We start from the raw sequence: 60948 nt of genomic DNA, 5'->3' as shown, positions 1-60948 counted from the left end.
TCTTCTTCCCCCATAACATCCTTACAGTAATTTACATAAAAATATTTGCTCGGCCCGCTTGAGGCCTTCACCTTAGGCCTACAGCCGATAGTACCTGATGCAGGCCTCACCTAGACTCAAGGTCCTATAGAGGTAACAAAGCTGAGTAAGGGTCTCTACACGGCCTTCTAAGTTACTAGGCGACGCCTCTCATGTCACTCCCATAAGCGAAGCGCGACCCCACCACGACTTGAGGTAGCAAGCTTCTTTTAAGGCCTAAATGAAGCGTTCTCTGGGTCAGTCAAGCGCCGCGCACCATATCTCCCTGCGTAACAGGAAAGGGCCTCCCGAGAGCCGCCGACCAGACAGCCATCTCGCGGTAGGCCTTGCGGCCGCGGTCCGTTCCTACACTCACCAGACCCGGGTTCAGGCAGTTGGCCACGATTGTAGGTGCTCCAGACCAGGCTTTCTGTGGAGCACTGGGGCCTCCGGCTGGTAGGATGGGCGAGTGGAGGGAGGGAGGGAGGAGGGGCCGAGATCGTAGCTGACAAAATGCGGCCCAGCTCTCTGGCACGAGTCCGCCGTCAGCACGTCACGTCACCGCCCGGGAGAGACCCAGGAAAAGGCGGAAGAATAGCAGGTCGCCCGGCACCGCCTGGGATCCCCCTGGTGCCTCGTTTAGGCGCCACTAAGCCCCGCTACGGGAAGCCGAATGGCCTCGCTGCAGCCGGGTATCTCTGGCTGTGACAACGTTCTATCCTCTTCCTCCTCATCACCAGCCCGCTACCACAGGCACCGCTGCTGCCACTTGGTCCATTCTAAACCCGGTACGGGCCTTGTTATTTGATCTCACCTAATACTGCTCCATACCAATCTAACTGTATCCAACACGCCAAAGCGACTCAATCAACCTTTAGCCCAGATGGTTACTCCAGTTTGCCGGAGTGTTTCTTCGTCCCAAAGAACAGAAAAGTATAATATAAAACCCCTACCTCTCTCGCTGCCCACAAACCCCTCTAAACTTATTGACCTTAGGACCAGACACTACAGTAAGCACTATTTGCTTTGCAAGTAGCCCACTCTTTGTTAGATCCCTGGCGTCCCTAGCACCTTGCCGATGAGTACCAATAAATATTCTGTAAATATTCCTGACTGAGCCTAGAATAAGCCCTGAGCATGGCTAGATGCTTTGGGTCATCACTAAGTGACCCAAAAACAATCCAAATATACATTTTAATAAAGAGACCGGGCCGGACAGATATAAAAACAGTAGGGCATTTTGTCTTGCACATGGCCTACCCAGAACGAACCTGGGTTCGATTCCCGGCATCCTATATGATCTTCCGAGCCTGCCAAGACCAATTTCTGAGCACAGAACCAGGAGTAACCCCCTGGGCACTGCCCAGTGTTGCAAAATAATATAATAATAATAATAATAATAATAATAGAGATTTATCACCTTAAGTCCTAAATGGCGATCAAGAAGAGGGATATTCTTATTCTTGGGCACTTCATTTTGATTAAGCTTGAACCAGATTTCGAATTTCATTATAAAGTTGAAACCATAGCCCTAAAATAACAAAACTACGACCTCATCATGGCTCTAAAGGAAAAATGCTTTGATAAATACCAAAAAGCAAAACAACTTTTCTCTTTTATTGCCACACCGCCAAAAACTCACATTGCTCCTGCATGAAGCTTTTTTAAACGTACGAAGATTTTAGTCAGACATATAAGAATTTACATTAAACACACACACACAACTAGGGTTGGAAAGCTAAACAGCGGACACCATACATACCTTGCTTGCATGTAGGCAACCAGAATTCATTCCTTGGCACATATGGTCCCCATAATCTACTTGATGTAATCCTTGAATGCAGTCAGAAGTTAGCTCCAAATATAGAAACCAAAATGTTATTTTGTTTAATGCGACTCTTTGGTTTATTTCCCTGAAATCCATCTCTATTTCAAGAAATAGAAAATAGAATTATCAATAATACTTCCTATATAAATTCCCTGATTACATATGTGGGAGGGCATGTCTGTGCATTACTCCTACTTTCATTGTATTCTGTGCTGAAATAGAAAATATAGAATTGGGCCCGGAGAGAGAGCACAGCGGCGTTTGCCTTGCAAGCAGCCGATCCAGGACCAAAGGTGGTAGGTTCGAATCCCGGTGTCCCATATGGTCCCCCGTGCCTGCCAGGAGCTATTTCTGAGCAGACAGCCAGGAGTAACTCCTGAGCACCGCCGGGTGTGACCCCAAAACAAAAACAAACAAAAAAGAACCCCCCAAAAAAGAAATATAGAATTATCAATGATACTTCTTCCTATATAAACTTCCCTGATTATATAGCCAAGAGAGGGGGGATTTCGGTGATTACTCCTACTTTCATTGTATTCTGCGCTGCATATCTCTTACTGAAAAAACTGGTTTGTCACTGATAACACTTAAGTTGATCCTCTTTCATCTCAAATGAAGATAAAAATGTATTTAATATTAAACTCTATTAAAATATCTTGCTTATTTTATATATGATTTGTGTATATATACACATACATGGTCCTGTTAGTTGTAGACTTTGGTAATTGTTGATTTTGCGGGTGGAGTAAGGGAGGACATACCAGAAGTGCTCAGGAGTTAGTCCCGTCACTGTATTCAAGGAACAAATCTGGATGTTGGCTGTACTTGGGGAACATATATAGTGCTAGGACTGAAACCAGGGCTGAACTTGTTCAAGGTTAAGTATCTCAATTTCTGTACTACTTTTTCAGCTTCCTGTGACCAGTTTCTTCTTCCTATATACTATTTCTTTGGAACATAAAAATTCTTCCTAAGAATTGAATTGAAATATTTAATTTAATTTCACAATAAGAATTGAAAGAAATATTGGGGCCAAACTGTTATTACATTGGGAAGGGCACTTCCTTGCTCATTCCAACCCAAGTATGACCTTGTCATTAATTACAGTTCCCTGCACACTTGTAATAACTCTTGCATACAGAGCCAATAACCAGAACACCATCAGATGTGATACAAAAACAAATAAAAATTGAAATACTGCAGATTGGAGAGACAGAGACCAGGATCAGGTCCCCTTCCCAGTCTATATGATACCCTGAGGACCACCAGAAGTGATCCTGAGCAGTCAGGATTAACACGAGGAACGGCCTAAAGCTCCCCAACTAAATGTGTGTGTGTGTGTGTGTGTGTGTGTGTGTATAATTTTATATCTGAGCAATACTAGAACTAGAAAAATAGCATAAAAATCAGAGTATTTGCCTTGCATATGGTTAAACTGAATTGTATGACCAGCACCTCATGTCCTCCAAGCACCTACCAAGTATCCTCAATCATTACCCAATATGGCCCAAAATAACTAAAAAAAACTAAAGATAAAATTGTATGTTTCATAATGGTTGTACACAATACTATCTATGAAGTAACTGTACCTCATCTCTTTCTCTTGGAATCAAACATTTTAAATCATAATTATAATTTATAATTCATTTCTAAATATATCTACATTTAACAGGCAGGGATTAAGAGAGACTATAAAAATTAGTTGGAAAATCAGAAAAATAATACAGTGGGTGAAGTTCTAGCCTTGGATGCAGCCAACCTCTGGATCAGTCCTTGGTAACACATATGTTCCACCAAGGACTTCCAGTTTGACTCAATGCAGAGCCAAAAGTAAACTCCATGTACCTACTGGGTATGGTCACAAAGTGGCTAAACAAAATGGGCTTTCCTTGTCCCATTTCATCTGCTCTCAAGATTAGCTATTCATACATCTGATGTTCAGTGTCTGGTCTGGTCTAAGTTTATCCTACTAGTCTTCTGTCTTCATACTGTTTTGATTCCTATTTTATTGAATAATTTAATGTACAGAGGGAAAACCATATTCCTTTATTTTTCAATCTTAGAATATGTTTATTCATTTGCAGATAGAAACTGTAGTGCAGGGGTGGCAAACAAGTTCGACACAAAGAGCCAAAATTTAAACTGTGAGAGTCAGAGAGCCACACCATGCCGTGACCTGCCAAAACAGACAAACACTCACACAAAAGCATGTCATTTTAACAATAATATATTAAACACATATTGCATTTTGCCATTTTGAGTGAGGGTAAAAATCCTGCAATGATGGTGAGGTTGTGCTGCGTCCTCCACACTAAGAACTAACGGCAAGATGTGACACAACATGTGATACACGCTCTCCCCCACTACCCCGCCCCCCGCCCGTGCAGTTGTTTCCGAGGGATGGGAGAAGGGATGACGCAACCTGGGGGCGGGACTACGCGCTCAGAGATCTCTCCTCAGAAGCAGCATAACAAAATCCAAACTTGGCAAAGAGCCACCACATACACAAAATAATGATAAGAGGCAAAGAGCTGCATTTTCGCCAACCCTGCTGTAGGTATATACACAATGGCAAACATTCACTCACTAGAAAAGATAATTTTCGCATTTTTTTTTACAGCACGTATAAAACTGAAGAGGTTCATAGCTAAGGTAAATATGTTTGTACCTGTTTTGAAGAAAGACAAATATCAAATGACTTAATCATATCCGGTATATATAAAAACAAAACAATGGTATAAAGAATGTACAAAGAAAATGAACTCTTACACATTTACAAATTTGTTAACCATTATTACTTCAACAAATAAATATATAAAATCTATTGAATAAATATAATTTTTAATAATTTATATTTTGACCAATGTGAATTACAAATCTTTCAGTTATATTTAAGGTGACAGTGAATTAGGGCCACATTGTCCTCCCTCCACACCTATATCCAATAAGCTTCCCATACCTCCCTCCCCTCTTTGCATCCTGGACTGCTCGTGTAATAGGTTTCAGTTGTGTATAGCTTGTTGTAGATTGGGTATAAATTCTGTTGTCGTTGACTTTGGGTTTGATGTTTAGGTCTGATCATATTTCATATCCACTCAATGTTCATGTGACTATTGGTACCATGCACATTTTTCACCCCATCCACATTATTTTCCCTCAATTTATGAGACAGAATAAGATGATTCAAGTTCTATTGTTCTGTTGGGAAAAAAAGAAGAGAAAGAAGTTTGGGAGGAGTCTGTCTAGAACCTATAAATATTAGTTTAAAAAAAGAAAGGGATGGGCTAGAGAGACAGCATGGAGGTAGGATGTTTGCCTTGCATGCAGAAGGATGATGGTTCAAATCCCTGCATCCCATATGGTTCCCTGAGCCTGCCAGGAGCAATTTCTGAGCTTAGAGCCAGGAGTAACCCCTGAGCGCTGCCGGGTGACTCAAAAACCAAAGAAAAAGTGGGGGGAGGGGAAAGAATAAAGGAAAAAATACAAACCAAAACAAGCAATGACAACTCAACAGCAACAACAAAAAACAACAACAAAGAAAAAGGATAAAAGAAGGAAGGTTGGTATGGCAAGCTTTTGTGTGTGTGTTTTTTTTCATAGTTACAGTAACTAATGGGGAAATTAGAAAGGGAATTCCCTTGGACTAAGAGATATGGGGTTTCTCCAACCCTGAAGCATACTGTCATAGGAACAATTACAGGACCAGACATGCTCATTATCAAACCCCAAGATCTTTTTATGATGCCAGAAAATATTCTGCTCAGTTGTGGATGACAAATCATTCCTCTGTAATTAGAGATCTTGGAATTTGCACAGGTCATAGGACAAAGTCTAGGATCAAGTCATTCTTTTTGGTTCTAGGAGTTTTGCTCTGTCTCAGCTGTATGAGTGTTTTGTAATTAGGGTTTTTGGTTTTTGTACAAATCTTAGGACAAAACCTACGATATAGTATTTTGTTATGGTTACAGAAGTTCTGCTCAGCAATAATTGTCAAATTCAGACCTCTGGAACTAGAGATCTTGTTTTTTGTACAAATCCTAGGCTGAAGCCTAGAGTAGAGTCTTTCTTATTGGTCCCAGGGAAAGTTCTGCTCAGTCACCGTTGTTAAGGTCAGTTTTCTGTAACTAGTTTCTTGATTTGAATTAAATTCCTGGCATCCCACATGGTCCCCCTTGCCTACAAGGAGTGATTTCTGAGTGTAGAGCCAGAAATAACCCCTAAGTGCTTCTGAATGTGACCCAAAAACCAATAAATAAATAAATTAATTAATTTAAAAAATGAGACTGAAGAGTTTTATAGCAGGTAAGGCACTAACCTTGAACGTGGCCCCACCCTGGTTAGATTCCTAGCTTTTCAGAGGGTCTGAGCACCACCAATAAGTTTCCTGAGTATAGTACCAGAGTAAATCCCTGAGCACCACCAGTACACCAGGTGTACTCCCACAAGAAAAAAAGAGTGTTGGGTTACGCCTTATTTTACCCAAAACATTGAGCATACCTGGTTTCTTTGTTTACAACTTGGATTTACCCCCAAATAGAGATTGTCTTACTTGTAAATGAGGGTGGGTTTACTGCCCCACCCATAGGTGGTCCCTGTACTCAATTAAAAACAGTAGTTCTGGCAGGCCAGAGGAGCTCTATACTATGGAGAAGACAACCAGAATATACATATACAGCCTGGTCATAATTATTTCTTGTGTGACCCTGATTCAGACTTGTTTACTTAGGCTTGGAGATATGGTGCATGTGGTGATTTTACAAGAGAGCACAAAATGTTTTTCTTTTTTAATAAATTAACTGAAATAATTAGATAGTCAAAGTGATCATAATTGAGTTTCAGTCATGCACTGGTGCATATATAACCCAATTTTATCAATGTCCCCAGTTTTCCTCTCACCCATCCCCTGCCTACTTCTGTGATAGACATTAAAATATTTTTCTTGATTAGAAAATGGGAAATCTGATAAACTTACCTCCAATATTTCTCAATTCTTTGACTTGGGTTATATTTTCTCCAATTTCTATATATACAGGAATAGTGAGAACTATTTTATCCAAATCGACCTTGACTGCACTAACTCTTCCTCCAGTTGATAAGGTGCCTATGTTCACCATAAGCATTTCATTCTTAGAAAGCTTTTGTACCTATAAAAAAAAATCAGTTTCAAAATAAATAATTTACCAGAAAATACTGGAAATAACTATGAGGGAAACTTTTGCACTAATAGAATTTGAAATACATTTGATTCACTGTATCCTATAGCTTAGAAAACAAAAAGATTGGATGCCCTATATTGGGGTTTTGTTCCTTTTGATCTACTTTAGGTTCAGCACTCCCTATGGTACTGCTCAGGGTATAGTAATGGATTGAACATGAAATAAAAGCCAACTCACTTGAAAAGCATCATGTCGAATTCTATAAATCCAAACAAAGTTCAGGTCTAGAATAAGCTAAGTAAGAGTCTTAATAAAGCAGTACTTGTCTTCACATGGCCAACCTGAGATTAATCTTCAGAACCCAGCAAGAATGACTGCAGAACCAGCAGTAATTTCTTATCATTGCAAAGCATAATGTTCCTTATCACACTTAAAGACTGAAAAAAAAAAAAACAAGAGTCGATATTTATGCTGTTACAAAAATAAAAAAAAAATCAATCTAAAATTCAGAAAGGAACAATGCAAGGGATAAACAGTGCCAATAAGATACCAAAAGTAATCCAATGGGGGCCAGGCGGTGGCGCTAGAAGTAAGGTGCCTGCCTTGCCTGCGCTAGCCTAGGAGGGACCGCGGTTCGATCCCCCGGTGTCCCATATGGTCCCCCAAGCCAGGAGCAACTTCTGAGCACATAGCCAGGAGTAACCCCTGAGTGTCACCGGGTGTGGCCCAAAAACCAAAAAAAAAAAAAAAAAGCAATCCAATGGGTCTGGAATGATAGTGCAGTGGTAGAGCGTTTGCCTTGCAAGTGCCTGACACAGGACAGACCTTGGTTTGATCCCCAGTGTCCCATATGGTCCCCAAGCCAGGATCAATTTCAGAGTTCAGAGCCAGGAGTAACCAACCCTTGAGCGTCACCAAAAATCAAAAATAAATATATATGTTATCTAAGTAGGTCTTTTTAGGCTTGTTTGTTTGTTTGTCGCGAAGTGAACTTCCAAAATGATCAAGAGATTTTGGTTTATCAGGTAGAGTATGCTTAAATGTGCTGGCTAGACAAAGGTTGGTTCAGTAGTGCTGGGAAATTACTAAGGCTATAGTTACATATTCAAAAGACAACAACCAAATGGATCAATTTTCAGAAATGAGAGCATAGGGGTAGGTAGTATAGTGAAACAGTTATCTTGCAGTCAACCTAAATTTGAGCCCCAGAACCACATATTGTATTGCAAACCCACCAGAAATAAACCCTGGGCACCAGGGAATGTTTGCACAAAAAAATAAAGCAAAATATCAGCACATGACAGAGCTTGGGCTATTTCCCCATTCATTTTTTAGGCTTTCTGGGGAGATGGAGAGAATGAATATCTAGCTCACACAATTAATATAAAATAAGCAAACTGCTCTGATTCAGAATCTTTGATTAGGGTGAAAAGGGATGAGGGACAACAAACAATATTGCTCAGATTTAAATCCTAACTCTGATCAACAATAATACTAACTGTTTGACAGATCATGTGCTGAGTATCAAGCCTGGATCAGATGCATGCAAGAATCTTAATCCCTATACTACCTCTCTAGCGCCAAATCATATTTTTATTTTTATTTTATTTTATATTCTGATTTTTGGGCCATACCCGGCAGCACTCAGGAGTTACTCCTGGCTCTGTGCTCTGAAATCGCCCTGGCAGGCTCGGGGAACCATATATCCCAGGATGCTGGCAATTGAACCCAGGTTTGTTCAGGGTTGGCTGCATGCAACGCAAAGCCCCCCTTTTCAGTGCTATCTTTCTGGCCCCAAATCATATTTTTAAAATAGTTAAACAAGTCAAATAAAAATATTCCTTTTTGAAGGGAAAAGTTTAATAAACTATGATTATTATTTTCTTCTTGCATTTTCATTACCTTAATTGTTTTTCTTTTAAGAAAAATATAAAATCAAATAATTTGGACTTGAACATTAGTGGTCATTTTGGATTCAATTCCCAACATCCCAACTGGTCTCTTGAACAATGTCAGAATGTAATGTAAAAGAAAGAGTAAGCGCAGAGCAATGCCGGGCATAGCCCAAACATCAAAAATTAAAATAAGATAAGTAAAAATTATTTGTGGGGTTGGAGCAATAACACAGCGGGTAAGGCGTTTGCCTGGCTCGTGACTATCCCGGGTTTGATCCCCAGAATCTTATATGGTTCCCCACACCTGCCAGGAGTAAATTCTGAGTTAATCTAAACTAAAATATAGTTGATCAGAGTTGCAATACATGGATACAAGGTATAACTTTAAACTCTTGGCGAACTATTACTAACATTTAAAAAAATATTGAAGACATAAATTTAACAGAAGTTATAAAGCAAGCCTATCTGTCACACCAATAAAATGTTACAATATGTAAAACTAATCTGTAGTCCTTAATTTCTATATGTTTCTCTAAGTTTAGATTGTAAGGGAGAGAACTTGACTGGACATGGCAGATCGTGATTCAATCCTCAGTATCACATACAAACCCCACGTGCAGAGCCAGAAGTAAATCCTCAGTAGAGCCAGATGTGACCCAAAAACAAAACAAAACTTGACACTATAATGTCAAAATATTTATGTATAATGCCAAATTATGTGTTTGTTTTACATGTGCTCTTACCCAGATTGATTCTGGACATTCCATATGGTTCCCTGAGTACTGGCAGGAATAATCAGAGTACTGCCAGATGTGGCCCAAAAACCAATCAACCAAGAGGATGGGGGTACAAAATTAGGATTAACCCGAGCATTGCAGGATGTGGCTAAATATATATATATATATATATATATATATATATATATATATATTAAAACAAAATAACATTTTCATACAGGTATTTAAAAAAAAGCTAGGGCTGAAGAGATAGCATGAAGGTAGGGCATTTGCCTTGCATGCAGAAGGATGGTGGTTCAAATCCTGGCATCCCATATGGTCCCCTGAGCCTGCCAGGAGCGATTTCTGAGCATAGAGATGCTGGGTGTGAATCCACCAAAAAAAAAAATAAATAAATAAAGGACCTGAGCTGGAAAATGGAAGGGTAAGTGCTGGCCTTCTATGCATAGAGCTGAGACTGTGAGTTCTCTCAGACATCAAGTGAGAGCCCCAACAAGCACCACCAGGGGTTGCTTGTGCAAAGACTGATTTTTAAGTGTTGCACCAGATGTGGTTGGACTAAAACCTCTCTCCATCAGCTTATTTAAATTGCTAATGAGGCCAGAGAAATAGCACAGCGGTAGGGTATTTGCCTTGCATGCGGCCAATACAGAATGGACCCAGGTTCGATTCCCAGCATCCTGTATGGTCCCACAAACCTGCCAGGAGTAACCCGAGTGCCACCAGGTGTGATCCAAAAACCAAAAAATATATATGTATAACCACCAGACTGGAGATGGAAATCAAAAGAAGGACACCATTCCTCCAAGATTCCTAATTGGGTTTGACTTGGGCTGTCCCTCTCCCTCATCGAGATACAACCTAAAAAAACAAAACAAAACAAAACAACATTAACTTGCTACAGTGCATTCCTAAACTCCACTGCAGATGATGAGCTTCTTCCCAGCATCTTAACTACCTATCCCTCCCTCCTTTGGTGGTTAGAGGAATAAGGCTCTCTTGGATCTTCAGCATCAGCCCCATTCCTTCCTGGTTGGTAAACTGATGAAATATTCTCAGGACCAAACACACTAGGTGAACAGAAGTTGATCCTTGCCAGCCAACATAGTCTTAAATAAGTACACAGAAATAATGGATATACAACACAGATTCATTTAAAAATAAAACAACTAAAACTACAACGATGAAAATTTTAACTAATTTACTTTTGGTGAATTTCATTTTTTGTTTTCACTTATTTTTCCTTTACATAACCTTTCATTTCTTAACCTCAAAAATCACAAAACTGTCTTTTAAATTATAAAACATTTACCTTGGCTGCTTTTTTGTCTCCTGTGTGTACACCAAGAAGTCATCTAAGTAGAAAATAGGAAGTTTCCAGTTCTGTGAAGATTTCTCATAAAGCTCCAACTGCACAAGTACTTGCCCCACCATTCTGTCAGCCCAGCACCAGGTGGGATCAATGTTTTGTTCCAACACCTGAAATAAAATAAAATGTAATATATATAACAAGTGTATTTAACTTTTTATTTCTCAATTATGGGAAACTAGTGACGCTAGGAGTTCAGGCTTTCCTGTTGCCATACTGCCAGAGAAATAGTATAGAAAGTAATTCACTTGTCATGCATGTATCAGTCTGAGTTTAATAACCTGAAACCCATATGGTCTACCAGAAGTGATCCCTGAGAGAGGCTGAAGTCTGAAAAAAAAAAAAAAAGAAAACAACATGCAAAAAGAAATGGAATATCCATCTTTGTTAATGTGCACTGCGGCCTCCCAGGGACCTCGATCCCGACCCACGGGAGAGGCTGGAGACCACAACAGTTATTCACGAGTCACGAAGAGGATTCTGGCCTGAAAGAAAAGAGGGATTGGGAAGACAAGGAGACTCAAGGCGAAAAGTTCCAATCAAGAGTCCGTTTATTCTGGGAGGGGGCTAGCCTTTTATAGTCAGGCCAAACAAAGAGAAAGGGGCAAGGCATTCTTGGAATAATTGTAACTTTCCACAGGCACATCTTGTTTTTTCAAAATTAACAAGGCTGTACATCACAAAGCTGGCATTCATCAATCATGAGGCCCATACCGTCTTAGAGCAACAAAGTATAAGATCTAATCTCTGCCCAGGCCCACCAGCCTCTATCTTTATGGGAACATCTTGGTGCCTGTGGTCGACTCCCTTAGCTCTGAGGTATGCAGTGACTCCCCTTTTCTTTAGGTCCAAGGGCAAAGGCCACATTTGCTAGCTGCTCAGGCTGGCAGCTCCTGCTAATTGTCACGTAGGCACTTTTGCTCCGACTTTCAGAGACTCCATTTTGATTTTAGAATAAAGGGCTTTTAGTTATGCCAAACAGTCTCCAACAGTGCACGTATGTGCACATGCACAAACCACACACACACACACACACACACACACACACACACACACACACACCAATTTTCTGGTGGTCCAGAACCATTTCTTCCTCCAAAACTAAGGAGTCACAGAAAATAAGGAAAAGTATATATTCCTCAAAAACTTGCGTCCCATTCCCTGTATCAATCCAACAGCTGTGAATTGATCTTTACCACAAAATGCTCCTACAGCCATAATTCTAACAAAAATGTGTGCCCTAAAGCCAAAAATGAGAGGATCACATTGGAAGCTATATGGAAGGGCGAGATAAAGGTCATACCCAGATTTTTCAGGGATGCTGTGTCTGGAATTCAAATTGTGATATTTTTAAATACATATCTTTATTTGTGATTTCATGAATTTTATATATTAGATCAGCCTTCTTGGAGCTTATCATGTTCTGCAGAAAGTGATAACAATTTTGAAAAGATAAGTTTACACATCAGTTTTCCCTATCTTTTTGTTGTTTTTTTTATTTGAGGGTCACACCTGGAGGCGCTGAGGATTTACTCCTGGCTCTGTGCTCAGACGTCACTCCTGGCAGGCTTGGGAGACCATATGAAATGTCAGTATTTGAACCAGGGTCCTCTGGTGTTGGCAGCATGACTAACTGTTGCTCAGAGATCCTTTAAAGCTTCGAATCCCTCCTTCACTATCTTGGAAACAATACTAGGTCTGACTTCTATCTCCTGCCCCACTTGAAACATAGAAATGAGTAATTAAAATAGTTGGAAGAACAGAATCACTATTATCAATAAATAATTCAAAAATCACTTAAGTGGAAAAGCATATCTTTGCAAGAATAGTTTCATACACACTATAAAGAAAATAACTCGGGGTTAGAGTAATAATAGCACAGCAGAAGAAGGGCTTTTCCCTTGCAATCAGCCGACCCAAGACAACTCTGGACAGGCCCAGGTTCAAGCCCCAGCATCCCATATGGTCCACCAGGCCTGCCAGGAGCAATTTCTAAGCACAGAGTTAGTAGAAGTAACCCCTGAGCACTGCCAATTGTGGCTGTGCAAACCACTCTCTAAAATACTAACTTAAAAAATTGGAGCCATACGGTCAGAGAGCACAGCGTTAGGGTATTTGCCTTGCATGCAGCTAATTCAAGATGAATGGTGGTTCGAATCATAACATCCTTGAACCTGCCAGTAATGATTTCTGAGCAGTCAAGAGTAACCACTGAGCATTGCCGGGTATGAACCAAAACCAAAAAAAATTAAATTCAAAATTAAAAATTGGGGTTGGAGTGGTAGGGCTTTTGCCTTGCATGTGGTAACCTAGGACGAACCACAGTTTGATCCCCATATGGTTCCCAAGCCAGGAGCAATTTCTGTAATTACACAAATGCCTTCAGAAAAGGCATACTTGGGGCCCGAGAGAAAGCATGGAGGTAAGGCATTTGCCTTGAGTGCAGAAGGTTGGTGGTTCGAATCTCGGCATCCCATATGGTCCCCCAAGCCTGCCAGGAGCAATTTCTGAGCATAGAGCCAGGAGTAACCCCTGAGCGCTGCCCAGTGTGACCCAAAAACCAAAAAAAGAAAGAAAAGAGAAGGCACACTCATGCCACATGCTTCACTTCACAATCATCTGAGGCCTCTTATGACGCAAACCAAAAATTTGACAATAATTCTTATTATAAATTCCTCATGAACACTGTTACTGAATCTTTTTAATTCTGCCCTTTGGCTGAGGTGGTCGGTCACAAAGTCCAGAAACTCCAGGACAGGTTTAGTTACTGATGGCCATTATAAGTCAGAATCTATGACCTCCACCCCAGGGATCTCTGCCATTTCTAGCAGAGCAATCAAACTTGCAATTACAAAGACACACAGGCTAGCACTTTTTCTGCTGAACTCAAGCCAAATTTCACCAACTTTAAGGGAGAGATAATATTCTCTCCAGAATTTCTATGTTTTGACTACACAGAACATAAAACCACAGAGATATAGGAGGGCCCAAATTACAAGGGAAAGAAACCAGCACACTCAAATAACAAAACACAACCAGACAATTAACACTCTTGAACATTTCATGTTTCAAAACAAATACTGTAAGGCATGACAATAAAATTAACAAAGAACATTACATGCCGCTTTCAGCGGTGGGTGGAGGGGGAAGGAACTTTAGGATCTTGAGAGGTCATCCGTATCTTTCAATGGGGGCGTTCTAAGAATTCTTCCATATCTTTCAATGGGAGGTGTCTTAAGACCCTTTTCAATAACTAAAATACTACCAGCCTTATTGCCTTATTTATTCACAGACTCTTTTTCACCAGCCTTTTCCACAGGCTTATCTTTATTTCCACCAGCCACTCATACATGCTCTTTTTCCCCACCTGCCTGATGGGCCGGGGAGTCCTGATAGGATTCCAAGATTAATTTACAACTCACCAATACCAGAGTCTTCTTACATTCCGACTCCTTTGCTGCACGTGGCCAGTTACCTTTCATGGGTCTTGCTGCAGTGGTCTCCCACCCTGAGAACCAACATTGGGCGCCAAAGTGTAGTGTCCCGACCTGCGGTGACAACATCCAATATGAGTCCAAACATGTACTCCAACATGAGTACAAAGACAGACGCACACTGAATGAGTAACAGACACAGACAGAAAAGGCTGGGAGGATTCCGTTTAAGCAGGAGGCTCATCTTAAATACTTTTTGTGGGCAGGATTTGCATGTACACAGATATGGCACAGATACATTGAACAGACAGAAATACCTAGATAACAGGGCCCATCGCAAATGGGTTAGAATGTACAGATAATGGTAGCCATATTGGGCAGGCCCATAATCCGACCCTTTAACGGGAACTTCATATAAGTTAGATTCAGTTTTCCACAGTTAAAATTCTATGCTCTCATTGTTTCCATTCAAGCCTTAAATGGTTACAATGATTTCTTAGGGCTTCCAGCTTTGGCATAGTTCTCTGCTTGTTACAAGGGCCCCCAGCAAAAATCTAAGACTGCAGAAATGTAGGATACAGCAAAGCAGATTTAGGAGATAAATTAATCATTCATTAAAACAAACTTTATAAAAAAAACTCATGGTACAGCTTTAAGAAGCTGTAAATGGGAAACCCAGACAGGCCAGTAAGTTGTTCTCTTTTACTTGGAAGAGCCATTTTCACTCAAACTCAGTAAACCCTGAGGTAGAGAAGCATCAGTATAAAAGGAGAGATCTTCTAGCCATCCTAGTTAGGTCTCTGCCCAGAGAAACAGTGCTAAGAAACAGAGGCAGACAAACAGACAAGAGTCACTTTTTAAAAACTTTATTTAAAGAAAATTGATCCCATAGTTGATATAGTTGACTATAATACCTTTGTTCCCAGGAAAGTGAAAGCAAAGTTACTGTAAAAAAAAAAAAAAAAAAAAAATAAAGTTTAAAAAAAAGAGAAAAACGAAAAAGTACAGTAGCAAGCACATTTGTGAAGATAACTGTATCTCCAATGAAGTGCATTAATACAATGGCAGGTTTAGTAAACTTTTTAAAATTTTCTTTTTAAACTTTATTTAATAAGCAACATGATTTGCAAAGTTGTTCATAATACAGTTGCTTCAGATATTCAACACTACAACACCAATCCTACTATTTTGTCCCTCCAGAGACACAAAATGATTTACTTTAAGATCAGGTTTGTACAACACACTAAAACATAAAATTATTCTTGCATTAATAATTACATATGTGTAATTTCATTTCACTGTTTTCAGAAAACAAGACAACAATTTTCAAAAATTAAGTAATCGAGGGTTAATGCAATAGTACAACTGTGTTGAGCATTTATGTTGTATGTAGAGCTAGTTGCATGGGAATCTCTGGGATTCCAGAGGAATTACCAAGAGCAGAACTAGGAGTAACTCCTGAGCAGCAAGATGTGTGGCCCCCTACCCAATAACTGGGCTGCCACTGTAATCCAGCAAATCCATTTCAAGGCAACTATCCTAAAGCTAATTTAACTACCTCTTAAACTTTATTCTGTTTGTTTGTTTGTTTGTTTGGGGGGATCAAACCCAGCAGTGCTCAGGAGTTACTCCTGGCTTTACATTCAGAAATCATTCCTGGTAGGCTCAGGGAACCATATGGGATGCTGGGCTTCAAACCACCGACCTTCTGCATGCGAGGTAAATGACTTATCTCCATGCTATCTCTTTGGCCCCTCAAATTTTATTCTGAAAAAATATTTATAGTGCCAGAGAAAAAATATGCTAAAGTATTTCTCTTGCATTGTTGCCAACTTGGGTTCTATTCACCAGATATATGGAGAGAAATCCTAGCTAGTTTCCAAATCCACCAAAATGCACAGGCCCAATAGATGAGGACCTAAAGTGGCCATGGCAAAAGAAATGCAAGCCATGGCAAAATAAATGAATTTCTAGCCAGCAAGGTCAAGAAATCCATAGATGAACAAATCAACCACCTTAAAGAACTGTTACAGAACATGAGAGATTCCATACAAATGGAATTAAAGAAAATAATAAATGCCTTAGCAAGCAATAATAGAACCACTAAGTTGAGAATCCCACAGCAGAACTCAAAGAAAAACTGCAAACCAAAAACGACAAAGGAGCCAACAAGGAAATAAAAGATGAAGTATTGGAAGAAAAAGATAGGTACTTAATGAACAAAGACAAAAAATAATCTACAGATTGTAGGTGTACCAGAACAGGAGGAAATAGGAAAGGGGAAGAACAAATGGTCAGAGAAATAATAGCAAAAAACTTTCCCACCCTCTTGAAAGAGGCTTCAGTTGAAATCCAGGAGGTGAAAAGAGTCACTAATAAACCAATACCAAGACATATAGTAATCCAAATGGCATAAAACAAAGAGAAAGATGAACTCCTTAAAGCAATAAGGGAGAAAAACCCTCAGGTACAAAGGAAAAACTTAAGAATCAAACCACATATCCCATTTGAAACAATTTAAGCAAGAAGACAGTGGAATGACATACTTAAAAGACTAACTGAAAGAAACGTCCAACCTAGAATCCACTACCTGGCAATACTCTCATTCATATGGGAGGAAATATTAAAAACATTCTCAGACCCCCCAAAAAACACCCTAGCATTATTTGAGCAAACAAAGCCGATTCTAATTGATCTAGTCAGAGAAGAATGACACAATCCGAACTCCTGATTATAACAAATACCACCCTACACAATACAACTTCACAACAATCTTCTCTGTCAATATTCTCCTTAAATGTCAATGGACTAAACTCTCTCATGAAAAGACACATAGTAGAGATTTGGATTAGAAAACAAACTCGATTTCTGCTACCTGCAAGAAGCACACTTACAAGTATAGGATAGACACAGGCTTAGAATTAAAGGATGGAAATCAATTATCCAAAGCCAATGGAAAACAAAACAAAAAAAAGCTGTGACAGTCATTGTTGTATAAGAACAAATTGCATTCAACCTCAAGAAAGTGATCAGAGATAAGAAAGGTCACTACTTACTGATAAGGGGAACACTACACCAAAAAGTACTAACTCTTGTCAATATTTATGCACCAAATGCAGAGCCAACAAAATATGTAAGGTATTTGCTTGCAAACCTGGAGAAACATATGAAAGGAAATGTGATAGTAGTAGGAGATCTCAATCTATCACTATCACCATTGGACAGATCCCCAGACAAAAAACTAGCAAAGAAATAGGAGCCTTAAATGAGAAATTAAAGAACTAGGGCTAATAGACTTATATAGGGCCCTCCAACCCCAGAAAGCAGAATACATTCGTTCTTCTCCAGTGTACATGGAACCTTCTCCAAAATAACCATGCCATAGGCTATAAATCTAACTTGTATAAAGTCACAAATACAAGGATCATTAGAAGTACTCTATCAGATCACTATGCAACAGAGGTAACATCAGAAAAACTGAGCTTACCGGGACCCTTATCCCTAGCCTGAGGAGTGCTGGGAGGCTTGGCAGGCCCCCAGCCATCCTTGTCTTTTCCCCCTGACTCCAGGCCTTCCCTGGGTGCCAGCTCAGATGGCCAGTAGTGGGTTCAGGTGGACTCTTAGTGGTCCTCAGGTTCCCCCCTCCCTCCGTACTCCACGTGGGAGGTGCATGGGGAGGAGGGTGGGCTGACATCTGGCTTCCAGTTTCCTCTTTGATTCTGGAGAACAGCTCTTGCCAGGTATGGGGTTTGGGGAGGCCCCATACCAGAGCCTTTCTCCCTAGCCTGGGGAGTGCTAGGAGGCTTGGCAGGCCCCCAGCCATGCTTGTCTTTTTGCCTGACTCCAGGCCTTCCCTGGGTGTCAGCTCAGATGGCCAGAAGTGGGTTCAGGTGGACTCTTAGTGGTCCTCAGGCTTCCCCCTCCCTCTGTACTCCAGAGGGGAGGTGCATGGGAAAAAGGGCGGGCGGACATTTGGCTTCCGTTTTTCTCCTTGATTCTGGAGACCAGCTCATGCCAGGTATAGGGTTTTTCTCCCCTAGACGTCAGTCTTTCCCTGGGCACCGGTCTAGGTAGACTCTATAGGGGTCAACAGGCTTTCCCCCTATCTCTCCCTACACTAATGGGAATGCGCTCTGGGAGGAGGGCAGGCTATTCTAGCACTGGTTTATGTTGGAACAGTCAGTGGAAATTTTTTTCTCTTTGTTTTCTAATGCTTCTAATGATCCTTGTATTTGTGACTTTATACAAATTAGATTTATAGCCTATGGCATGGTTATTTTGGAGAAGGTTCCATGTACACTTGAGAAGAACGAATGTATTCTGCTTTCTGGGGTTGGAGGGCCCTATATAAGTCTATTAGCCCTAGTTCTTTAACTTCTCATTTAAGGCTCCTATTTATTTGCTAGTTTTTTATCTGGGGATCTGTCCAATGGTGATAGTGGTATATTGATAGTAATGTGTGCGTATATTTTATATATCCATAATATCCATCTTGTATTGGGACCTTGATATTGCCCTACAAAGCTCATTTCTAATATTTTACTGCCTCAGTCCCAACCCTTATTTCCCCCCATCCTCCCAAGTAGGTGCAGCTAATGACATGAAGCTCACCACATAGAGTGATAAGTGCAATTAGAGAAATAACTACACTGAAAACTATCATAACAATGTGAATGAATGAGGGAAAAAGAAAGCCTGTCTCAAGTATAGGTGTGGGTGGGGTGGGGAGTAGGTATATCTGGGAAATTGGTGGTGGGAACCCTGTACTGGTAAAGGGGGGTGTTCTTTACATGACTGTAATCATACAACTACAATTATATTTGTAATCACAGTGTTTAAATAAGGATAATAAAAAAAAGAAAGTCTATGGGCCCGGAGAGATAGCACAGCGGTGTTTGCCTTGCAAGCAGCCGATCCAGGACCTAAGGTGGTTGGTTCGAATCCCGGTGTCCCATATGGTCCCCCGTGCCTGCCAGGAGCTATTTCTGAGCAGACAACCAGGAGTAACCCCTGAGCACCTCCGGGTGTGGCCCCAAAACAAAAACAAAAACAAACAAACAAAAAAAAGAAAGTCTAAACAGGCTAATCACTTCTAAGGAAATTGAATCAGTATCTAACAAACTCCCCAAGAACAAAAGTCCAGGTCCAGATGGTTTTACAGGTGAATTCTATCAAACATTCCGAGAAGAATTACTACCACTGATCCATAGGCTCTTCCAAAACATTGAAAAGACAGGAATCCTCTCTAATTCCTCTTAGGAGGCTAATATCACACTCATTCCCAAGGTGGCAAAAACCCCACCAAGAAAGAAAACTACAGACCAATCTCATTAATAAGCATGATGCAAAAAACCTTAACAAAATCTTAGCAAACCAAATTCATTACTACACCACAAAGATTATAAACCATGACCAAGTGGGTTTCATCCAAGGGATGCAAGGATGTTTCAACATACACATCAATCAACATCATACACCAAATCAACAACAAGACAAAAATCACTTGATTTTATCAATTGATGCAGAAAAGGTGTTTGACAAAATTCAACAGCCATTCATGATGAAAGCACTCAGCAAAATAGGACTGGAAGGAACCTTCCTCAAGATAGTTACAGCTATCTATGAAATGCCCACAGACAACATTATCCTTAATGGCAAAAAACTGAGAACATTTCCACTAAGGTCAGGAACTAGGCAAGTGTGTCCACTCTCTCTACTATTATTCAATATAGTTTTAGAAGTCCTAGCATTAGCAATCAGATAAGATAAGGGAATCAAAGGACTACAAATAGGGAAAGAGAAACTCAAACAATTCCGTTTTGCAGATGATAACATCTAGAACATCAAAAACCTTAAGGAGTCCACAGTAAAACACCTAGAAACAATTAACCAATATAGCTAAGTGACAGGATACAAAGTCAATACACAAATATACAAATATATTTATATTTGTGTATATATATACAAATTGCAAAGTAGAAGAGAAAGAGATTAAGGAGACAATCCCATTTAAAGTAATAACAAAAAAATATCAAGAACCTAGGATTCAACCTTACAAGAGAAGTGAAAGACCTATATGATGAAAACTTCAAATCACTTCAAAAATATTGAAAATGATCTAAGGAAATGGAAGAACATACCTTGCTCAAGGGTAGGTAGAATCAACATCATCAAAATGACTAACTTACCTACACTTCTATATAGATTCAATGCAATCCCTCTCCAAATTCAGATATAATTTTTTTTGGGGGGTGGTCACCAGGCTGTATGCTCAGAAATCGCTCCTGGCAGGCTCGGGGGACCATATGAGATGCCGGGATTTGAACCAAAGACTTTCTGCATGAAAGGCAAATGCCTTACCTCTATGCTATCTCTCCAGTCCCCAGACATCATTTTTTAAAGATTTAGAACAATCAATCAAAAATTCATCTCGAAGCACCAAAGACCCAACTTAGCCAAGTACATACTGAAAAACAGGAAGCTCAGTGGCATCTCTTTATCTAACATGAAGCTATACTATAAAGCTATAGTGATCAAAACAGCATGGAACAAAGACAGAGCCTCATACCAGTGAGATAGAACAGAATATCCAGAGATAAACCCCCAAATATACAGTGAACTGAGATTTGACAAAAGAGCCAAGAACTTGAAATGGAAGACAGTCTCTTCAACAATTAGTGTTGAAACAACTGGACAACCACCTGTAAGAAATTGAAAATTGATCCATACCTTAGTTTACACAAAAGTCAACTGAAAAATAGGCAGAACACTCCAAGATCTATATACCAAAATACCTTTGAGGATATAAAGACAATGGCAAAAAATTTAGTTTCAAAGCTAAACAAATGGGACAACATCAAACTAAAAAGTTTCTGCATACTAGAAGACAGTTAATGGAATGGGAAAAAATTTTTTCACTCAACACATCAAATAAAGGACTGATATCTAGGATATATAAAGCACTCAGAAAGCTGAGCTCCAAAAAATCTAATAAAGCCATAGAAAAATGGGGAGAAATAATGAATAGACACTTCTCTGTGGAAGAATAAAAGATGGCCAACAGGCATATGAAAACATGCTCACCTTCACTTATCATTCGAGAAATCCAAATCACGACAACAATGAGGTACCACCTTACACCAGTGAGGATGGCACTCATCAAAATAACGGGACCAATCTCTGTCCCGTGGATGGATCTACAAAATATTATGTTAAATGAAGCCAGAATATGATAGAATGATAGCGCTTTCATTATGTGCTTAGAATATACACCATATATACATGTAATACTCCATGAACAAATACAATGGTCTAATAGGGTAGAATCTCCACTGTAGGTGTCAACATTTACTGGGGAGTAGTGTCCAAAACAAGTGGAAGAGGAACACAAAGCCTCAACTGTCAATATACCATAAAGAAACCAGCAACAACAGAAACAAAAGCTTAGAAAGAACAGGTATGTAATCAGTCTTTTACTACAAAGTCCTATAATAATGTCACAGGAATCTTATATGCTGTTTCAGGTAAAGAATATGACTTATAGTCAGAGACTTCAGTGGAAGTTATATTTAATAACAATGTGTTTTAATGCCCTAATCTTACTAGATTTAAAATAACCTCTTAAGTTTTTTTTTGTCCACTGCGGTTCTTGGATACAAAGGGCAGCCACCTCATTTGACACCTTGGTGCTCAGTTACACTAGATACCATATTCAGTTTGCATTATGAAAATGTCTAATACTCTAATATACCCTTTCTCTCTGGTTTATGGCCTCTATTAGGACCTAAAATATGTGACCATAAAGACCACTGAAACAGCCAACTGCGAACTACAGGACCCACTCATGAAACACATTTGAGCAACTGAACAAACAGTTCCTTTCTCTCTCCAGTCTTCTCTCTTACTACTTCTTTTTTTTCTACTTTTTCTTCTTCTATCTCTTCTTCCTCATCAAAAATTCAATCTATGTCAAATAAAACCAACACTGTTAGCCATTCCTATATAGGGTAGCCACCTACATAAATAGGCCTCATTAACACATTATTTAGTACTCACAATGCAAAACATATGTGTATCCTAAATTGCTCCAGCTATTATTTAACACTGAAACCTTCATTTAAGAAGGTACATCTCCATCACTGACGAAATCCCTAGAAACTGAGAAAACCTCCCAATTCCGACACACCGACCCAATCTCTTTATAAATTTTCCTTTACCTTATTTTTACTATATTTACCTATTTTTCTGTTCTCCTCTATTATCTTTTGCCTTACTTTCTTCTTTTTCTTAAGCAATACCTAAGCTAATGATTGTATGTTTTTATGTGGGTATGAGTACATAGAGGACTCCTCTATGAGAGGCAAACCTAAATTGTCAACAACCCATGCCTACAGTGTATATAGCCCCTCCTATATATTATCCCTTTTCTCCCCCCCCCTTCAGAAATCTTACTATCCCTTCATCCCCCTATCCCAATCTGATATTAATGCTTTTGACCCTCAGTTCTTAACCCATCAAGACCAACGCTACCCCAATAAGCCATCACCCAGCTCTCAAGCGAAGGGACACCCACTCAGACCCACATCTCATCCCCAGCAAGAAAATACAACCAACACTATGCTGACTCATGCTCTGCGGCCCTCCTTCTCACCCCTCCCAAATGTGGACTGTTGTTCGATATGGACTCAGCTCTAAGAGAATCTCCAGTGCAAGAAATCGAATAGACTTTTCTGCCACAAATCTTTTCTCAATATCAAGAAGATCAAAGTGTGTGATGAAAATGTGCCCTGGATCCCACACCCTCCCCACAAGATTATCTCAAAAGACAATTGGGAAGCCTATATTTCCTTTATAAGTTTAAGACCTATAAAATACTACCTCTTAATCTCTTTATCGCCAAATGTAAGGTAGTTTCCTGCATCCCTTTGTTCCCTTAATTTTTAAAAACTTATTTTTATTTTTTCCCTTTGTGAGTATGGATAGATAAATAGATAGATAGGTAGATAGATGATAGATAGATAGATAGATAGATAGAGATTTTTTTGATCTTGTATCTGTTTTCTCTTTTTTCCCTTAACTCCACCTGTTTTGTTTCTGCTTAATACAAAGACCTACAAGAAAAGTCTTGCCTGGGATAATAAATAGCTTAGGTAAAAACCAGGACACACAGAGGATGGAGCCTGACATTCTCACCCCCGCAAATGGACCAGCAATATAATATAGCACCATGTCTTCTTGCAAAGACATATTAAAACAAGGGGGAAAATTTACATATAAAAACAAGCTCTTATCTACTAGGGATAAGAACTCATACACTTTATAATACAGTGGCACCTCCAACCTTAAACATATGTCATGTAGACCCAATTTAGATTCCAGATGACTAGACTGCAACCATCCAACCCCGAACCCATGATCCCAGACAGTTCTCCTCAATAGCTTCAGGAACCAGTCTCACTCTGGGACATTCTTAATACTGCTCTGACACCAAGAAGTGGACTAAATACAACATTTAAGAGAAACAGAGTGGCAAAAATGGATCAAAAAACTAAAGCCAACATTCTGTTGCCTACAAGAAACACATCTAAATAGACAAAACAAACATAGACTCAAATTAAAAGGCTGGAGGAAAATCATCCAAGCAAACAACTCACTTAAAAAAGCTGGTGTGGCCATATTAGTATCAGATGACACAAACTTTAGACTCAGAAAGGTTATAAGGGACAAAGGTGGTCATTTCTTATTAATCCAAGTATATGTACAGCAAGAAAAAAATCACTCTCCCAATGAGGGATCAGCAAAACACTTAATACAATTGCTGACAAACCTGAAAGAAGACACCAATAGCAACACAATAATAGTGGGAGACCTCAACACTGCCCTGTTACCCCTTAATGGGTCAACCTGGCTGAAACCCAATAAGAATATACTAGCTCTGGAAAGAGAAATGGAAGAAAGTGGACGAGTAGATATATATAGGGTATTCCATCCCCACAAAATAGAATACACATTCTTCTCCAATGCACATGGGTCATTTTCCAGGATAGATCACAACCTGGACCATAATACATATCTCCATAAAATCAAAGGTTAGAAATTGTACAGACTACCTTCTCAGATCACAAGGCACTAAACTCAGAAGTGAACTACAAAGGGTAACAGAAGAAAAACTTTAACACCAGGACTTTATAAACAGCACACTGCTAAAAAAAAACCAGGGGGTCAGAGATGAAATCACAGAAGAAATAAAAACATTTATGGAAACAAATAACAATGAAGACACAAACTATCAGAATTTATGGGACAGAGCAAAAGCAGTACTAAGAGGTTAATTTACAGCTTTACAAGCTTATATCAGATAAAAAAAAGAGGGGCCTACATAAATAGTTTAATGGCAAAGCTTTTAAAATTAGAAAATAATCAACAAAAGAAAACAAAAATAAATAGGAGGAAATAATAAAGCTTAGAGCAGAAATCAATGCAATGGAAATAAAAATACAATTCAAAAGATCAATGAAAGCAAAAGTTGGTTCCTTAAAAAATAAACAAGATTTATAAACCACTAGCAAAATATAGAAACAGTGAGAAAAAAACGTAATAAACCAAATTAGAAATGAAAAAGGGTGCGATTACTATAGATACTGCAGAGATACAAAAGGTAAGCAAAGAATACTTTGAGAAACTCTAGGCCACAAAACATGGGAACCTGGAAGAAATGGAAATACAATCTTCCACGGTTAAACCAGGATGTCCTCGCATATCTAAATAGACACATCACTATTGAGGACATTAAAAGAATAATCAAAAGTCTACCCAAAAACAAAAGCCCAGGCCCAGATGGATTCAGTAATGAATTCTTTCAAACCTTTCAAAGGAACTACTCCCAATAATTTTCAGGCTCTTTTGTGAAAAATCAGGAACACTCCCAAATAGTTTTTATGAAGGTAACATCACCCTGATACTAAAACCAGACAGAGATGTTGCAAGAAAACTACAGACTAATATCCCTGATGAACACAGATGCAAAGTCATCAACAAAATTCTGGCAAATGGAATACAATGCCTCATCAAGAAGATCATACTCCACAATCAAGTAGGATTCATTCCACGAATGCAAGGATTGTTTAACATATGTAAATCATCAACATTATAAACCATATCAAGAAAAAGAAAATAAGAACCAGATGGTCATGTCAATAGTTGCAGAGGAAGCATTTGATAGGGTCCAACACACATTCTAGGTAAAAACTCTCAACAAAATGAGAATGGAAGAAACTTTTTTAATATAGTCAAGGCCATCTACCACAGCCAAAGGCAAATGTTATTCTCAAGAGTGATAAATTAAAAGCCTTTTATCTAAAATCTGGTACAAGACAAGGTTGCCCTCTCTCACCACTCCTATTCAACATAGTGCTGGAATTTCTTGACATAGTGATTAGGCAAGAAAAAGATATCAAGGGCATCCAGATAGGAAAGGAAAAAGTCAAGTGCTCACTGTTTGTAGATGACAGGAAAGGAAGAAGTCAAGTGCTCACTGTTTGCAGATGACATGATAATATATTTAGAAAACCCTAAAGACTACCAAAAAACTTCTAGAAACAATAGATTCATATAGTAAAGTGGTAGGCTACAAAATTAACACTCAAAAATCAATGGCTTTTTTATACACCAATAATGATAGAAAAGAAATGGACATTAAAGAAACAACTCCATTCACATTAGAGTCACACAAATTCAAATATCTTGAAATCAACTTAACTAAAGACGTGAAGGACCTATACAAAGAAAACTACAAAACCGTGTTTTAAGAAATAAAAGAGGACACAAGTAAATTGAAATACATACCCTGCTCATAGATGGCAGGATTAATATCATTAAAATGGCAATACTCCCCAAAGCACTGTACAGATTTAATGCAACCCCTCTAAGAATAACCATGATATTCTTCAAAGAAATGAATCAGCACTCCTAAAATTCATTTGGAACAATAGACACCCACGAATAGCTAGCTAATGCAGTGGTCGGCAACCTGCAGCTCGCGACCACATGCAGCTCTTTGCACTTTTAATTTGGTTCTCTGTGTGCCGGGTGGCTGCTCCAGGTATCAGGACTCTGCTCCTAGCCTGTCAGTGCGCGCCTTGTGTGGCTCTCAAAATAAATTTCAATCCTGGTTTTGTGTAGATTTGGCTCAGTTGAAGAAAAAGGTTGCCGACCACTGAGCTAGTGCATCCCTTGGGAAAAGGAGTATGGGTGACATCACCTCTCAAACTTTAAATTGTATTACAATTACAATTACAATTGAATTACATAGCACTGGACTAAAGTCAGACCTTCAGGTCAGTGGAATAGACTTGAGTATTCAGAGAATATGCCCCTGATAGATACTATCTATAATATAATATATTACATATGTATGTATATATTTTGTATGTACATATATATGTATATATTATGTACATATATCATATGTATAATATATACACATATATTATGTATTATATTATATGTAATATGTTACATTATATATATTATAATATATACATATAAATATATTATATATAATATATGTGTATATATTATACATATAATATATATATACAATGCATATATCTGCCCCCAATATATACAATCAATGAATCATTATATGGGCAAGAAATGCAAAATGCAGCAAGGAAAGCCTCTTCTTGGGGCTAGAGAGATAGCATGAAGGTAGCGTGTCTGCCTTGCATGCAGAAGAACCGCAGTTCGAATCCCGGCATCCCATATGGCCCCCCGAGCCTGCCAGGATCAATTTCTGAGTGTAGAGCCAGGAGTAACCCCGGAGCGCTGCAGGATGTGATCCAAAAACCAAAAATCAAAAAAAGGAAAGTCTCTTCAACAAGTGGTGATGGAGCAACTGGTCAGTCACTTGCAAACAAGCAAACTCAGATCTCCATCTAACACCATGTGCAAAGGTCAAATCCAAATGGATTAAAGAGCTGAGTATCAGACCTGAAACCATAAGGTATAATGAACAACACATAGGTAAAACACTCCATGACACTGAGAGTAAAGGCATCTTCAAGGCAGAAACAGCACTCTCTATACAATTGGAAACAGATAAACAGAAGCTTCTACACCTCAAAGTAAATAGTGCCTAGATACAAAAGCCGCCCACAATAGGGAAGAAACTATTCACCCAATGCCCATCAGACAAGAGGCTAATAACTAAGATATACAAGTTACTGACAGAAATTAACAAGAAAAAAATCATCTAACCCCATCAAAAAATGGGGAGAAGAAATGAATAGACAATTTCTCAAAGAAGAAATACAAATGCCAAAAGGCACATGAAAAAATGTTCCACATCACTAATTATCAGGGAGATGAAAATCAAAACAACAATGAGGTACCATTTCATGCCACAGAGACTGACACACATCACAAAGAACAAGAACAGTCAGTGTTGGTGGGGATGTGGGGAGAAAGGAACTCTCATTCACTGCTGGTGGAAATTGCATCTAGTTTATCCTTTATGGAAAAGAATATGGATATTGCTCAAAAAATGGAATTTGAGCTCTCATATGCTCCAGCTATATCACTCCTAGGGATGTACCCTAGGAACACAAAAATGAAATACAAAAATCCCTTCCTCACACTTATATTCATTGCAGCACTATTCACAATAACCAGGCTCTGGAAACAACCAAGATGCCCTTCAACAGATGAATGGCTAAAGAAACTGTGGTACATATACACAATGGAATATTTTGCAGCCATCAGGATAGATGAAGTCATGAAATTTTCCTTTACATGGATATACATCGAATCTATTATGCTGAGTGAAATAAGTCAGAGAGAGAGATAGATATACAGAGTAGTCTCACTCATCTATGGGTTTTAAGAAAAATTAAGGATATTATTGTAATATGTCTAGAAATGAGAGCCAGATGGACCGACTCATGATATGAAGCTCACCTCAAGGAGTGTGAATATAGTTAGAACACTAACAAAACCATGTCAATGTTAGTGAGTGAGAGAAGTATAATGCCTTTCTCACAAACAGGCAAAGTGTGTAGGAGGAGGGAGATGTGGTGCATTGGTGGTTGGAAATGTTGCACTGGTGAAGGGGGTTTCCTTTTTTGTTTTTTTTTTTTGTTTTGTTTTTGGGTCACACCCGGCAGTGCTAAGGGTTACTCCTGGCTGTCTGCTCAGAAATAGCTCTTGGCAGGCATGGGGGACCATATGGGACACTGGGATTGGAACCAACCACCTTTGGTCCTGGATCAGCTGCTTGCAAGGCAAATGCTGCTGTGCTATCTCTCTGGGCCCGGGGGTTTCCTTTTTGTGACTGAAACTCAACTACAGTCATGTTCTAATCACACTATTTAAATAAGAATATAAAAAAAAATGTTTAAGGCCACTTAGTGATGTCCAGGGGCTTCTCCTATTTGAGCGTTCAAGGAACGCATTCAAGAGGAATCAATTTTATTTTCAAGTATGCAAAGAATATGCACAAGCCCACTGAGCTATCTTTTCAAGCAAATAGTTCTTTAAACTAAAAATATTTTTCTTCCACATTTTGACAGAGATATATCTACATCAAAATTAAGTTTCATAGTATAGCCAGTTAGGTATTTACCTTGCATGCAGCCAATCTGGATTCCATGAATTCCACATGGTTGTTCCAGGTACCATCAGGAGTGGAGAGACAGGAGTAACAACAGACCATTATTAGATGTGGTACAAAAAACAGAAATGAAAACCAAAACCTCTGTTTTTATATAAAAAGCATACAAGTTTTTGTTCTTGAGCTATGTCCCTCACTCACTTAATTTTATTTCATTTTTTATGAGCAAAGTACTTTTTTTTTTTACTGAAACTTACTGAGAAAAACACGAGAGAAGAAATGTGTTCAAAAGAGAGAACACAATGAAAAAAAAAAGACAAAAACAAGAGATTAAAAAGCTGAAACAAGCTTAATTTTTAATTAAGGGTAAGCTGATCAATAAGACATAGGTTGGAGTTAGGTGTAACCCCTGACCATTGGCAGATGTGGCCCAAGAAACAAAAAATAAAGAAACCAAAGAAAAGAAGCTAAGACAAAAAATGAGTTTACAACAAATTGATCACCTGACATGTTTGAAGTTTTCTTTAGTTCCTGGAATATCTGTAGGAAACTCATCAGCTGTACTACTTCCACAGAATCTATAGCATTCTGATCAAGGACAACTTGCATCATAAAGTTATAAATCTGAAAGTTTAAATGAAAACATGGTATCTGACATTTACATATTTAATAAGACAAAATGATTGCTATTTCCTCTAGTTCCTTGGCATTAGCATATCCAAGCTTAATTTTAAAATTTCTTACTAGTTCATTTTTGAATCTGACAGTTTGAACTCCAGAAATATGTAGATTTTCCATGAGTAACATGACCAATCATACCTATAAAGAAAGTCTAATTTACATAAACATTTTAATAGTTTAAAAAGACTTTTTAGGGTATAATTTAATCTGTATGATTAAATGTTATTTCTTCCTTATGTCCTTTCCATGCAAGTCTTTCTAAAATTATAGCTGAAAACCTTCACAAAGGTTTTCCAACTTATTTTTTTAAATTGTGTAAAACAAGTCATTCTACTTACTGAAGTCTGAAAAAAATTAAATAAGAGCTTGCACACCCTAGTTTAAGTTCACAAAATTGTCTCAGGCATACAGCTTTGAAAGGTCATATTGAACACAAGGCCCTACCACTCAATATAATAGTTTCCTCTGGCCCTAGTTTGCAAACATTAACAGGGATAAATGAATGAACACAGACACAAAAATTAGTCAAGTTTATTAGAAAAATAGTTTTTTATTAAAATTTTTTATATTCTATTTTACCCTCTTAGGCTCTATATTATTTTTAATTTGGGGGTCATGGCTGAGCACCACCAGACATGGTTCAAAAATAAAACAAAACAAATAAATATATACACACATATATATTTAAAATCTGTAATTTAAAAATATATAAGCGACTTCTAAAACATATACGTATGATTTTAATAAACTAGTCTTAGGCCAATAAGCATTTCACCTGGTCATTAAATTTGAATTAAGTAAATGTCTTTCACTAGAAAAATAGTACAATAACTTTTACTTTACTTCCCAGGACAATGTGACTTGACCATTATAATCCAAAGCTTTTTTATTGATGTGTCTGAATCCCAATATAATTAAAAAAAACTGCGCAAAAACAGATTAAAACTCATTGAGTTGATACTACTTAGGAAGAAGTCCATAATTGTGTAACTTTATGTAGCAGCAGCTGGATACAACACAAAACCGACCTAGGTTCAATGTGAGTACCAGAGTGCTAATTGGAACCCCATATAGTTGCTTCTTAACTCAACCAGGAATGTCTGAGGACAGAGCCAAGATTGAGTCCTCAACAACAGTATATCTGGCAAAAAAAAAAAAGAGAGATAATTTATTCTTATATATATTAGTTGTGGTTTGTCTATTGATATCCTTTTATGACAGTGGCGTTCACATCCTGCAATACAATTTAAAATGTAACATAGAAAAATATTAATTGTAATTTCGTCTGATTTTCTACAGAAAATTACCATTAGCCTTTTCTGTAAACGAATTATCTTCCCTGCAAGTGTCTATTTCAAAGGAATAATTGTTTATGTTGGGACTTTAAAAGCACTTAGAAGTACAAAGTATACACTTTGCTATTCCACTACAGATATATGCTAAGAACCAAAAAAAGATTTTTTTTTAGAGTAGGCTACTAGGCCCTTTTAAGGCTTATAAAGTAAGTAAACAATGTTAAAAGATGCCTGAAATGTTCACAAGCAGACTTTTACTATATGTTTCGCAACATAATTTCCCAGGAATCCTTAAGTAAAACTGAAGTGTAACCGGAGACTATAGTCCTTCTTATAGCCCAATTCATTCAAAATACATTTTCTTTGAGGGGGAGGGGTTGGTCTGGGGCCAAACCCGATAAAGGTCAGAAATCGCTCCTGGCTTAGGGGACCTTACAGGACGCCGGGAGGATCGACCGCAGTTCTTCTAGGCTAGAGCGTGCAAGGCGGACGCCTCGCCACCGCTCCAGCCCCAAAGTAATCAGAATTATTTTTTATGTGTTTAATGTCAAAAATAAATTAGCACAGTCAAACTATTTTTTATGGACAATGAGTCAGTGGCTCTGACTTTGTTTTGCGGGGAGGGGTACTCCCGGACACTCAGGGGTTCCTCCAGCGCTCAGAAACCGCTCCTGGGGGACCGTATGGGACGCAAGGGGATCGAACGACTTACCACTGTGCTATCGCTCCGCCTCCTCTATCACATTTCCTTCATAGTTGGCACGGCCTCTTAAAAAGTGCAGAGATACATCCACAAGCCGAGAACCTTATTTTGTATCCACCAATAATGAAATCTTACCAGTGTTGCGAGATCTCGGCGAGAAAGATGTGGTTGCCTTACTCTCAACCTACGCCACTTTAGGAAAAGTCAGCCGCCAAAACTCATGTAGGACCCTTCGCAAGAAGCAGGTGAGGACTCGCTGATAGAAAGGCAATCTAGTGCTTTGGCCAGTGAAACGAGGTTAAAAGTACAGCAGAAATCACACTGCTTACATGTCTTTAGACTTGAATATGTACAGTAACTATCGTCTAATTAAAAATACAAGACAAGTTTTTGGGTCTATTATCATTAGACCTGCTGAATATCCTTGCAGGCAATTCTTAGGGCAGCCCCCTCTGATCAAAGTAAATAATTCTATAAATGTACAGGAATCGTTCCTGTTTCCTATGGAAGTTACTTAGAACCTACATTGACTATGAGAGTTTAATGAAGAGAAATAATTTTGTTTTAGTTTTTAGTTTGGGGGCCATACCGGTAGCACTCAGTTACTCCAGAAATTACTCCTGGTAGGCCCAAGATGGGGTGCTGGGAATTAAATGTGGTCAAGCATGTATAATGCAAACACCCTACCCATTTTGGTTCCGGCCCCAGAAATATTTTCATATACATATTTTTATATTTAATAACCTGTGGTCAGTCCCACCAATTGCCTGGGCCCTAGAAACCAGGTGATGTAACCAATTTTAGAATGCCCTTAGGCATGTCAAAGGTAGGAGGAGAACGGCTCATATAATGTTAATTTGATTCTAGCTACTTGATATTTTACACTTGAGAGTAATTTTTTTCTTTGATACATTGTTGCATAAAATATATGGTCTCTTGTCTCAGTGATAGTATGTAGTTATGGTGTGTGCCTTGAACATAGACTACCCTGGTTCAATTCCCAATACCCATATATTCCCCTGAACCTCCTAGGAATTAATTCTGAAGAGCCCTGAGTAACTACTGGGTATAACCAACACCCACTCATCCACCTTTCACCCACCCAAATACATGATTTTTAGGCCAGAGAGATAGTACACGGGCACCTTTGCTTTGTATACAGCTGACCTGATTTTAATCCTCAGCATCTCAATCCTCCTTGAGTGAAACCTAAGTGCATAGTCAAAATTAATCCTTAAATGTAACAGGATGTGACCCCTCCCAAAAAATGATCAGGTTCTGTACATATACAACAATAGATCAGGACTTTAGTATGTGCTGGAAATTATGGTTAAATTCCAGTACCCATTTATGTTGTTTCACAGAGCATTATCAGAACTGATTGACTACCACCTGAAAAGAGGGAGGGAAGAAAGCAACATACTGGAGTATTAATTTTGTTTAAAAAATAATTTTGGGTCAGCTAGAAAATGCTTAAGAAGTACAGAGAGTAAAGCACTGGCCTTGTAAGTGACCCACTTGAATTCCATATCTGACACTGGCAATATCCTGGGAGCCTTTCAAGAGTAATCCCTGAACATAGCCAGAATTAAGCCCTGAGCATAGATAGTGTGACCAAAATTTTGCTAAAGGAGAAAAAGCCATGAGGGTTGAGAGACAACAGAGGGTATGATAATCTGTTGTGCCCATAGCCTACTGGATTCAATCCCTGACCTCAGATGACTATTTGGAGTCTGCCAGGAGTGATCCTGGAGCACAAAGCCAGAAGTAACACCTGATACCAATGAGTGTTCCCCTCAAATAATATCAAACATATAAATACCACCAAAATTTTGAACACCTACAGTCAAAATTTACAGCATAGGGTATGTGGAGGGCAATAGCACAGTGAGTAGAGTGTTTGCCTTGCATGTTGCCTTCCCAGTTCAATTCTCAGCTTCCATCTAGTTCCTTGAGCCACCAGTAATGATTTCTGAGTAAAGCAAGGAGTATTGCCTGAGAGCCTCAAAGTGTGGCCCAAAAACAAAAACAAAAAAGTTACACTATCAGGACTGAACTTAGACTACCTGGTAGTCTACTAATGGTCCTTTAAGAATTGTTTTGGGGGGCCGGCGAAGTGGCGCTAGAGGTAAGGTCTCTGCCTCGCCAGCCAGTGGCTGTTTTGGAAGTCAAAGAAAATGTAATGTAAAAAAATTTTGTTTATATCTAGCTTTTCATACTAAATGCATTTTATGACCCCTAATATTTGTAATGTTTAGTAATTTTTGTTTTGTTTTGTGTCATGGTATTGCCAGTTTTTATTACATATGCTAATTTTAATTGTGAGCCAACAAAATTTAGTTCTTCATTAAAGATACAGTTAAAGGTGGAAATAATTGCATCCAACCTAGGATAAATCCCCAGCACATAGTATGCTTCTCTGTACCCATGAGAAGTGGTATCTGAGTACAAGGTAAGAGCAAGCCTGAGCACAGCCCAGTGTGGATCCTTTCACCCCACAACTCTTATACCTTGACACCTGCAAAAGAAGAAAGATACAGTGAGGCTGGGAACAGGGTAGAGCAGGTACACACATTGTTAATTTGTTGTTTGTCTTCTTTTGGGGTCACACCTAGTGGTGTTCAGTAGTTAACTCTGGCTCTGCATTCAAGAACTGCTCTAAGAAAAAGGAGGAAGGGGGGCTGGAGAGATAGCACAGCGGTGTTTGCTTTGCAAGCAGCTGATCCACGATCTAAGGTGGTTGGTTCGAGTCCCAGCATCCCATATGGTTCCCCCATGCCTGCCCGGAGTTATTTCTGAGCAGATAGCCAGGAGTAACCCCTGTGTGCTACCAGGTGTGTCCCAAAAACAAACACAAAAAAAAAAAAAGAGGAAGGTACTCAGGGTGAAAGCTCTGAGGAAGCTGTTCTCTTTCTCTGTTGTACCAGTTTAACATTTGCTGACATCTCACTTGTTGGTCTCCTACAGTCTGGTGTGCTCATTTAATATCAGAAAATGAAACTGAATAGCCTGGGGAAACTTTACCCAACACCAAAACTAATGGTGAGTTTGGTAAATGCTGGGCTGATGAGGAACAAGATTTTAAGAGATGTAGAACAACTGATGATAGTTGAATTATGTATTTTGTTTCATATGCTGGTGTCATGATTGGGAAAGGAGGTAAGACTATTAAAGATCTCTTCACAGACTACCATGCTAAAATTTCAGTACCAGACAGCAAAGGCCCTGAGTACATATTGAGTATCAGTATTGATGTGGAAACAATCAAAGAAATTCTAAAGAAAATCATCCCAACCTGGGGTTCCCATCACTCACTGCAACAGCCAGCTTCTGCTTAAGTCAGATGCTGTGGAATGCTTAAATTGCCAGTTTTATAAATGAAAATTTTGACTTCCAGTTGAGACTGTTTATTCATCATAGTCTGGCAGTCAAAGATGCCAAAATCAAAGAATTACAAGAGAACACTCAGGTAACAATCATACTTTTCCAGGAATGCTGTCTGCATTTTATTGACAGAGTTGTGCAGGAAAACCAGATAGAGTTGTAAAATAAAGAGCACCCATGAGGCAGAGAAATAGCACAGCAGTAGAGCATTTGCTGGCACACAGCTGAGCCAGGATCTATGGTGGTTCAACTCCCAGATCCCAAATGGTCCCATGAGCCTGCCAGGAGTGATTTCTGAGTACAGAGCTAAACGTAACCCCTGAGTGTCACTGGGTCTGACCCAAAAACCAAAAACCAAAAAAAAAAAAAAAGAAAAAGAAAAAGAAAAAAAAAGGAGAAATAAAATATCATCCTTGATTATATCAGAATCTATCAAAAAACATGCACAGCCTATGATCACAATTTTTATGATAAGCCAGTGATTATGGTGATTTTACTATGATGTTTGATGACCATTATGTATATCCTGTGGATTTCCCTTGCAGTAAAGGGATGGTTCTGACAGAATGCCTTCTGGTGGCATTCTAGTGGCACCACCACTGAATAAAGAAGGTCTAATGACTTATGACAGAAGAGGAAAACCCAGAGATCATTTTGATGGCATAGTCAGTTTCAGTACTATAAAACTTGGAACTCTGCAATAGATACATGGAGCCCATCAAAATGCCAGATGGTGTATGCACCACAGTGTGGTTCTGGATATGATTATTCCTATAGTGAGTGTTGTGGCTCATATGGACATCTTCTGGACCTATTTTTACTACACAAGTAACTTCCTAAATATTTGGCTGAATCTGTTATTGGCAACGGTGGTCAATGATTTAAGCAAATTTGTCATAAGTCAAAAGCTTCAATCAAAATGAACATTTAGTAGTATCCGTAAATCAGATCATTAACATTATATAGGAACAGAAGACAGGTTCAAAATGTACAGTTTGATACAGAATAGTGTGAAGTATTATTTTGGAAAGTTTTTCTCAGACTCGTAAAAAGCTGAAGGAGTCCTGCATCATTTTTTTTAATCTGCTTATTTTTATAAAACCTACATTCCTCTGCTTCATAGGTGTTCTGCTTTTGAGATGTAGTGAAATATTTGCTGTTCAGCAACTGTAATGTTTTAATTCCTTAAAAAACAGGGTGGGTGGGGCTGGAGAGACAGCACAGCTGCATTTGCCTTGCAAGCAGCCAATCCAGGACCTAAGGTGGTTGGTTTGAATCCCGGTGTTCCATATGGTCCCCCGTGCCTGCCAGGAGCTATTTCTGAGCAGATAGCCAGGAGTAACCCCTGAGCACCTCCAGGTGTGGCCCAAAAACAAAAACAAAAAACAAACCAGGGTGGGGTGTGTACAAACACTCATTGAAATTTTGTGACAGCACCAGAGTGAGTAGATTTCCATTTTTTCATTCTTGGTGATTAATAAAGAAAATCCCTCCCACTTTCATAATTATTGTGAACACTATTTGGTGATCACTGTAATTTCAGGGGAAACAGGAAAGATAACAATAGCCCACAAGTTTCTGGCATCTAATCAGAGCAGTTTGCAGAATGCAATTCAATTTGTAAGAAATGTTTTGTTTATGTCTTTGTTTTTCAGCCACACGCAGTGATGCTCAGGGGTTACTCCTGGCTATGTGCTCAGAAATCACTCCTGGCTTAGAGGACCATCTGAGATGCCAGGAGATCAAACCACGGTCTGTCCTAGGCTAGCTTTCAAGGAAGATGCCTTATGCCCTGTGCCAGAACTCTGGCCCCTTTTGTAAGAAATGCTTCATGATTTTTAATAGGTATTTTTATTTTGACAAAAGTGGATTACGAATATTTCACAGTAAAATTTTAGGTCTATAGTGATATTGAATCAGGGCATTCCCACCACCAATTTTGTTCCCCGCGCCCATTCCCAGCATGCATCCCATATCCTCCTCCTTTGCTCCCTGGGATGCTAGTGTAAGCGGTCCTCTCTATGTCTAGCTTGTTGTAAATTGGGTATTGATTCTGTTGTCGTTGGCTTTGGATTTGGTACCTAAATCTAATCTTTTTTTTTTATTATTATTTCTACACAATTGTTCATACAACTGTTTGGTCTTGGTAACCTCCATTATTTCCCCTTCAGTTTGAGAGGCAGAACGAGATGGGTCAAGTTATGTGGTTCTGCCGGTGAGGTGGCACTAGAGGTAAGGTGTCTGCCTTGCAAGCGCTAGCCAAGGAAGGACCGTGGTTCGATCTCCCGGAGTCCCATATGGTCCCCCCAAGCCAGGGGCGATTTCTGAGCGCATAGCGAGGAGTAACCCCTAAGCATTAAACGGGTGTGGCCCCCCCAAAAAAAGTTATGTGGTTCTGTTTGAAGGAAAGAAGAAGAAAAAAAAGGAAGAAAAAAGGGGGCTTAAAACAAACAAGCAAAAAATGGGAGTTCTTCTTGAGGCTCTAAATATCTGTTTAAGAGAAAAAGGGAAAAAGGAAAAAAAACATAGCAACAATACTAAAAAAAAAAAAAAAAATCAAACTAAAAACCTGAAAAGCACCACAGCAAAAATACAGTAATCAAACAATAACCACGATCCCGAAATAAAAACAAAACAGCTCAAAACATAAATCAAAACAAAGCAAAACAAAACAAAAAACAAAAACAACAATAACAATAAGAATTAATTTGTGATATTTTTATTGCATAGGCACAGTAAATATTGGGGATATTAGAAAGGGAATCACTTGGCCTAAGAGATACAGGGTTTCTTTACCCTTGAAGTATACTGTCATGTGCATAACTCCAGGTTTCATACTTGTTTGTTTACTCTCCCCTAGGTTCTTTTGTGGTGTCTGGAAATTATCCACTCAAGCATGGATGATTAGATCAGGCCTCAGTAACTAGTGGTCTTGGTATTTACATAGGTCATAGGATGGAGCCTATAATAGAGTCTTTCCATATGGCTCTAGAGTTCTGTTTCATCATTGTTGTTTTAATCACTGTTGGGTTTTTCATGGATCCTAGGTCGAAGCCTAGGATGGAATCTTTCATTATGTTTCCAGAAGTTCTGCTCAATTGCGGTTGTTACAGTCAGATCCTGGAATTAGAGGTCTTGGTTGCTGTACAGATTGTAGGCCAAAGCCTAGACTATGGACTTTTATAATTGGTTCCAGAATAAGTTCTGCCCAGTCATGTTTGTCACATTCTTTTGTAGTTAGTGATATTGGCTTTTGCACAAATCAAAGGATGATATGTGAGGCAAGACAACCTGTTCTTAGGTCAAGTTGCTGTCATTTTCTCATTGTCAGGGTGTCATATCAAATCTGGCATGGTTGGTGTCAGAGCAGTATTAAGAACGTCCTAGAGGGAGTTTGGTTCCTGGAGTTGTTGTATAGAACTATGTCAGTTCTATGTCTGAGATCTAGGATTCAGGTTTATACAGTCACTGTCTAATCACATGGAATCTACATTGAGACCACATGATATATGTTCAAGGTGGAAAATGCCCCTGTATTGTAAAATGTATGAGTTCTTATCCCTAGTAGATAAGAGCTTGTTTCTATATATATAATTTCCCCCTTTTTTTAATGTGCCTGTACAAAAAAATTGGTGTATTTTATATATTATATAGTTGGTGCATTTGAATGTGAGATTGCAAGGCCCTATCATGCCCTGGTTCTGACCGGAGCTTTTATCCCAGGCAAGTCTTTTCTTGTAGGTTTTGTACCAAACAAAACCAAAACAGGAGTTTAGGAAAAGAAGAAAACAAAAACAGGACAAAAACATATATAATATACACTCATATATAAAAATATAAAAAAGGAAAAAATAAATAAGTTTAAAAATATAAAAAATAATCAGGCTTGAAAAAAATGGCTTAAAAGAAAAGTAACTAAGAGAACAAAGTGTTGTGGAGATTACCTTACATTTGGATATAAACAGGTTAAGAGGTAGTATTCTGGAGGTATTGAACTTATAAAGAAAATACAGGCTTCCTCATTGTTGTTTGGGGTATTCTTGTGGTGGGGTGGAATCAAGGGCACATTTGCATCACATACTCTGGTCTTATTGAGTTTGAGAAGTGCTTTGTGGCAGAAAAGACTTGGGTAAAGTGTTGCATTGAGAGTCCTTCTGGAGCTGAGTCTGGTATCAAACAATAGTCTACATTTGGGGGGATGAGGAGGGCCACAGAGCATGAGTCAGCATGAGTGTTAGTTGTAGTTTCTTGCTGGGGGATGAGATGTGGGACTGAGTGGGTGTTCCTTCAGTTGGGAGCTGGGTGATGGCTTATTGGGGGAGGAGGTCGATCTTGATACCTAATGGGTTAAGAACTGAGGGTAAAGAGTATTAATAATGTGGGATATTGGCATGGGGGGTGAAGGGATATTAGAATTTCTGAAGGGAGCAGAAGGGATAGTATATAGTAGGGGCTATATACATTATAGGCTTAGGATACAAGCTCAGGTCAAAACCAGGGCACAGAGATTTAAGTCTTACAATTTTTACCCCCAAATGCACCAATACTATGCACTGGTCCTTTTTGCATAGACACAAAAAAATGGGGAATTCTTATGTACAGAAAGAAATTCTTATCTAATAGGGATAAGAACCCATAAATATGGATGAGAAAAAACAAACAGAAAATTTCTCAAATAAGAAATATAAATGGCCAAAAGGCACACGAAAAAATGCTCCATATCACTAATGATCAAAGAGATGCAAATCAAAACAACAATGAGGTCCCATCTTATGACACAGAGACAAGTACACATCACAAAGATCAAGAACAAACAATGCTGGTGGGGATGTGGGGATAAAGGAACTCACATTCAGTGCTGGTGAGAATGCCATCTAGTCCAGCCCTATGGAAAACAACATGGATATTCCTTAAAAAATTGAAAACTGAGATCCCATTTGATCCAGCTATACCACTCATAGGGATATATTCTAGGAACACAAAAACACAATACAAAAATGACTTCCTCACACCTATATTCATTGCAGCACTATTTTCTTTTCTTTCTTTCTTTCTTTCTTTCTTTCTTTCTTTCTTTCTTTCTTTCTTTCTTTCTTTCTTTCTTTCTTTCTTTCTTTCTCTCTCTCTCTCTCTCTCTCTCTCTCTCTCTCTCTCTCTCTCTCTCTCTCTCTCTCTCTCTCTCTCTCTCTCTCTCTCTTTCTTTCTTTCTTTGTTTTTTTAGGTTTTTGGGCCACACCCGGTAATGCTCAGGGGTTACTCCTGGCTATGAGCTCAGAAGTCGCTCCTGGCTTGGGGGACCATATGGGATACTGGGGGATTGAACCATGGTCCTTGACTAGTACTGGCAAGGCAGATATCTTACCTCTAGCACCACCATGCCAGCCCTGCAGCACTATTTTCAATAGCCAGACTCTGGAAACAACCAAGATGCCCTTCCACAGATGAATGGTTAAAATAACTATGATATATATACACAATGAAATATTATACAGCCATCAGGAGAGATGAAGTCATGAAATTTTCCTATACATGGATGTACATGGAATCTATTAAGCTGAGTGAAATAAGTCAGAAGGAGAGAGAGAGAGACACTCATAGAATAGTCTCACTCATCTCTGGGTTTTAGAAAAATAAAAGACGTTTTGTAATGCCCAGAGATGAGGGTGGAAGGACAGGCTTATGATATTAAGCACACCACAGAGTGGTAAGTGCAGTTAGAGAAATGACTACACTGAGAACCATCATAACAATGTTAATGAATGATGGAAGTAGAAAGCCTATCTCGAATAAAGGTTGAGGGGAGGGAAGAGGGAGATGAGAAGCATTGGTGATGGGAACGTGGCACTGGTGAAGGGGGGGTGTTCAAATATGAGTGAAATCCAAGTTCAATTATGTTTGTAATCACTGTGTTTAAATAAAGATATTATTTAAAAGCATAAATTTTATAATACAGGGGCAACTTCGTGAACATTTGCAATGGAGACTTGATTTAGCCCTCATTTGATTGGACATTGACAGTCTAACCCCTAACCCAGAGCCCAATATTAGAACTGGCACAGTCTCTTCCACCAACAACAGGAATCAAACTTCCCCCAGGAGGAGGCCCTAATATTGCTTTGGCACTACCTCACTAACAGTGAGATGAAATCATCCATCTAGGATCTGTACAGAAACCAAAATCTCTAATTACAGAAGACTGACTTTGACAACTGTGACTGAGCAAAACTTTACCTGCTACCATAAGGAAAGTCCTTGGGGTTCAACAACTAACATGTTCAGAGCCTGTAGTCAGTCTCACGACTTAATGCTTCAAGAGTAGATACACCCTGTATCATCACCAAGCCCAAGGGAATTTCCTTTCTAATTTCCCAAATATTTACTGTACTTATGTCTAAAAATAAGAACAAATGAAAAGCTTGCCCACATCTGTTGCCTCTATTTTTCTTCTATTTATTTATTTATTTATTTATTCATTTTTAGTTTTGGGGCCACACCCAGTGATGCTGAGTAGTTATTCCTGGCTATGCACTCAGAAATCACTTCTGGCTTGGGGGAACCAAATGGGACGCCGGGGATCAAACTGTGATCTGCTCAATAACCAGTGGATCCGAGATGAAATCAAGGAGGAAATAAAAAGGTTCCTGGAAACAAATGACAATAAAGACACAAACTCTCAGAACTTATGGGACACAGCAAAAGCAGTACTGAGAGGAAAATTTATAGCTTTTCAAGCACACATCAGGAAGGAAGAAGGAGCTTACCTGAGTAGCTTAATGACACAGCTAATAGAACTAGAAAATGCTCAACAAAAGGACCCAAGAATAGGAAGACAGAAGGAAATAACAAAGCTGAGAGCAGAAATCAACGAAGTGGAAACTCAAAAAACAATCCGAAAGATCAACGAAAGCAGAAGTTGGTTCTTTGAAAAAATAAACAAGATTGATAGACCACTGGCAAACCTAACAAAGAAAGAGAGAGAGAGAAACTTGATAACTCGTATCAGGAATGAAAAAGGAGAGATCACTACTGATATGACAGAGATTCAAAGGGTAATCAGAAACTACTTTGAAAAACTCTACGCCACTAAAAATGAGAACCTGGAAGAAATGGATAATTTCTTGGACTCTTATAATCTTCCACGGTTGAAGGAAGAGGATGTAGCATATCTAAACACCCCCATCACCATTGATGAAATTAAAACAGTAATCAAATGTCTGCCGAAAAACAAAAGCCCAGGTCCAGATGGATTCACTAATGAATTCTATCAAACTTTCCAAGAGGAACTACTGCCAATCTTGGCAAGACTCTTTCATGAAATTGAACAAACAGAAACACTTCCAAATAGCTTTTATGAAGCCAACATCACCTTGATGCCTAAACCAGACAGAGACGCTACCAAAAAAGAAAATTACAGACCAATATCACTGATGAATGCAGATGCAAAGATCCTCAACAAAATCCTGGCAAATAGGATTCAATGCCTCGTTAAGAAGATCATCCACTACGATCAAGTAGGTTTCATCCCAGGAATGCAAGGCTGGTTTAACATCCGTAAATCTATCAACATAATACACAATATCAATAACAAGAAAAATAAAAACCACATGATCATATCAATAGATGTAGAGAAAGCATTTGATAAGGTCCAACACCCATTCTTGATCAAAACTCTCAGCAAGATGGGAATGGAGGGAACCTTTCTCAATATAGTGAAGGCCATCTACCACAAGCCAGTGGCAAATATTATCCTCAATGGAGAAAAACTGAAAGCCTTCCCTCTAAATTCTGGCACAAGACAAGGCTGTCCTCTCTCACCACTCCTATTCAACATAGCACTGGAAGTACTTGCTATAGCGATTAGGCAAGAAAAGGATATCAAGGGAATCCAGATAGGAAAGGAAGAAGTAAAGCTCTCACTGTTTGCAGATGACATGATACTCTACTTAGAAAACCCTAAAGACTCTATCAAAAAGCTTCTAGAAACAATAGACTCATATAGCAAGGTGGCAGGCTACAAAATTAACACACAAAAATCAATGGCCTTTCTATATACCAATAGTAATAAGGATGAAATGGACATTAAGAAAACAACCCCATTCACAATAGTGCCACACAAACTCAAATATCTTGGAATCAACTTGACTAAATATGTGAAGGACCTATACAAAGAAAACTATAAAACTCTGCTCCAAGAAATAAGAGAGGACACACGGAAATGGAAACGCATACCCTGCTCATGGATTGGCAGGATTAACATCATCAAAATGTCAATACTCCCCAAGGCATTATACAGATTTAATGCCATCCCTCTAAAGATACCCATGACATTCTTCAAAGAAGTGGATCAGACACTTTTGAAATTCATTTGGAACAATAAACACCCTTGAATAGCTAAAGCAATCATTGGGAAAAAGAATATGGGAGGAATTACTTTCCCCAACTTTAAACTGTACTACAAAGCAACAGTTATCAAAACAGCATGGTATTGGAATAAGGATAGGTCCTCAGATCAGTGGAATAGGCTTGAATACTCAGAAAATGTTCCCCAGAGATACAACCACCTAATTTTTGATAAAGGAGCAGGAAATCCTAAATGGAGCAGGGAAAGCCTCTTCAACAAGTGGTGTTGGCACAATTGGATAGCCACTTGCAAAAAATTAAACTTAGACCTCCAGCTAACATCATGTACAAAGGTAAAATCCAAATGGATTAAAGACCTCGATATCAGCCCCAAAACCATAAGATATATAGAACAGCACATAGGCAAAACACTCCAGGACATTATAGGCATCTTCAAGGAGGAAACTGCACTCTCCAAGCAAGTGAAAGCAGAGATTAACAGATGGGAATATATTAAGCTGAGAAGCTTCTGCACCTCAAAGGAAATAGTGCCCAGGATACAAGAGCCACCCACTGAGTGGGAGAAACTATTCACCCAATACCCATCAGATAAGGGGCTAATCTCCAAAATATACAAGGCACTGACAGAACTTTACAAGAAAAAAACAACTAACCCCATCAAAAAATGGGGAGAAGAAATGAACAGACACTTTGACAAAGAAGAAATACACATGGCCAAAAGACACATGAAAAAATGTTCCACATCACTAATCATCAGGGAGATGCAAATCAAAACAACAATGAGATACCACCTCACACCCCAGAGAATGGCACACATCACAAAGAATGAGAATAAACAGTGTTGGCGGGGATGTGGAGAGAAAGGAACTCTTATCCACTGCTGGTGGGAATGCTGTCTAGTTCAACCTTTATGGAAAGCGATATGGAGATTCCTCCAAAAACTGGAAATCGAGCTCCCATACGATCCAGCTATACCACTCCTAGGAATATACCCTAGGAACACAAAAATACAATACAAAAACCCCTTCCTTACACCTATATTCATTGCAGCTCTATTTACCATAGCAAGACTCTGGAAACAACCAAGATGCCCTTCAACAGACGAATGGCTAAAGAAACTGTGGTACATATACACAATGGAATATTATGCAGCTGTCAGGAGAGATGAAGTCATGAAATTTTCCTATACATGGATGTACATGGAATCTATTATGCTGAGTGAAATAAGTCAGAGAGAGAGAGAAAAACGCAGAATGGTCTCACTCATCTATGGGTTTTAAGAAAAATGAAAGACACCCTTGTAATAATAATTTTCAGACACAAAAGAGAAAAGAGCTGGAAGTTCCAGCTCACCTCAGGAAGCTCACCACAAAGAGTGATGAGTTTAGTTAGGGAAATAACTACATTTTGAACTGTCCTAATAATGAGAATGTATGAGGAAAATGGAGAGCCTGTCTAGAGTACAGGCGGGGGTCGGGTGGGGCGAAGGGAGACTTGGGACATTGGTGATGGGAATGTTGCACTGGTGATGGGTGGTGTTCTTTACATGACTGAAACCCAAACACAATCATGTATGTAATTAAGGTGTTTAAATAAATTAAAAAAAAAAACTGATCTGTCCTAGGTTAGCACATGCAATACAGACATTCTATAGCTGTGTCACTGCTCTAGCCCCCCTTTTATATTTTTCTTCTAACTTCTAGATAGGGGCTCTTGCCTGTTTTTTTCTTTACAGAACCATAGAACATAAATCATCTTGTCCTGCCTCATATCTGTATATCTTCCTACAAATTGTGAGAAACAAACAAACAAGTGAATGGAACCTACAGGCCAAGAGGTTTTCGGAGCATTGAGTGGAAATAAAAAATGATCAGACCTAAATACCAAACCAAAGTCAACAAGAGAATCAAGAGACAATTCAAACTATAACAAGCTGTAAGTAAACAAAAGGATTCTGAGTTACACTAACAGAACTAAGGATGGAAGGATGGGATGCATGCTGGAAACTATTGTGGAAAGAGGTCAAAACTGGTGGTGGGAATGACCCTAACTGTCACTATGAACCTGAAATACAACTGTGAAAGACATGTAATTCACATTGGACTCAATTAAAAAAGGGGGGGGGGGAGGGTTGGGCGGAGAGATAGCACAGCGGCGTTTGCCTTGCAAGCAGCCAATCCAGGACCTAAGGTGCTTGGTTTTAATCCCGGCATCCCATAGGATCCCCCGTGCCTGTCAGGAGCTATTTCTGAGCAGATGGCCAGGAGTAACTCCTGAGCACCACCGGGTGTGGCCCAAAAAAACAAAAACCAAAAAAAAAAAAAAAAAAAAGCTAGTTAGGATTATTTCTGTTTCTTCAGTTTTCATGAAGATCCTGAAAAGCACTGGCAGTAGGTCCTCTTTAAAAATTTAAAAGATAGAGCCAGAGAGATAGCACAGCAGTGTTTGGTAATGGCTCCATTTACCAAAGCAGCCGATGCAGGACCTAAAGTGCTTGGTTCGAATCCCGGCCGTCCCTTATGGTTCCCCGTGCCTGCCAGGAGCTATTTCTGAGTAGATAGCCAGAAGTAACCCTTGAGCACAGCCGGTTGTGGCCCAAAAACAAAAAAAAAAAAATTTTTTTAAAGATGGGGCAGAGTGGTGGCGCTAGACATAAGGCGTCTGTCTTGCGCAGGCTAGTCTAGGACAAACCGAGATTTGATACCCAGGTGTCCCTTATGGTTCCCTCAAGCCAGGAGCTATTTCTGAGAGCATAGCCAGGAGTAACTTTTGAGTGTCAATGGATGTGCTCCCCCCAGAAAATTCAGGAGTGAATTCATCTTGGCTGGGACTTTTGTTTGGAAAGACTTTTGATTTCCATTTCAATTTCTTCATTAGTGATAGGTATCCTTACGTATTCCACATAATATTTGTTTAACCAGGGAGGTAATAGGATTTAAAGTATTTATCCATTTCTTCTAGGTTCTCTAGTTTTGTGCCATAAGGACTCTCTAAATAGTCATTGATTACCTTTGGAATTTTTGTCGTTTCTGTTGTGCATTACCTCTTTCATTTTAGAGTTGGTTTATTAGGACTTGCTTTCTCTTTGTTTTGCTAATGGTTTATTGGTCTTGCTTATTTTTTCAAAGAACCAACTCTTGTTTTCATTGGTCTTTTGGATTTTTTTTAGGTTTCTAGGTCATTAATTTCTATTCTTAATTTTTATTATTTCCATCAGCCTACCTGCTTTCAGTTCATTTTCCAATTGACACTTTTCAATTGCTTATTTTCCAATTTCTTAAGCTGTGCCATTATTTTTTATCTTCTCTTCTGATGATTGTGTCAAAATCTAAAAATGTTTCATTTTATGCCACTTTTGCTGTATCCCACAAAATGTGATAATTTGAGTCTTCACTCTCATTTGTTTCAGGAATCTTTTGATTTCCTCCTTGATTTCCTTTTCTTTCCTTTTTTTGTTTTGTTTTTGGGCTACACCCTCATGCGCACAAGGGTTACTCCTGGCTCTGCTCTCAGAAATCACTCCTTGCTGGCTCCATTTACCAAAGGGGTTGCCAGGGATTGATCCTGGGTCTGTCCTGAATCTGCAGCATGCAAAGCAAATGCCTTATTGCTGTGCTGTCTCCGGCTCCACTCCTTGATTTTTATCTACCCTTCTGGTTGTTCAGTAGTGAGCTGTTTAATTTCTAATGTTATAGTTATTTCCAAGATATACCACTCCTAGGGATATACTGTAGGAACACAAAAACACAATACAAAAATGCCCTCTGCACACCTATGTTCATTGCAACACTATTTACAATATCCAGAATTTGGAAACAATCCAGATACCAACAACAGATGAGTGGCTAAAGAAACTGTAAAATATACATATATATATATATGTATATATATACATACACCAAATATACATATATATATATACAATGGAATAATATGCAACTGTCAGGAAAATTTAAATCATGAAAATTTCCTATTATGAATGGACATGGAAACTATTATGCTGAGTGAAATGAGTCAGAGGGAGAAAGATAGAATAGCCCCAGTCATTTGTGAGATTTAAGAAAAATAATAGATAGGATGGTAACAATATCTGGAGACAATAGAAATAAAGAAGTTTGAAAGGACCAGACTATGATATGAGGCTTACCACAAAGATTGGTGGTGCAATTAGAGAATTACTACACCAGCAACCATGATGACAATAATAGTGTGTGTGAGAGAAATAGAATGCCTGTCTTGAAAACAGGCAGAGGTTGAAGGAAGAGGAATATGGAAGATATCGGTATTAGGAAGGTTGCAATAGTAGACAGGTGTACTTTTTTTTAATTACTAAAACCAAACTACAAACATGTTTGTAACCATAGTGCTAAAGTAAATATATTAATAAATAGAAGACAAGTACAACCAACAACAAACACAAAAAACAAAACAAAAAAAGGGAGTGTAAAAATGCTCCACATCACTATTCATCAGAAAGATATAAATCAAAACAACAGTGAGGTACCAACTTATACCACAGAGACTGGCATACATCACAAAGAACAAGAAAAATCAGTGCTGCAGATGGTTGTGGGTAATTCTGCTGATGGTGGCTTTTGTCCAGCAGCACCAGTGGAAGTGGATTATCACAAACCAGTGTATGGAAAAATATGAAGAATGATGAGAACACATGATGTGTGTATGGAGAACAGTATTCTGAGTTTAATGTCCAGACCAGGAGTTTATGTAAGGGGTACATTGCTAGTCACAGGTATAAAAAGAATGCTCACATTTTTTTTTGCAAAGTACAACAGAAACTTAATGTATATTGTTTGATCTTTAAAACAATACACATGGCTCTCGGTGGGTTGTAATCTTAAAATAGAATATAGTTCGGTTAGGAGCCCAGAGGATAAAGTAAAAGGTAAACTTTTACATTTCAAAGTAGTTCCTCTCTGGTCTCTAGTGTTATAATGTAAACTAAAAGATTAGCAAGAAGCCTGTTTCTTATAATAAACTTCCTTTACCTAGCAGGTATCCTCCCACAACCTCTGCCTGTTTTCAAGACAGGCATTCTATTTCTCTCACACTCACTATTTTTGTCATCATGGTTGCTGGTGTAGTGATTTCTCTAATTGCACCACCAATCTTTGTGGTAAGCTTCATATCATAGTCTGGTCCTTTCAAACTTCTTTATTTCTATTGTCTCCAGATATTGTTACCATCCTATCTATTATTTTTCTTAAATCTCACAAATGACTGGGACTATTCTATCTTTCTCCCTCTGACTCATTTCACTCAGCATAATAGTTTCCATGTCCATTCATAATAGGAAATTTTCATGATTTAATTTTTCCTGACAGTTGCATAGTATTTCATTGTGTGTGTATACATATTGGATTGTTTCCAGATTCTGGATATTGTAAATAGTGTTGCAATGAACATAGGTGTGCAGAGGGCATTTTTGTATTTTTTTTTTTTTGCATATTTTGTAAACTCAATTTACCTGAGGGCTGCAGGAGGTAAAGTCAGGGTGATCCCTGAATGCAAAGTCAGTAGTAAGCCTTGAACATTGGGGTGTGTGACCCAAACAACTAAAACAAAACAAAACAGAACAAGATGCCTCTAGGGCAGGGCCACAAAATGTTCTATGGCAGGCCATGAGTTTGAGACCCTTGAAGGGAATAGGTTTCTAGCTTAGGGGCTAAGACTAACTTCCTATGGTCTGATTTTGAAAGACATAAAACTTATATAAAAGGAGTACAGAATTTATACCTTGTAAAATTCAATAGTCCAATGCTATCCTGACCAAACCTTTTTGGAGTGTAGATTAGTTAGCAGATATTCAAAGTGTCCAGGGGAAGTCTCTGAAGCAAAGCAATCCTTTTTGTTACAAACTGCTACGGAAAAGCTGGTGAACAGGTGGCTCTTGAGCCGCATGCAGCTCCTGGCCAAAATAAAGGCAGGTCTTTGCCTCTTATTATTTTTATACTGTGGCTCTTTGCCAAGTTTGGATTTTGTTCCGCTGCTTCTGAGAAGGGACCTCTGAGGAGAGATCTTCAAGTGCGTAGTCCTGCCCCCAGGCTGCATCATCCCGTCTCCCATCCCTAGGAAACAACTGCACGGAACAGCGAGGGGGGCGGGGGGACTTGTGTGTCACATGCTGTGTCACATCATGCCATTAGTTCTTAATGTGGAGGACGCAGCACACCCTCACCATCACTGCAGGATATTTACCCTCATTCAAAATGGCAAAATGCAATATGTGTTTAATATATTATTGTTAAAATTATATGCTTTTTTGTGAGTGTCTGTTTTGGCAGGTCACTGTGTGGTGTGGCTGACTCTCACAGTGTAAAATTTTGGCTCTTTGTGTCGAACTTGTTCGCCACCCCTGTGCTATGGTGTTCAAAGACAAGGAGAGAAGAAATTGTTTCTTTAATGCTGAGTATTCTAGGTAAAAATAAATTTAATCAGGGCTATATTGCCTGTAAAATAAAACCTTATGTTCGGATGAAAAAAGTTTTACTATATACACAGAAGGGAGCATATATATCATATGTAACATATGATTATAGCATATACATCATATGTCATATAAATAAATCAATTAAATATCTATAGTAAAGGAAGCAGAATGTCATTACATTAACAGAATGTCTCATTCAATTATCCACACGAGAGAGAAGACTCAGTGGGCCTATTGATAAGAGATTTCTCAGGAATCTTCCAGCCATCCACACTTGAGGGAAAAGGCTTCTCATAGGCCTCCTGTTAATATTTACTCAGGAATTTTTGATCAGCTACCCATGCTAAGGTTATGAACATTCTAGCAGGTCTTCTGATTGACTTCCTCTAGAAATATCAAGATTTCTGTTATGTTAATGCTGTGACAATTTGCTCTTTCTTTTTTATAAATAGTAACAATCTTAGTATATAAACTCCCTGACTGTAGAGAAAAGCGATCTAATAAGAAGTGAAAAACAAAGAAATAGCACCAAAGATTATAATTCAAATTCTAAGAGCCAGAATAATCAATTCAGTTTTAGAGCCATGACGGCTGGAATACCAGTTATTATCTCTCTTTACAAGAACCTAAACGTAGGCTGGTAGCTTTAATATAATAAAGAGTAAAAATCTTCCCTGATACTGAGGAGTTAATACAAATAGGTAAAGCAATTTTTTTGCAAGAAAATTATAAGGTGCAGGGGCCGGGCGGTGGCGCTGGAGGTAAGGTGCCTGCCTTGCCTGCGCTAGCCTAGGACGGACCGCGGTTCGATCCCCTGGTTCGATCCCCCCGGCGTCCCATATGGTCCCCCAAGCCAGGAGCAACTTCTGAGCGCGTAGCCAGGAGTAACCCCTGAGCGTCACAGGGTGTGGCCCAAAAACCAAAAAAAAAAAAAAAGAAAAGAAAATTATAAGGTGCAAAATCACGAAGTAATACATCTTCTGCTCCTGCTGTAGAATAGAACATTTTAAATTTAGAATAGAATTAAACAATAGAAAATATAAGCAAATTTTGATTGGAATATTAGTAGGTTGACTGCTAATTTATTTTAATAAAACAGTAAATCTAGTAAGACAGTAAAGCGATATTAGTAGCTGCTGTTAAACAAGAGGCTTAACAAAACACATATACATAAGAGCAATAAGTAATATTTTTAGTTTGAGATTCTATCAGGTGTAATCATGATGCATTTGGTCTTAGCTGCAGGCTCTGATGTCATCTGTTCCCAGGTAGTTTCCAGTGGTTACAGCGATCAGTGGGCATTTCCAGCATGGTCTGCATTCTCACCTGGGGTTTGAGTTGTTGAATATGTAGGGAGTCCTTTGTCCATACAGGTGACTAGGTCGGCGACTAGATGGTTCCTGTGTTTTCTTTCTGTAAAACTGAAAACTAAGATAGCTGTTATTGTTAAGAGGGCATGATATTGTTGCTTACTCTTATCTGGGTACAAGAGAAAATGTCTCTAAATCTGATTAATTTTAATACCCTAAGCATTTCCAGGGAAAACTATAGACTTCCCTTCTAGGTTTATATCCTAGAACTTCTATCATCTTAGAAATATTACAAAGGAGGGTCCGGAGAGATAGCACAGCGGCATTTGCCTTGCAAGCAGCCGATCCAGGACCAAAGGTGGTTGGTTTGAATCCTGGTGTCCCATATGGTCCCCCGTGCCTGCCAGGAGCTATTTCTGAGCAGACAGCCAGGAGAAACCCCTGAGCACCGCCAGGTGTGTCCCAAAAACCAAAAAGAAAAAAAAAAAAAAAAAAGAAATATTACAAAGGAAATGTGGGCAAAAGGGTCCATTCTCTGTCTTCTTCAGGATGGCTAAGGACTGTAGTTTCTATCTACATGATGAAATTTTATGCTACCTTGACTCCAAATGATGAAATTGACTGATTTGGTTCTGAGTGTCAAGATTAATTTGACAGTGCAAATTTACCTCTCTCTTTGGGAGGACAAATTATTCTCTGAAATGATAACATAGAAATTAAGTCAAAGCATCAGAGCATTATTTCAAAATTGTTGTGAAGGTGAATTTCTTATAGTCACAATATTTAAATGTATTTTATGTATAAGTAATGAATAAAGGAGAGGTAGGTATAGTTATTTTTGAGATTCACAAATATAATAAGGAAAATAAAAGAAGCAATTTTTTCATATATTGCAAGTTTTACAAGTTTTTATTGAATTTAGCTATATATAAGATTATAAATTATTTTATAGTTTAAAATTTTAATTAAAGAAATCACACAATTGACATAACTTATAATATGTTTTAAGATAAAGGAGAACAAAGTTATCTAAATAATTTTGAAAGACAATAGAAGAAAAACATTTAAAATAAAATGGAAAATATTAAGTAGCAAGTATATTTTTGAAAATTATTATAAGATATTATAGAAGGTATTATACTTGTAGAAGATATTTAAGCATTCATGTAAAGACACTGCCAGTCTTTCTTAGGAAAGTTCTTTAATGCTATACAGGTTTTGTTATGCAGGGAGAAAAGACAGCTGAGTTAACTTTACTGTTATTTCTCAATTTTATTTCAGGGTAAGATTTCCCTGGTAAGGTTCAGGGTAGATTAGTTATTGATTGCATGTATAGCTTTCAGTTACCTATCATCAGTCTGTTACAATCAGTAATTAACTTCCACATACCCAAGAGGATGGCTGGGCTTTAAGTTAAGTCTTCCTAATTAATAATTTAATTTAATATGCTACAAAAAATTATGTTCTTCACAGCTTAACCTTAAATCTTGTTGCTAAATAGCTAACTAATTTATGTTCTGTCCTTTAGCATAAATTTAGTAAGGATGGAGAAATTTCCTTTGGGACACTCATTGAGGGCTGTGGAGTCCCTTAGCTGGCTTAAGATTCACTGTCTGGGGCCCGGAGAGATAGCACAGCGGCGTTTGCCTTGCAAGCAGCCAATCAAGAACCACAGGTGGTTGGTTCGAATCCCGGTGTCCCATATGGTCCCCCGTGCCTGCCAACAGCTATTTCTGAGCAGACAGCCAGGAGAAACCCCTGAGCACCGCCGAGTGTGGCCCAAAAACAAACAAAAAAAAAGATTCACTGTCTGCATGAGGAATGATTCACACTGCAGAGAGGACTTCCTGCCTGTATATGCAAGCTAACATAGCCATTAAGCATCACAACAACGACAACAACAGCAAAGGAAAAATATTAATTAGGAAAAACTATAAAGCACATTTAAACCAGCAAGTCAATGACTGATACCACTAGGATTGAAATAACCTGAAACAGTTCAAATGTAGGTTTTAAAAAAATCAGTTTTTCTTGGGCCTCGCTGGCTTCTGTTCTCCATCTACTTTTCTTCTTTTTTGTCTTCACTAAATTGTCCAGACGCAAAAAAGCTGTGGGCTTCTAGAGTGTGCTGGCTTGCCACGTAGCTTAGCTCCACAGAACCCCAAGAACCACAGAACCCTGGGCCCGCAGGCAGACCGGAGCTGGAGGCTCTCGTACAGCCTTTTGCCTGTTAGGGAGCTCCTCCACTGAACCCAGGCTCTGGAGGGCTATGGAGGGCTGAAGCCGTAGCAAGCTCTGCTCGACTGTCTGAAAGAAGGGAAGCTTTCCAGTGTATCTCGCTGAGAAAGTAGTCGGTCACAGCCGCTGCTGCATTTACTGCCGCCCACTGCAGACTCTCCACCAACCTGGGCAGCTTGTATTGGAGCTCGGTGTTTGGAAATATAGCTTTTTTCCGCTGAGGTTGCAAGTCGCGCCTCTGGGTGTTTAAAGCACTTACAATCGTCTGAGCCAAAAGTCCTAAAATTCTAAAGCCAAAAAAACCTGTTAAAGCCGAAATTCATGTCCAGTTCTGTAAGTCGCACCCAGAAATCAATCCTTTTAGTGAAGCCATTTCTTCCTGGTTCTTTTCCAATTATTGACCTCTATAAGTCTCTGCAAATTTGGAGGCCTAAGTCCTTGGAAAAAGAACTTTTTGCAGAAAAGTCACAGTCCTAGGCCACTGAAGGGGTGCTCCAACCTTTCAGCTCCTCTCCTTCACTGCCTCTTCTGCCCCCACCATGTTTAAAAAAGGCACAACGTGGTCCAAACTTTTGGCCTCTCCAGTCTCCAGCTGAAAAGAGCCAAAATTAACCACAAGAGCAGGAATCTCACCATCATCACTGTAGTCTTCTTGGGTCTTGGATTTAAATCCATTGTTTGAGCTCCAGTTAAAATATTAACTGAATTATTAAGAGTCCTGTTGGTGGTGGATGATGGTTAATGAGTGGATGGTCAGGCCTTTCTCATCCAGTCCTGCACCTGCACCCCCTTTCAGACGTCAAGTCTGAGGGTTCAGGATATTGGGGAAGAAATGATCCAGAGCAGTAATATAACAGGAGAGATGAGGTTTTTACTAATAAAAGACCCTCAATGCCATGTGCATATCTTACATGGCTTCTAAGCTAACCTTTTAAGCAGCCTCCTTCATCTGCCCTGCATCTTTCCTGTCACTCATCTTTGCCTCCTGAGTCCTCCTGAGGCTTCTCTTTCCACCCCTTCCCCAGGCCCCTCTAATTAACAACTACAGACCCTCCCAAGAGGATGGGCCTGGCCCTCCCGTAAAATCAACATTTGGCCTGGGGAGGGGTAGCATTTATCTTTTGCAAAGAATATAAATTCACTCCACCGGTTCTATTTGTCAAGTACAGTGGTGGGCAACCTTATTTTTTTTTTTCAATTGAGCCAAATCTCGCCAAAACCACGATTGAAGTTTATTTTGAGAGCCACACAGGGCGGGCACTGACAGAGGCTAGGATCAGAGTCCTGACTCCTGGAGCGGCCGCCCAGCACATAGAAGAGCTGCATTAAAAAGTGTAAAGAGCCGCATGTGGCTTGCAGACCACTGGTCAAGTACAACTGTGGGAATGGAGGTAGGATGTTGTTGTTGTTGTTGTTTTAATTTAATAGTAGCTATGGCTGAAAATAGTTCTGCACTATTGACTAATTATCAAAGATCTGGTTAATCAAATTTAATGCCCATTAGCTACAAGGTTTAAGTCTTTAGAGTCTGGGGAAGGTACTCTTTTACCAAATAAAATACTTAAATATGAAAAAAAATTTGAAGGCTTTCTATAAAGGTGGAAATAACCCCCCCCAATATGTTTTGCAGTAATTACTTGACAAATTTGAGTCAGTATTGCTTGCAGTTAGATTAAAGCCAGTGCTATGAGGTGGGGCAGAAACCCCCAGCTCTGGAAGGGGATTAGTGTTCTAGGTCTCATGCCAACTTCTTAAGTCAGCATTCTAGAATTTAGCATTAAGGCTCAAAGAGGGAAATATGAAAACTTCTTTTTTTAAAAGAAAATTAAATTAACATAGGTATTTAAATGCTAGAGGTGCTTATTAAAGACTCATAATTATTTTCATAGACCTCCCAATTTTAGGATGACAATAAAGTATTATATTCAGATAGCATTTCTAATATTATTCTGACCCACAGAAAATATCACACTTTAGTAAAGTTACCTTATGACCAACACTAAATTTAATATTGTCAATGTAATTAAGTTCATAACAATACCATGCATGCACAAAATTAGCAATATTATCTGAAAAAGGTTAACCATAATAAATTGCAACATTATTTAAGCAATTCTTTATTCTTAAAAACTTTTAAAGTTACAGAAACTTGGAAACTTAAAAACAAAAACAAAAATAGACTTTTTCTTTCCCTAACTAGTTATCAGTTTACTATTAGCATACAGGCTTCCTGAGAGAATTCTCTACCCCAGAGAAAGAAGCAAGATCTAAGACTTGAAGTAGTTTGAATTTAGAAGGCAAGCATCATGTTTGTTTTTCTTTCCTTGGCAGTTGGATTTGACATAGAAAGCAGCTGGCTAAAATGTACAAGATACAAAAGTACTCACTGTTTCAACACATGATTCCAACATACAATTTCAATGTACAATTCAAACAAACTTTCAAATTCACACAGAGCATAAATTGACAATGTATAAAAATGAGTTACAGATAAAAAGGTATAAGAGAAGTGAGAAAAATGTTTACCAGTTTTTTGCTGGCAATATATAGGGGAATAAAAGAAGTCCTTTAAAAAAAAAAAAGATCCAGCTCTCATTAATAATACATAGTAGTTTTAGAAGAAAAAAAGGAATAGAAAAAATTATTAAGTGCATTTATTTCTTTAAAATTTTAGTTGTTAAATTCCTATGCTTTGTTGCATCAGATACTATATGTAATTTTCTATAGATACACAATAAGTTTATTATTTTCTGTATAAAACTGAGCAGAGACTTCTAGTAAATTCTTACTCATATTTTTTAGATGTTAGTTACCATAATGTTTAGATACATTTCTTTAGCATATCTCTTCCCCACAATGTATATGCTAATGTAGGTAGAACATAAGACTGGGAAGTCCCTGTGCTTACACCATCGTCCCAAGTTAAAATATTTGTACTTATAGTTATATTATTAGCCAATTAAAAACTCTTTAGCACCAAAAATTGCAGTATTAGGACTAGTTAGCTCTATAAAATTTCTAATCTTTTGAATAGGAGGGGCTTTAGCCAAAGCCAACAGATCTCAATTTTCAAAAGGCTTTTATCTCCAATTCTGCATCTTTCTCATAATTAAGCCAATTTTTATATGATTTTACAGAATTTTTATCATCACAAGGCTAATTTATCCTTGTAAGCCATACACTCTAATTCAGGGCTATCATCTATAAGAGTTTGTCTTCATATAGAAGAGGACACTGCCAGGTAGGTGTCTTTTGTGTCATTTTGTTCACGGTTTGTGACCATTTTTCAAAATGGAAGATGGAATGGCTATTAAGAATTTGGAGAAGGAGCTGGTGAGGTGGCACTAGAGGTAAGGTGTCTGCCGTGCAAGTGCTAGCCAAGGAAGGACCCCGGTTGGATCCCCCCTGCGTCCCATATGGGCCCCCCAAGCCAGGGGCAATTTCTGACTGCTTAGCCAGGAGTAATCCCTGAGCATCAAATGGGTGTGGCCCTCCCCCCCAAAAAAAAGAATTTGGAGAAATGGGAAATTTATGGTACAATTCCTTAATGTTTAAAGGAAAGTAACTCTAATATGTTTTCAGAAAAGCTTTATATATGTTCCTTTAAAATTTCAATATAAAAGAAAGAAAAGTGGTTTTCATCAATGATTTAGTAAATTTGAGCAAAAATGCATGCTTAATTTTAGTAGCATGGTTTGGCCAACATATTAACTCTCATTCCATTTCTCAATTGACTTCAACTATTGAAACCAATATTTCATAAGGCAAATGAGAAAATGTATGTTTTTAACTTCAAAATTAATGTCTGGTTCAACTTTCATAATTTCATAAAGAATATTCATTTTTCATTACAATTCTTTTTTTTTTTTTTTTTTTTTGTGGTTTTTGGGTCACACCCGGCAGTGCTCAGGGGTGATTCCTGGCTCCAGGCTCAGAAATTGCTCCTGGCAGGCACAGGGGACCATTTGGGACACTGGGATTCAAACCGATGACCTCCTGCATGAAAGGCAAAGGCCTTACCTCCATTCTATCTCTCAGGCCCCATTCATTAGAATTCTTAAGTCTTTTCTCTTAAGATTTTTGTTTTTCCCCAAGACATTTGCTAGGAATGACAATGTTTAAATGATTTTAATCTACTTGTGCAACACTATCAGTGGTCTCAAACTATGGTCCGCGGGCCACATATTGTATTTGTATCTGTTTTGTTTCTTCATTGCAAAATAAGATATATGCAGTGTGCATAAGAATTTGTTCATAAGTTTTGTTTTTACTATAGTCAGACCCTCCAATGGTCTGAGGGACAGTGAACTGGCCCCCTGTTTAAAAAGTTTGAGGACCCCTGATTTATAGTGTCTTGCAAAATTGCCCATGCATAATGATAACCACTTTTTCTAAATTGAGGTCATGTTTAGGTGCTAGGGCAGCTCTTCTTTTACATATAAGGTTGAGAAAATATCAGACAAAACAGACATTTTAGTATGTTGTAATAAACATTATGGCAAAAAAAAAGGAACCCAATTCATAGTCTAAATCTTTCGATGTACGCTTAGGGGTCAGATTTTAATGAATATTTTACTCACAATAATTGTCTATTTTGTTATAATAAAATATATAAATATGTAACTTTCTTTAGCTCTGTAAATATGGAAATTTTCATTACATAGTTGCACACACAAACATATATATATTTAAAATATATTTTTTCTTTTGCCACCTAGTCTTAACTCTTTGGTTTTTAAATTTAATATGAATTGATTGGACTTTATCTTCCTTAATCATGTGAACTGAAAACAGGGGTATGGTGGTTATGGAAAGAAACTTCTAGGGATATTAGATTACAAGTAAAAGTATAAGCATGTTCTCCTTTTTCCTACAAAAGTTTTCAAATGGTTCCTTGTTTGACTTGGGTTTTTGTCTTTCATTACTGTTGTTCTTGCCATTGGATGTGGGTTAGTCCATGACCTCTTCAAGTTCTCCTTTCATGATTAGGAAATAGGCCTAAGCGCCATGTACATTTTCCCTCTGTCTGCGGATCTATCTTTGCTCAGAACTGCTCTGCACTAGAGTTACACACATATTTATGGTGAACAGTTTTAAGAAACTTTAGTGAAAGGTAGATATGATTTCAAAAATCAATTCTCTGGTCTTTCATATTATTAATATTGTTTGGCTTCCTGTTGCTTTCCTGAAGTCACTTAATCTTCTCACAGTTTTCTTAAATGAGTACTAGTTGTAAAGAATTATCAACATTATCCATTCCACTTACAAGAAAGAGGAGAACAGCTAATAAACTTTACTGTGAAACTATAAAAAAAGAAAAAGAAAATGTGGGCCACAAACAAGGCAATGTTAAGAGAAAGTTGATAGCTATGCAAGCATTTGTCAGGAAGAAAGAAATGGCTCACATAAAAATATTGGCCACACAATTTTAGAAATTGGAAAGTGTCTAAAAGATCCCAAAGAAAGTTGAGAAATTAATAAATATATTTATTATTTAGAAAATAATAAAAATTAGCACACAAATGAGTAAACTAGAATCCCAAAAAACAACTCAATGTATCAATGAAACCAAAGGTGGTTCTTTGTATCAATTGGTTTTGATTCATGAGCTGCAATAGTGGTGCTCAGAGGTTACTTGTGACTTTTTATTCAGGAATTAGGAATATATACAATGACAGGAATTGATCAGAGGGTGGAAGACAAAAACCTTGCCCACTGCACTAGAGCTCAGACTCGAGCTGATTTATTTGGATAAAAAGAAAAATATAAGATCAATTATCCACTAGTAATAATGCAGAGAAAGAGATAAAGAGAAAAAGAGAAAAAGAACCCAAATAAACCAAATCAGAAACATAAAGGGGACATCAAAATAGATACCATTAACATTCAAAGAATCATCAGAGATTATTTTGAGAAATTTATGTCATAATATTAAAGAACCTAGAAGAAATGAATAAATTCTTTGACTCTTAACCTCCCAAGACTGAACTAATATGATTTTGAATACCTGAATAGACTTATAGAATTCTCACTGTTGGGTAAATTAAAATGATAAAATTTCCAGAAACAAAAGCCCAGATGAAATGATTAGTGAATGCTTTAAAAACCTTTAAAGAGGACCTAATGACAATTCTTTTCAAGTTCTCTAAGAATACTGAAGAAACAAAAAATCTCAAATAGTTCCTATGAAGCAAAAGTCATTCTGATACCAAAAGCAGGTGCTAGACATACACTAAAAGAAAAATCACAGGTTAATATTCTTGATGAACACAAATAAAAAGGATCCTAAAAAAATTACTAGCAGATAGAATCTAACAATGCATAAAAAAATCATGCACCATGACCAAGTAGGATTGATGCTGGGAATGCAAAGATAGCTTAACTTATGCAAGTTGCTCAATATTATATACCATATCAATAAAATAAAAATTTAAATCATTATCATATATATTAATAGGTGCAGAGACAGCATTTGACAAGATTCTGTACCCATTCATGATAAGACTCTCAACAAAAAAGGAACTGAAGAAACTTTCCTCATTATAATTAAAGCCAGTTATCACAAGCCAATACCAAATATTATATTCAATAGGGAATAGCTAAAAGCCTTCCTTCTAAGATCAGGCACCAGATATGTTTTCCCACTCTTGCCATTTCTGTTCAACATAATACAGAAAGTACTTGTCACAACAATTAGGCAGAGAGTGAGTGAGTAAATGAGAGAGTGAAAGAGAGAGAGAGAGAGAGAGAGAGAGAGAGAGAGAGAGAGAGAAAGAGAGAGAGAGAGGTTGAAGGTAAGGGAACTGGAGGAAATCTGGGGGAAATCCGGTTATTGAATGTGAACTCTGGTGAAGGGATAGGCCTTGGAATATTAGATAACAAACTAAACTATCAGCGACCTTTTTTTTTTTCTTTCGGTTTTTGGGTCACACCTCGTGACTTTCAGGGGTTACTCCTGACTATGCACTCAGAAATCGCTCCTGGCTTGGAAAACCATATGGACACCAGGGATCGAACTGAGAACAGTCCTGGGTCAATTGTGTGCAAGACAGACACCCTACTGCTGTGTTATTGCTATGGCCCATTATCAGTGACTTTTAATTCTATACCTGTAGGTGATTTAATTATACAAATAAAACTGGGGAAAAACTATTTTGTTTAACCATTTTACCCTCTGAAATTTTAATAGGGAAGACGAACATATGAAATACTATTGCCAAGGTTAGGACTACTTTCCTTTCCTACAAAGAACCATTTACTCTTTTGGCCTGACTTCATGGCTTCCCCCAATGACACATGTCATTAGGACAAGACAGCACACTGCAAAACAAATGAGCTTTAGGTTCTACTTAACAGTTGCCTTATGGGGCTTGAGTGACATGAGCATACATGCCATGTGGATGCTGACAGTAGACTTTACCAGTCCTGACCCAAGGCATATGCCCAAGAGACTGAGGTGGACAGACCAGAGAGATGGAAGCGC

The 60948-nt window shown here is 38.5% G+C and overlaps 1 pseudogene; it reads left to right on the top strand.

Annotated features, from left to right (window-relative positions):
* The first annotated feature begins 531 nt into the window (after positions 1–531).
* Positions 532–36157, top strand: LOC126000410 (heterogeneous nuclear ribonucleoprotein K-like; annotated as a pseudogene).
* Positions 36158–60948: the final 24791 nt, after the last annotated feature.

This window comes from Suncus etruscus, chromosome Y (genome assembly GCF_024139225.1).
Source record: "Suncus etruscus isolate mSunEtr1 chromosome Y, mSunEtr1.pri.cur, whole genome shotgun sequence".
NCBI lineage: Eukaryota > Metazoa > Chordata > Mammalia > Eulipotyphla > Soricidae > Suncus > Suncus etruscus.
Note: the sequence above shows the minus strand (reverse complement) of the source record. Positions and strands in the feature narration are given on the sequence as shown.